The sequence below is a fragment of the Rana temporaria genome, chromosome 13, assembly GCF_905171775.1.
Source record: "Rana temporaria chromosome 13, aRanTem1.1, whole genome shotgun sequence".
NCBI lineage: Eukaryota > Metazoa > Chordata > Amphibia > Anura > Ranidae > Rana > Rana temporaria.
The window spans coordinates 20,859,181-20,931,269 of NC_053501.1; the positions used below are offsets into that span (position 1 = coordinate 20,859,181).

The 72,089-nt window shown below is 42.9% G+C and overlaps 1 protein-coding gene across 1 annotated transcript; it reads left to right on the forward strand.

Annotated features, from left to right (window-relative positions):
• The first annotated feature begins 9,733 nt into the window (after positions 1-9,733).
• AK7 (adenylate kinase 7) lies at positions 9,734-60,694 on the forward strand. Its single transcript, XM_040333889.1, has 18 exons — positions 9,734-9,951; positions 14,062-14,247; positions 15,988-16,096; positions 18,645-18,739; positions 28,199-28,309; positions 31,202-31,285; positions 34,810-34,898; positions 36,062-36,152; positions 36,735-36,812; positions 38,838-38,987; positions 40,594-40,722; positions 43,754-43,862; positions 52,287-52,415; positions 52,515-52,583; positions 53,768-53,965; positions 56,916-57,136; positions 57,691-57,849; positions 60,306-60,694. Exons 1-18 carry the CDS (start codon positions 9,865-9,867, stop codon positions 60,339-60,341), a joined length of 2,130 nt encoding a protein of 709 aa, XP_040189823.1. The 5' UTR covers positions 9,734-9,864; the 3' UTR covers positions 60,342-60,694.
• Positions 60,695-72,089: the final 11,395 nt, after the last annotated feature.

Genomic DNA, 72,089 nt, shown 5'->3' on the forward strand with positions numbered 1-72,089 from the left:
AGCACGGGGGTTTTGACCTGCTCCGTTTCCGGCCTGGGCCGGTTCACCCCTCCTTAGTGCAACCTGGTGGCCCCTGGCTCCCCTAGGGCCACCATATTGATACCGAACTTAGCGTGGACACCCGATCGACATAGCACAGGGTAGACCAGAACTCCTGGACTCAAGCAATCCGACAGCCTCAGCCTCCCAGGCAGCTGGGATTACAGATGCACGCCACTGCAACCGGCAAAGGACATGGCTTTCTCTGAGATACTAGAAGCTAAGAGCTACATGATTTCAATAGCATGGGGTTGATTTACACACTCAGGATGGCAAGCTGCGGTCTCAGAACTCTGAGTAGAGCGACCTCGTGTGGTGAACATGCAGCATCGCATGTGAGCTGAAGATGCATTATCTAACTTTCACCAGTAGGGATCAGTGCTGCTCATACAGTTTATTGTTTAAAAGTATTACTGATTAAAAAAAACTAAAAAACTAAAAAAAAAAAAACTCCATAGAATTTTTTTTATAACTTCTCCCTCTAAAATAACGCAATTATTATAAAAAAAACAAAAATAAATAAATAAATAAATAAATATATATATATATATATATATATATATATATATATATATATATATATATATATATATATATTTATAATGATAATAATGAATATAAATGAGGGTGTATAAAAAAAGAGAAAAAAAATATATATATTTTTGAATACATTTAATGAATAAATGTAAAAATAAAAAGGGGGGTGGGGGGGTATAAAAATACATGAATAAATAAATAAAAAAAAGACTGTGTTTCACTGTATTATCCAGGCTGCTCTACACCGTCTATTCACAGGCGCGATCCCACTACTGATCAGCACGGGGGTTTTGACCTGCTCCGTTTCCGGCCTGGGCCGGTTCACCCCTCCTTAGTGCAACCTGGTGGCCCCTGGCTCCCCTAGGGCCACCATATTGATACCGAACTTAGCGTGGACACCCGATCGACATAGCACAGGGTAGACCAGAACTCCTGGACTCAAGCAATCCGACAGCCTCAGCCTCCCAGGCAGCTGGGATTACAGATGCACGCCACTGCAACCGGCAAAGGACATGGCTTTCTCTGAGATACTAGAAGCTAAGAGCTACATGATTTCAATAGCATGGGGTTGATTTACACACTCAGGATGGCAAGCTGCGGTCTCAGAACTCTGAGTAGAGCGACCTCGTGTGGTGAACATGCATCATCGCATGTGAGCTGAAGATGCATTATCTAACTTTCACCAGTAGGGATCAGTGCTGCTCATACAGTTTATTGTTTAAAAGTATTACTGATTAAAAAAAACTAAAAAACTAAAAAAAAAAAAAAAAAACTCCATAGAATTTTTTTTATAACTTCTCCCTCTAAAATAACGCAATTATTATAAAAAAAACAAAAATAAATAAATAAATAAATAAATATATATATATATATATATATATATATATATATATATATATATATATATATATATATATTTATAATGATAATAATGAATATAAATGAGGGTGTATAAAAAAAGAGAAAAAAAATATATATATTTTTGAATACATTTAATGAATAAATGTAAAAATAAAAAGGGGGGTGGGGGGGTATAAAAATACATGAATAAATAAATAAAAAAAAGACTGTGTTTCACTGTATTATCCAGGCTGCTCTACACCGTCTATTCACAGGCGCGATCCCACTACTGATCAGCACGGGGGTTTTGACCTGCTCCGTTTCCGGCCTGGGCCGGTTCACCCCTCCTTAGTGCAACCTGGTGGCCCCTGGCTCCCCTAGGGCCACCATATTGATACCGAACTTAGCGTGGACACCCGATCGACATAGCACAGGGTAGACCAGAACTCCTGGACTCAAGCAATCCGACAGCCTCAGCCTCCCAGGCAGCTGGGATTACAGATGCACGCCACTGCAACCGGCAAAGGACATGGCTTTCTCTGAGATACTAGAAGCTAAGAGCTACATGATTTCAATAGCATGGGGTTGATTTACACACTCAGGATGGCAAGCTGCGGTCTCAGAACTCTGAGTAGAGCGACCTCGTGTGGTGAACATGCATCATCGCATGTGAGCTGAAGATGCATTATCTAACTTTCACCAGTAGGGATCAGTGCTGCTCATACAGTTTATTGTTTAAAAGTATTACTGATTAAAAAAAACTAAAAAACTAAAAAAAAAAAAACTCCATAGAATTTTTTTTATAACTTCTCCCTCTAAAATAACGCAATTATTATAAAAAAAACAAAAATAAATAAATAAATAAATAAATATATATATATATATATATATATATATATATATATATATATATATATTTATAATGATAATAATGAATATAAATGAGGGTGTATAAAAAAAGAAAAAAAAAATATATATATTTTTGAATATATTTAATGAATAAATGTAAAAATAAAAAGGGGGGTGGGGGGGTATAAAAATACATGAATAAATAAATAAAAAAAAGACTGTGTTTCACTGTATTATCCAGGCTGCTCTACACCGTCTATTCACAGGCGCGATCCCACTACTGATCAGCACGGGGGTTTTGACCTGCTCCGTTTCCGGCCTGGGCCGGTTCACCCCTCCTTAGTGCAACCTGGTGGCCCCTGGCTCCCCTAGGGCCACCATATTGATACCGAACTTAGCGTGGACACCCGATCGACATAGCACAGGGTAGACCAGAACTCCTGGACTCAAGCAATCCGACAGCCTCAGCCTCCCAGGCAGCTGGGATTACAGATGCACGCCACTGCAACCGGCAAAGGACATGGCTTTCTCTGAGATACTAGAAGCTAAGAGCTACATGATTTCAATAGCATGGGGTTGATTTACACACTCAGGATGGCAAGCTGCGGTCTCAGAACTCTGAGTAGAGCGACCTCGTGTGGTGAACATGCATCATCGCATGTGAGCTGAAGATGCATTATCTAACTTTCACCAGTAGGGATCAGTGCTGCTCATACAGTTTATTGTTTAAAAGTATTACTGATTAAAAAAAACTAAAAAACTAAAAAAAAAAAAAAAAAAACTCCATAAAATTTTTTTTATAACTTCTCCCTCTAAAATAACGCAATTATTATAAAAAAAACAAAAATAAATAAATAAATAAATAAATAAATATATATATATATATATATATATATATATATATATATATATATATATATATATATATAATGATAATAATGAATATAAATGAGGGTGTATAAAAAAAGAGAAAAAAAATATATATATTTTTGAATACATTTAATGAATAAATGTAAAAATAAAAAGGGGGGTGGGGGGTATAAAAATACATGAATAAATAAATAAAAAAAAGACTGTGTTTCACTGTATTATCCAGGCTGCTCTACACCGTCTATTCACAGGCGCGATCCCACTACTGATCAGCACGGGGGTTTTGACCTGCTCCGTTTCCGGCCTGGGCCGGTTCACCCCTCCTTAGTGCAACCTGGTGGCCCCTGGCTCCCCTAGGGCCACCATATTGATACCGAACTTAGCGTGGACACCCGATCGACATAGCACAGGGTAGACCAGAACTCCTGGACTCAAGCAATCCGACAGCCTCAGCCTCCCAGGCAGCTGGGATTACAGATGCACGCCACTGCAACCGGCAAAGGACATGGCTTTCTCTGAGATACTAGAAGCTAAGAGCTACATGATTTCAATAGCATGGGGTTGATTTACACACTCAGGATGGCAAGCTGCGGTCTCAGAACTCTGAGTAGAGCGACCTCGTGTGGTGAACATGCATCATCGCATGTGAGCTGAAGATGCATTATCTAACTTTCACCAGTAGGGATCAGTGCTGCTCATACAGTTTATTGTTTAAAAGTATTACTGATTAAAAAAAACTAAAAAACTAAAAAAAAAAAAAAAAAAAAATCCATAGAATTTTTTTTATAACTTCTCCCTCTAAAATAACGCAATTATTATAAAAAAAACAAAAATAAATAAATAAATAAATAAATATATATATATATATATATATATATATATATATATATATATATATATATATATATATATATATTTATAATGATAATAATGAATATAAATGAGGGTGTATAAAAAAAGAGAAAAAAAATATATATATTTTTGAATACATTTAATGAATAAATGTAAAAATAAAAAGGGGGGTGGGGGGGTATAAAAATACATGAATAAATAAATAAAAAAAAGACTGTGTTTCACTGTATTATCCAGGCTGCTCTACACCGTCTATTCACAGGCGCGATCCCACTACTGATCAGCACGGGGGTTTTGACCTGCTCCGTTTCCGGCCTGGGCCGGTTCACCCCTCCTTAGTGCAACCTGGTGGCCCCTGGCTCCCCTAGGGCCACCATATTGATACCGAACTTAGCGTGGACACCCGATCGACATAGCACAGGGTAGACCAGAACTCCTGGACTCAAGCAATCCGACAGCCTCAGCCTCCCAGGCAGCTGGGATTACAGATGCACGCCACTGCAACCGGCAAAGGACATGGCTTTCTCTGAGATACTAGAAGCTAAGAGCTACATGATTTCAATAGCATGGGGTTGATTTACACACTCAGGATGGCAAGCTGCGGTCTCAGAACTCTGAGTAGAGCGACCTCGTGTGGTGAACATGCATCATCGCATGTGAGCTGAAGATGCATTATCTAACTTTCACCAGTAGGGATCAGTGCTGCTCATACAGTTTATTGTTTAAAAGTATTACTGATTAAAAAAAACTAAAAAACTAAAAAAAAAAAAAAAAAAAACTCCATAGAATTTTTTTTATAACTTCTCCCTCTAAAATAACGCAATTATTATAAAAAAAACAAAAATAAATAAATAAATAAATATATATATATATATATATATATATATATATATATATATATATATATATATATATTTATAATGATAATAATGAATATAAATGAGGGTGTATAAAAAAAGAGAAAAAAAATATATATATTTTTGAATACATTTAATGAATAAATGTAAAAATAAAAAGGGGGGTGGGGGGGTATAAAAATACATGAATAAATAAATAAAAAAAAGACTGTGTTTCACTGTATTATCCAGGCTGCTCTACACCGTCTATTCACAGGCGCGATCCCACTACTGATCAGCACGGGGGTTTTGACCTGCTCCGTTTCCGGCCTGGGCCGGTTCACCCCTCCTTAGTGCAACCTGGTGGCCCCTGGCTCCCCTAGGGCCACCATATTGATACCGAACTTAGCGTGGACACCCGATCGACATAGCACAGGGTAGACCAGAACTCCTGGACTCAAGCAATCCGACAGCCTCAGCCTCCCAGGCAGCTGGGATTACAGATGCACGCCACTGCAACCGGCAAAGGACATGGCTTTCTCTGAGATACTAGAAGCTAAGAGCTACATGATTTCAATAGCATGGGGTTGATTTACACACTCAGGATGGCAAGCTGCGGTCTCAGAACTCTGAGTAGAGCGACCTCGTGTGGTGAACATGCATCATCGCATGTGAGCTGAAGATGCATTATCTAACTTTCACCAGTAGGGATCAGTGCTGCTCATACAGTTTATTGTTTAAAAGTATTACTGATTAAAAAAAACTAAAAAACTAAAAAAAAAAAAAAAAAAACTCCATAGAATTTTTTTTATAACTTCTCCCTCTAAAATAACGCAATTATTATAAAAAAAAAAAAAAAAAAAAAATAAATAAATAAATATATATATATATATATATATATATATATATATATATATATATATATATATATTTATAATGATAATAATGAATATAAATGAGGGTGTATAAAAAAAGAGAAAAAAAATATATATATTTTTGAATACATTTAATGAATAAATGTAAAAATAAAAAGGGGGGTGGGGGGGTATAAAAATACATGAATAAATAAATAAAAAAAGACTGTGTTTCACTGTATTATCCAGGCTGCTCTACACCGTCTATTCACAGGCGCGATCCCACTACTGATCAGCACGGGGGTTTTGACCTGCTCCGTTTCCGGCCTGGGCCGGTTCACCCCTCCTTAGTGCAACCTGGTGGCCCCTGGCTCCCCTAGGGCCACCATATTGATACCGAACTTAGCGTGGACACCCGATCGACATAGCACAGGGTAGACCAGAACTCCTGGACTCAAGCAATCCGACAGCCTCAGCCTCCCAGGCAGCTGGGATTACAGATGCACGCCACTGCAACCGGCAAAGGACATGGCTTTCTCTGAGATACTAGAAGCTAAGAGCTACATGATTTCAATAGCATGGGGTTGATTTACACACTCAGGATGGCAAGCTGCGGTCTCAGAACTCTGAGTAGAGCGACCTCGTGTGGTGAACATGCAGCATCGCATGTGAGCTGAAGATGCATTATCTAACTTTCACCAGTAGGGATCAGTGCTGCTCATACAGTTTATTGTTTAAAAGTATTACTGATTAAAAAAAACTAAAAAAAAAAAAACTCCATAGAATTTTTTTTATAACTTCTCCCTCTAAAATAACGCAATTATTATAAAAAAAACAAAAATAAATAAATAAATAAATATATATATATATATATATATATATATATATATATATATATATATATATATTTATAATGATAATAATGAATATAAATGAGGGTGTATAAAAAAAGAGAAAAAAAATATATATATTTTTGAATACATTTAATGAATAAATGTAAAAATAAAAAGGGGGGTGGGGGGGTATAAAAATACATGAATAAATAAATAAAAAAAAGACTGTGTTTCACTGTATTATCCAGGCTGCTCTACACCGTCTATTCACAGGCGCGATCCCACTACTGATCAGCACGGGGGTTTTGACCTGCTCCGTTTCCGGCCTGGGCCGGTTCACCCCTCCTTAGTGCAACCTGGTGGCCCCTGGCTCCCCTAGGGCCACCATATTGATACCGAACTTAGCGTGGACACCCGATCGACATAGCACAGGGTAGACCAGAACTCCTGGACTCAAGCAATCCGACAGCCTCAGCCTCCCAGGCAGCTGGGATTACAGATGCACGCCACTGCAACCGGCAAAGGACATGGCTTTCTCTGAGATACTAGAAGCTAAGAGCTACATGATTTCAATAGCATGGGGTTGATTTACACACTCAGGATGGCAAGCTGCGGTCTCAGAACTCTGAGTAGAGCGACCTTGTGTGGTGAACATGCAGCATCGCATGTGAGCTGAAGATGCATTATCTAACTTTCACCAGTAGGGATCAGTGCTGCTCATACAGTTTATTGTTTAAAAGTATTACTGATTAAAAAAAACTAAAAAACTAAAAAAAAAAAAAAAAAAAATCCATAGAATTTTTTTTATAACTTCTCCCTCTAAAATAACGCAATTATTATAAAAAAAACAAAAATAAATAAATAAATAAATAAATAAATATATATATATATATATATATATATATATATATATATATATATATATAATGATAATAATGAATATAAATGAGGGTGTATAAAAAAAGAGAAAAAAAATATATATATTTTTGAATACATTTAATGAATAAATGTAAAAATAAAAAGGGGGGTGGGGGGGTATAAAAATACATGAATAAATAAATAAAAAAAAGACTGTGTTTCACTGTATTATCCAGGCTGCTCTACACCGTCTATTCACAGGCGCGATCCCACTACTGATCAGCACGGGGGTTTTGACCTGCTCCGTTTCCGGCCTGGGCCGGTTCACCCCTCCTTAGTGCAACCTGGTGGCCCCTGGCTCCCCTAGGGCCACCATATTGATACCGAACTTAGCGTGGACACCCGATCGACATAGCACAGGGTAGACCAGAACTCCTGGACTCAAGCAATCCGACAGCCTCAGCCTCCCAGGCAGCTGGGATTACAGATGCACGCCACTGCAACCGGCAAAGGACATGGCTTTCTCTGAGATACTAGAAGCTAAGAGCTACATGATTTCAATAGCATGGGGTTGATTTACACACTCAGGATGGCAAGCTGCGGTCTCAGAACTCTGAGTAGAGCGACCTCGTGTGGTGAACATGCATCATCGCATGTGAGCTGAAGATGCATTATCTAACTTTCACCAGTAGGGATCAGTGCTGCTCATACAGTTTATTGTTTAAAAGTATTACTGATTAAAAAAAACTAAAAAACTAAAAAAAAAAAAAAAAAAACTCCATAGAATTTTTTTTATAACTTCTCCCTCTAAAATAACGCAATTATTATAAAAAAAAATCAAAAAATAAATAAATATATATATATATATAAACATATATATATATATAATGATAATAATGAATATAAATGAGGGTGTATAAAAAAAGAGAAAAAAAATATATATATTTTTGAATACATTTAATGAATAAATGTAAAAATAAAAAGGGGGGTGGGGGGGTATAAAAATACATGAATAAATAAATAAAAAAAAGACTGTGTTTCACTGTATTATCCAGGCTGCTCTACACCGTCTATTCACAGGCGCGATCCCACTACTGATCAGCACGGGGGTTTTGACCTGCTCCGTTTCCGGCCTGGGCCGGTTCACCCCTCCTTAGTGCAACCTGGTGGCCCCTGGCTCCCCTAGGGCCACCATATTGATACCGAACTTAGCGTGGACACCCGATCGACATAGCACAGGGTAGACCAGAACTCCTGGACTCAAGCAATCCGACAGCCTCAGCCTCCCAGGCAGCTGGGATTACAGACGCACGCCACTGCAACCGGCAAAGGACATGGCTTTCTCTGAGATACTAGAAGCTAAGAGCTACATGATTTCAATAGCATGGGGTTGATTTACACACTCAGGATGGCAAGCTGCGGTCTCAGAACTCTGAGTAGAGCGACCTCGTGTGGTGAACATGCATCATCGCATGTGAGCTGAAGATGCATTATCTAACTTTCACCAGTAGGGATCAGTGCTGCTCATACAGTTTATTGTTTAAAAGTATTACTGATTAAAAAAAACTAAAAAACTAAAAAAAAAAAAAAAAAAAACTCCATAGAATTTTTTTTATAACTTCTCCCTCTAAAATAACGCAATTATTATAAAAAAAAAAAAAATAAATAAATAAATAAATAAATATATATATATATATATATATATATATATATATATATATATATATATATATATATATAATGATAATAATGAATATAAATGAGGGTGTATAAAAAAAGAGAAAAAAAAAATATATATTTCTGAATACATTTAATGAATAAATGTAAAAATAAAAAGGGGGGTGGGGGGGTATAAAAATACATGAATAAATAAATAAAAAAAAGACTGTGTTTCACTGTATTATCCAGGCTGCTCTACACCGTCTATTCACAGGCGCGATCCCACTACTGATCAGCACGGGGGTTTTGACCTGCTCCGTTTCCGGCCTGGGCCGGTTCACCCCTCCTTAGTGCAACCTGGTGGCCCCTGGCTCCCCTAGGGCCACCATATTGATACCGAACTTAGCGTGGACACCCGATCGACATAGCACAGGGTAGACCAGAACTCCTGGACTCAAGCAATCCGACAGCCTCAGCCTCCCAGGCAGCTGGGATTACAGACGCACGCCACCGCGCCCGGCGAAGATATTACAGCTCTCTATTCCTCTAGAATCTGTTTTCTCAGTGACGTCATCGGCTCAGCACTGCCATCTACAAGCAGCACTTAGAATTTCTCCCGCACAGGTAGCACTGAGAATTACAACCGCACGCTGTTTGGCTTAATATAACACTAGGGGCGCTCTCTGCTTTACCACGCCTGCGCACTAACTGTAGATGGCCTTGCCGATGCCTGTCTCGGAAGGACCCCGTTCCAGCGTCCATAGCGTCGCTTAGCAACCTGCGGCGCTCCCGTCCTTGGCAACCGGAGTGCGACCACAGTAACCCGCAGACTGCAACATGGCCGAGGGAGGGGAGCCGATCGTCAGACCCAAAAGGATCTTCATCAATAACCTGGATACGTACGCTGCCAGGAACATAGGAAAGGTGAGAGGATGGGTCGGCAGGCACAAATCAGCCAATAATAGAGTAAAGTTGACGCAATCCGGACATTAATATAGATAAAGTAGCTGCCATATTTCTTTATTTTTGCTTTATTGAGTGGCATTTAGTTCACACCAGAACATAGGCTTGGACGCCCCACGTTTCCCACGCCAGGTTCAAAATGCAATGCAGCTGTGATTTGCAGCGGGTGTTAATGTTACGTTAAAGCGGGGGTTCACCCTAAAAACGATTTTCTAACATTTCATCCAGTTCACTCTCTACATTCACAGTATGCCGTTTGTTTTTGCTGTACATACCTCGTACAGCTATTTTCTTCCCCGGCTTCCGGGTCTGGACTCCCGCGGGAGTGGGCGTTCCTATCCAGCAGGTGATTGACGTGATGACAAGAACGACCTCACCCTGTCGCATAAGGAGCGCCACGAGTTGCCGAAAGAAACCGAATGGCTTATGCGCTCCTTATGTGACGGGGGGAGGTCGTTTTTGTCATCATGTCAATCACCTGCTGGATAGGAACGCCCACTCCTGCGGAAGTCCCGACCCGGAAGCCGGGGAAGAAAATAGCTGTACGAGGTATGTACAGCAAAAACAAAAAAACAAACGGCATACTGTCAATGTAGAGAGTGAGCTGGATGAAATGTTAGAAAATCGTTTTTAGGGTGAACCCCCGCTTTAAGTGCGTTTGCATGCATCACATCCCACGGTACAGAAGTCCTATGCCTTCCACTTGCTGTGCTTTTTCCTAAAGGTGTGCATGCACTGCCTTCTGTGCAGTTCAGTGCGTTTCAGTTCATTCAAAATGAATAGGCTAAAATCGCACCGCACGTGAATCGCAAAGGAATGCTCAGTGTGTTCCTATGCGATTCCTGGTGTGAACTGGCCCTTCACTTTTTTGTATGCGGAGGTGAAGCTGCCATGAATGGTGACTTCATGTGAGCTCTTGTGGGAAAAATGCTCCAAGTCTGCGTTTTTTTTTTTTAATGCAATGCACTGCAAACCAGCTTTGTTGTATGAACAGGGCACATAGAAAACAATTGTTTTCTATGTAGGTACAAAGAGGAGGTGGGATTTTAACGGTGCTAAAATTTCATGCAAAATAGAAGGCTATTAGAATTTAACATTTTTATTATGATAATGTATAGACATAATACAGAATACAAAAAGAAGAGCAGGGTGCAATAAAAACAAGATCCGTGTGGGTCGCTGAAATCCCCAAATATTTCCCCATTTAGGCTTCCTCAGGGGGGTATATATCAGGACCACCAATTTCAACAGTTAGCTCTAAGAGCCCATTCACACAGGGGCGACTTGGGATCCGACTTGAAGTCGCCCCCAAGTCGCGCTGTTGAGAAAATCAATTAAAGTGGATGGAGCCGTCACTACTGAAGTCGCTACGACTTCTGAAAAGGTTCCTCTACTACTTCAATCCGACTTCTAGGCGACTGGTATCCATTGGTTTCAGTGGAAGTCGCCTCAGAAGTCGGATCACTGTCTTTACTGCAATGACTTTTCAGGAAGTGAAAATAGTTTTTAGGGCAAACCCCTCCCTCCCACAGAACTGATTTTAGTTTGATTGGCCACTGGAAAGTCGCCTGTCCTGGAGGCGACTTGAACTCGCCTTCTAAGTCGCCCCAAGTCGTGCTGTGGTGCGCACTCGGGTCGCGTCCAGGTCGCCTCGCAAAGATTCGTGTCGCCCCTGTGTGAATGGGCTCTAACATGGAAATACAAAAACGAAATAGAAGATACAGTTCAAAAATACATACTACAGTATACATTGGTGTTTGCTCGGCAAACGGCCTTGAAAGGGAACCCACCTGTACCAAACCAGGACGGAAGGAATTCACATGCAAAATTAATCCCTTTCTTTCTTCCCTTTTTTTTTTGACGATTTGTGTAATATAATTATCATGATATATACATCTGATGCTGAATTTCTGGTACTGTAATCTCGTAAAGTCTCACGAGATTCCAGTATCGGGGGCCGTTCTCCACTGTTTGAAGCTTTGGTAGATCACTTCACTCCTCCAAGGGTGAAGCGATCTTCTCCAGTTCATAAACTGGCACACAGAGGAGAAAAATCTCCTCCGTGAATGCCGGAGAACTAAGCAGTGAATAGATTTCACTGCTTCATAAAAGGACACCTTTGTATTGCTAGTGCCTTGTCCCAAAAGATCGTTTTCTGATCATCCGGGATGGTTATACACTCCATGTGGGGCTCCGCATGTGAATTCCTTCCGTCCTGGTTTGGTAGAGGTGGGTTCCCTTTCAAGGCCGTTGGCCGAGCAGCACACACCAATGTATACTGTAATGTGTATTTTTGAAATGTATCTTGTATTTAGTTTTTGTATTTCCATGTTAGAGCTGACTTTTTGAAATTGGTGGTCCCGATATATACCCCCCTGAGGAAGCCTAAATGGCGAAATATATAGGGATGTGACATCACACGTGACCACTATCTCACAAAACTTGGGGATTTCAGCGGACCACACGGTTCTAAGTCTGCTTCAATACCTTGTTTTTATTGAACCCTGCTCTTGTTTTTGTATTCTGTATTATGTCTATACAGTATCTTAATACAAGTTTAAAATTCGAATAGCCTTCTGTTTTGCATGAAATTTTAGCACCGTTATAATCCCACCTCCTCTTTGTACCTACATTAATTACCTTTGGGATGAGGTGCGTTTTGCCATAGAATCACTTGGATCTCTTCCATTCTCTACAAAATAGTTTTCTCTGTGCCTGTGTGGTGACCAGTGTTGATAAAGTGCAGAAAAATGCATACAGTGTGAATGAGCTCTTAGGCCTCAGCCATCCATGTGAAGGACCGTCTTTGGCCTCACCCATTTATGTCTATTGGGACGCAGTGGCTGCATGGATAAAGGCGCTGGTCCCAGCTTGGAAGCCGTGCAAGGGGCATGTCTCTGAATGTCTGTGCAGCCACTGAGTCCCAGTAGACATAAACCATACTGCTTGCACCCAGATGCATGAAACACATGCAGGCATAGGGGGGCCCTTAGCATAGGTATGCCCGTGTGAATGAGGCTTTTAACCTCTTGCCAACCTGCTGCAGTATATATACTGTGTGGGGGGCGGGGGGGGGGGGGGGGTTGGCTCTTACAGCCATTGTAAAGTACCTGTACATTGGGTCTTTCTTATGCTCGCCCACCCAGAAACCCGAGCTGTCATTCACTGCAGCACAAGCCAAGCAGTGGGTCTCAGCCAATGATTTATGGCCAGGGCCCACTGATCGGCTGAGCGAATGACAGAACAGAGCTCTGTTTTGGTAAACAACACAGGGCTCCCTAAAGGCGGCACATTGCTGCTGTCTATAAGGAGGGCTCTGATGGGGACAGTTGATGCAAGGGGCCCTCTAATGGGGACACCTGATGTAAAAAGGGACTCTGATCAGGACCCCTGATGTATTTCAAGACTCTGATAAGGAAGCACAGGTTCTATATAAGCATCCTAATCTAATGACATCCTAAAGCCTCGTACACAAGATTGGACAAAGCGTCAGACTTTTGTCTGAAGGTCGTTGGCCGTGAGCTTGTATTGCATGGTGAGCATTGTTTCTGAGCATGCGTGTTTGTACTTTGGCGTTTTGTCCAAAGGACTTGTGTACACATGATCGGATAATCCGACAACACACATTTGTTGGCGGAGAAAATTTTAAAGCATGCTGTCCCACATTTGTCCACGGAAAATCTGACAACAATTGTCCGATGGAGCGTACAAACGGTCAGACTTCTTTCCCGAGATTTTCTGAGGTCAGCCGAGCTGTTCTCCGGCCTTTCCATGCATTTCCGAACGGCGCCGATCAGCGCTGTTTGGTCTTTGCTCGGCTCCGGCACCCCCCCCCTATCTGAGGCCAAATGCGATACTGCACACCGATTTGGCCTGAATCGTGCTCGATTCAGGCCAAAGATTTTTAAAAATACAGTGCTCGTATTGTGAAATGCTCGTTAACTCGTTACTCGCAATCCGAGGTTCCACTGTACAGTGTAATGTATGTGTACTATTATATAAAGTATATGTGCTTTATTTATCACAGAATGTCCTGACACTGTAGACTCTTTGGTCTTATTATTCCTGCAGTATTTGTCTGCCTGCATTGCTGGAGCTTCGCTTGAAGAAGCTGAAGAGGGTGCGGAGGAAGAAGAGCACCTGTCAGCTCAAGAGGATGAGGGAGGCAGCAAATCAAAACAAGGCCTCTTCCAGATAGTAGGCACTCTGTCCAAACCTTTGGACAAGAAGCTGGGTTTTCCAGTGGAAACGTATGTGGTAAGCAACGTCGGGGTGTGATCTGTTCTTTTGTTTTTTATCGTTCCATCACTTGAATGTTTGGTGATCATTAGACAGCTTTTCACTCATTTCTCCAGTGAGCCATGTCTCTTACCTTCTCTCTGTTTCAGCTCTGCAGCTTCCATCACTCTTCAGCATTCAATACTTATGGAAGTTTTGGATGCCTATGTGTCTCTCTAGGCGCCATGGTTCCTTTCTCCAATGTAGGGGTTGAAGGGAGGAACTACAGCATGTTGCAGGGGACACTTCTTGAAGTATTGCATGCTGAAGTGCTTTGTGAAGGCTGCAGCACAGAAACAGAGGAAGGAGCCACTGGAGAGTTGAGTATAATCACTCTTAAATTATAGGGAGCTGGTACTGGGAATTTTGACCGGACAGGGTCACTTTAATATTAGTGAGGCTATCACTGTTATACAGTCGGGAAAATAATAATTTGATCCCATGCAGATTTTGTAAGTTTTCCCACTTACAAAGAAATGAAGGTTCTATATTTTTTTTTTTATCATAGGTTTATATAAAATGATAGAGACAGAATATCAACCAAAAATCCAAAAATAACACATAATGCAACAAATGTTATAAACAGAGTTACACCCTACCAACCAACAATAATTCTGGCTCCCACAGACTGGCTACAGTATTAGTCCTGTCAATTTAAGGAGTGCTTCAAGAAGAAGAGCATTAAGGTCATGGAGTGACCTAGCCAGTCTCCAGACCTTAATCCTATAGAAAATGTATGGAGGGAGCTGAAACTTCGAGTTGCCAAGTGACAGCCAAGACACCTGAAAGATTTAGAGAAGTTCTGTAAAGAAGAGTGGCCCAAAACCTCTCCTGAGATATGTGCAAACCTGGTAACCAACTACAAGAAACTTCTGTGCCGCTGTGCTTGCCAACAAGGGTTTCTCCACCAAGTACTAAGTCATGTTTTTCTTGGGGAGCAAATACTTATTTTACTCACTGAACTGCAACTCAATTTATAACATTTGTATTGTGTTTTTTTCTGGATTTTGGTCTCTATCATTTAAAATACACCTATGATAAAAAGTATAGACCCTTAATGTCTTTGTAAGTGGGCAAACTTACAAAATCTACAGGGGGTCAAATAATGATTTTCCCCACTGTATATGAAACAGTAAGTGGATGTCAAGTAGCCAGCAAGCACTCTGGGAAGGGTTGGAACCCGGCTATAGGACATCTTATGAAGCCTAATGCCGCGTACACACGATCGATTGTCTGATGAGAACGTTCTGATGGACCGTTTTCATCGGAGCAAACCGATCGTGTGGGGGCCCCATCGGTTATTTATCCATTGGTTAAAAAAATAGGAGCTTGTTTTAAAATTATCTGATGGATAACAAACCTGTAAAAAAAACGATCGTCTGTAGGCACGTCCATCGGTTAAAAATCCACGCATGCTCAGAATCAAGTCGACGCATGCTTGGAAGCATTGAACTTAGTTTTTTTTCAGTACGTCGTTGTGTTTCACGTCACCGTGTTCTGACACGATCGTTTTTTTCAACTGATGGTGTGTAGGCACGGCTGACCATCAGTCAGCTTCATCGGATAACTGAAGGAAAAATCCATCAGACTGTTTTCATCGGATTGACCGATCGTGTGTACAGGGCATTAGTCAACCTCCAAAAGCTGTGCCCACCGATGGCTTAATTTGTGTTTAGAATGATTCATGATTAGTGATTTGATGTTGTTTTTCTTTTTCAGATTTCAAATAGAGATGAGCTGTTAAGTCATCTTATGGAGAGCGATGTCATCATATATAATATCACAGAGGACCTGTCCCAGATCGATGAAGCTTGCTGGGCAGCGTCTGGTGGGTGGTCTAATTGTAATAATTGTGTACATAAAATTATTAGTATACAGGATTTATATAGCACCAACAGTTTAAACAGTGATTTAAAATATAAAAGGGAGACAATACAGATATAATACAATAAAATACAAGAGTGTTAAGAAGGCCCTGCTCAGAAGAACTTAAAGGGGTTGTAAAGGTAAATGTTTTTTCACCTTAATGCATCCTTGACACGGCGCGTCGGGGCGGGGCCGAGTGATACAGTCGGCGGCTATGCCCGCCACTGTATCACGGGAGCGCGCCCGCAAGAGCTTTCCAACAAGCTTTTCCACACTCGCTCGCATGAAGGTGTAAAGCTCTTGCAGGGGAGGAGCCGAGACAACCGCCGAGGGACCCCAGAAGACGTGGATCGGGGCCACTGTGTGCAAAACGAACTGCACAGTGGAGGTAAGTATGACATGTTTGTTATTTAAAAAATAATAATAATTCACTTTAGTGTTCCTTTAAGATCTAATAGGGTGGGGCAAGTGGTACAAAAGGTTGTAACTGTGGGGAATGTGCTGATGGAAGTGATAAGATATTAGTTGGAGACATGATAGGCTTCCCTGCAGAGATTAGTTTTCAGGGATCGCCTGAAGGCAACCAGAGTAGGAGAGACATAGACACAGAGGGGTAGATTCACGTAGAATGGCGTTTCTTTGTGCGGGCGTAACGTATCCTATTTACGTTACGCCTCCGCAACTTTTACAGGCAAGTGCCGTATTCTCAAAAGAAAGTTGCGGCGGCGTAGCATAGAAATAGGCCGGCGTAAGCCCGCCTAATTCAAATTGTGAAGAGGTGGGCGTGTGTTATGTAAATGAACCCTGACCCGACGTAATTGACGTTTTTCACGAAGGGCGCATGCGCCGTCCGTGGAATTTCCCAGTGTGCATTGCTTCAAAGTACGCCGCAAGGATGTCATTGGTTTCGACGTGAACGTAAATGACGTCCAGCCCCATTCACGGACGACTTACGCAAACGACGTAAATTTTTCAAATTTCGTCGCGGGAACGACGGCCATACTTAACATTGGTACGCCGCATATACGCCTCATATAGCAGGGGTAACTTTACGCCGGGAAAAGCCTAACATAAATGGCGTAACTGTACTGCGTCGGCCGGGCATACGTTCAATCAGGCGCATAGATACGACCGGCCAGACTCAGAGATAGGACGGCGTATCTGGAGATACGCCGACGTATCTCTTTTGAGAATCTGGCCCAGAGTTGTGAATGGCTTTGTTGTATTTAGTATTTTAACCACTTGACAAAAAAAAGTGTAAAAAAAAGTGTAAAAAATAAAGAAATAAGTAAAATAAAAAAGAAAAAATAATAATAAAAAAATTAAAATGCCCCTGTCCCCGGTAGCTCGCCCCCAGAAGCGTACGCACACGTAAGTCCCGCCCACGTATGTAAACGTCGTTCAAACCACACATGTGAGGTGTCGCCGCGTGCGTTAGAGCGTGTGCAACAATTCTAGCACTAGACCTCATCTGTAACTCTAAACTGGCAACCTGTAAAAAAGTGTCGCCTATGGAGATTTTTAAGTAACAACGTTTGGCGCCATTCCATGAGTGTACGCAATTTTAAAGCGTGACATGTTAGGTATCTAGTTACTCGGCGTAACATCATCTTTCATATTTTACCAAAAAATTGGGCTAACGTTACTGTTTTGTTATTTTTTTATTTCTGAAACCATTTTTTTTACAAAAAAAAGCCGTTTGAAAAATTATTGCGCAAATACGGTGCAAGATAAAAAGTTGCAATGACCGCCATTTTATTCCCTAGGGTGTCTGCTAAAAAAACATATATAATGTTTGGGGGTTCTGAGTAATTTTCTAGCAAAAGAATGAGGATTTGTACATGTAGGAAAGAAGTGCCAGAATAGGCCCGGGAAGGAGGTGGGTTTTAAAGCCCGGTATTGAAGTGGTTAAATATATTTCGCTGGGCGATCGGGAGCCAGTGTAGGGATTGGTGGAGAGGCGTGGCACACATTGAGCAAGTTGGTAAGGTAGATGAGTCTGGCAGCAGCATTCATGATAGGCTGAAGAGGGGATAGCCTATGAAGAGGCTAAAATAATAATATAAAAATAAAATGATATTAATAATATTGTGATATGGTAATTATTGGCGATGTTACTATAATATTCTGTATTCTAGTATTTCTAGTACTATTATAGTATTCACTCAGTTGCAGCGCCCCCCTGCAGATAAAGTAAGAGAAGTGTTCCTGGATTGGAGATCAGTTATGATTGATGGTGGAGGCTATGCCTGCAGCACACATACAAAATTGTGGAAGGACAATCTGTTTAACGTTCAACTACCTGTATAAAAGAAGTTACTGCTTTACCATACTGAGACTGATTTATTAAAATGTTTTAGTTCCCCATCTCAGCACTTAAAGAATTTTGATTGATTGCTATAGGTATAGGCTCTGTTTGTCCTTGTTTTCTTTTCTCTAGATTTAATGAATCGGCACCATTTTATTATCGCTGTCTGTAAATCATTCTATTATATTTTGTTTCTTTTTAGCACTCCACACAGAAATTGAAAACTTTGAAAGCCAGAAAATGTTTATATTATTATCTACAGTCATGACCTGGGCACGAAGCAAGCCACTGGACCCAGTAAGTGTGCCAAATACCATTTCTGATTGGCTGAAACAATATCCAGTTTTACTTTATTTGTCATGATTTAGTCATGCAATAAATAGTTTTATAAAAACTTTTAGCATTTATTTACTCATTTATAGAGTGATAACACCTGAGCCGAGCTTTAAAGGGAACATTAAACCATTCATGTAGGTCACCCAAGATTTCAGTGTAACTTCTCCACAGGTGCAGCACAGTGCTTTGCTGCGGGCTAGCTGCACTTTGCCATAGACTTATATTATATCTTGGGGGGGGGGGGGGGTTACACCAAACTGCAGCATATAATAGAAGTCTATGGCTTACTCGCAGGATATCCCCAGTTGCACTATGCTTCACCTGCGGATCTATGTTAAAGCAGCCTAATAATGTGCTAATATGCCCGTTGCAAAAGTGCAGTGTATATGATGTTTAATACACTTACCTTTTCCTCTTCCAGCTTCTGCTGGCATCGCTCTCCAGGCTGCTAGAAAGGTCCCAGGTGAAGTGCACTTAGTATCACTCCACCTGGGACAGGAGCTGGCGCTACAAAGGCGGCATTGGCTTATGTGACTCCTGCTACCTCCACTGCCAGTGCCGGCTCTATGCACTCTAATGCTCTGGGATAGAGGGTCAGCAACCCTTTGATAGAGATCTGGGCTTGCCGACCCTCTATCCCAGAGCATAGGCATGCGCTTTTGTTGGTTAGAGGTCACTGGCCACACCAGAGGGCTCTGAAGGCCATGGGTTGAGCATCCCTGATCTTTAGCATATAGTTACATAGTACGTAAGGTTGAATAAAGACAATAGTCCATCCAGTTCAATCTGTGTAGGTGTACGTATGTCAGTGTTTATAATTATTTCCCATATCTCTGTCTGTTGTGATCTTTAAGATGTACATCCAAGAATCTCTTAAAAATATCCATACTCCCCGCTGCCACCACCAATTGTGGAAAAGTTATACATCCTTATAGCCCTGACAGTGAAAAACTCCCTGCACAGTTTAAGGTTAAATCGCTTCTCCTTCAATCCTATTGTGTGGCCCTGGGTCCTCTAATGCCGCATACACACCATCACTTTATGTGATGAAAAAAAACGACATTTTCTGTGAAGTAAAAAACGACGTTTTTGAAACTTCAATTTTCAAAGACGAAGTTGCCTACACACCATCGTTTTTTCACAATGCTCTAGCAAAGCGAGGTTACGTTCCACCACGTTTTTCCATTGAAGCTCGCTTCATAAGTAGCTTCTGGGCATGCGCGGATGAAAAAACGTCGTTTTAAACGACGTTTTTGCTACACACGGTCAATTTCTGTGAAGTAAAAGTTGACTTTTTGAAAAACGACACATAAAATTGAAGCATGCTTCAATTTTTTTTTGGTCGTTTTTTAGAAGACATAAAACAACGTTTTCCCCCACACACGGTCAATTAAAGTGACGTTTTTAAAAACGTCATTTTTTTTCATCACATAAAACGACCGTGTGTACGCGGCATTACACTCCTTGAGACTGAATAGTTTATTTCCTATGCTGGGAGCGCTATTGAGGTATTTGCAAATCGCTATCATATCTCCTCTCAAGCGTTGTTTCTCCAGTGAGAATAAATGTAGTGCCTATAGTCTCGTAATTGAGGTCCTCCAGCCCCCTTATTAATTTTGTTCCCTATTTTTGGACTCTCTCCAGTTCCAGTACATCCCTTCTAAGGACTGGTGACCAGAACTGGATGGATTACTCCAGATGTGGTCTAACCAGAGTTTTATAAAGTGGTAGGATTATAGTTTTATCTCTGGAGTATATCCCCTTTTTTATGTATGCTGATATTCTGCCAGCTTTGGTAGCTGCGGCTTGACATTGCATGTTATTGCACAATCTGTCACCTACTAGGACCCCCAGATCTTTCTCCATCCCTGATTTATGTTTTTTGCCCCCCAAGTGCATTACTTTACATTTCTCCACATTAAACCTCATTTCTCTTTCCTTCATAGACGGACACAGCCTTCATTGACATTAGGGTTATATCCGCTTCCACTAGGAGAAATCTCCTGGTAGGAAGAAGCATAACCCTAAGGTCAATGAAGGCTGTGTCCGTCTATGAACTCAGAGAAATGGATTTTACGGTGAGTACAAAAATAATTTTTTCTCTTTCGTTCATAGACGGACACAGCCTTCATTGACCTTAGGGTTATGCTTCTTCCTACCAGGAGATTTCTCCTAGTGGAAGCGGATATAACCCTAATGTCAATGAAGGCTGTGTCCGTCTATGAACTCGGAGAAATGGATTTTACGGTGAGTACAAAAATCCTATTTCTCTTTCGTTCATAGACGGACACAGCATCCTTTGACCTTAGGGTTATGCTTCTTCCTACCAGGAGATTTAGGCAGAATTCTACAGCACTTAAGGTGTTAAAAACTTTCCTTCATGCCGCTCCTCCCAGGGGGCGTGGCTCCCCCAGGCATAACCCCCACTCTGCTTTAGCAGCCTCAGTTTGTTTCTGCCTAACCGTCAGGAGAGTCAGGCTCTCTCTGGAGTCCTGGACTCTGGAGTTTTTTCTTGCAAATTTTTTTGCATTTTGCGAGTTTTTTCCTCGCTTTTTTATTTTATTTTTATTTTTGAATCCTGCGATTCTTCTATCAACAGCCGACTGGGTGACAGGCTGGGTCCTCGACCCTTGTAGTCCCCCCAGGTTCGGCCTTCGAGCGTGTGCCGGCCCTCAGCTCCGCTTTGGGACGTCCACGACAGGCCCCATTGCTCCAGGGGCGGCCGGGGAACTTCGGTTCTAGGGCACACATATGACCGGTCTCTATGGCCTTGTCACAGTGTGTCTGGCTGACAGCCATGCCGTTCGCGGACGTTGGTTCTGTCTGGGATACCTCCAGCCAGGTAGTCGCAGGACAGGTAAGTAGTGGCCCCTTACTCAGGTAAGTGGTCTGGCTGGAATGTTTTCCCTTGGGAGGTCGACTGAGGGTTTTCCCCTGCTTTCCTCTCTCCCTTATTCCTCTCCCTCCTTTCCCCTTTGGGTGACGGCTGTGCAGGGGGTTTTTTCCCTGGGGCTCATATTTTTTTTTTTTTTTTTTTTTTTTTTTTTTTTCACTCGGGTATGGCTGGGGCTGTTCTGTGTCACTGCAGGGGACTGTGGTGGACATTCTGGGCATTTTTGTGTGTGCTGTGTGCTGTTTTGGTGTACTGTCATTTTTGGGTACACTGTCTTTTTAAAACTGCGCAACGGCGGCCATTTTGCCGGAGCCGCGCTTGTATTATTCGGCGGCCATTTTCTTGTGGCCGGCGCCATTTTCAGCACTAGTTCGGCCTCTAGTGGCCGTTTCGGCGGGGAAAAAAGACCGCGAATCATCTGAGGGGACAGACGCAGCGCTGCAGCTTCTCCTCAGCACACACTTGCCTTCACAGACCGCGCTGTACCAGGGGGTGGTGAGTCTCAGGGGGCCCCATACTGTGCTCTAGCGGCCGGGAGGTGACCTGTGGGGGACTTTTTTCCTGCCCTTGGCAGTAGGGGTGAAATGGCAACGGCAATATGGAGCCTGAATCAGGCCCCTCATTTCTTACAATGCCGGAATTAACCCTTAAGCGCCCCTCCCCCTGCCACATCTGTTGAATCGGTGTCGGCTGTCCTGGAGTCTTTTCTCACCAGGTTTGAAGCAGCCAGTGCTCGGTTGGGGGGTAAAAAAGCGCCCCCCCCCCCCGGAGGCTGTTTCTGGGGATATCTCTGACGCAGAATCTGATGCTTCTGGTTCTGTCATGTCAGAGGATGCGGGCTTAACCCACATGGACAGCGAGGATGACTCTGCTGCGGAGTCTGCTGATAAGGAATTTGTTGGAGCTCTTATTACTGCGGTGCGTGAGGCTCTTCATTTAGAGGATTTGGCGGAGACACCAGCGGTGTCAGTCCTTTTGGATTCCGCAAACCACCGCGTACCGCTAAGGTATTCCCCTGTGTTCCTTATTTAGACAATATGTTGTATAAGGAATGGGATACACCGCAAAAGGCTTTTACGGTTCCTAAAAGCTTTGCTACCGTTACCCCCTGGAGGAGGACTTTTTTTAAAAAAGTGGGTCACTCCTCCGTCGGTGGACCCTCCTGTGTCCAGACTGAGTAAGGCTACTACGTTGCCTGTGGAGGGGGCTCCTGCTTTCAAGGACCCCGCTAATAGGAGAGTGGAGGCCGTGGCCCGCTCCCTGTTCTCGGTGGTGGGTTCGGTGGTAAGGCCGGCTCTGGCCGGAGCCCTGGTAGCTCAGACGCTGACTGAAAGGGCGAAGCTCCTGCTGCAGGACCTGGAGGTCCAGGGGGCTTCCGAGTCCTCTAGGGACCTGGCTGAACAGTTGATTCAGGGTCAGAAGTTTCTCTGCGAGGCGGATATGGATTAGATTCCTTTGCTTTCCAGGGCTTCTGTCTACGCAGTGGTTCTGCGCCGCCTTATATGGCTGAAGTGCTGGTCGGCTGACCAGTACTCAAAAAAGGCCTTGGTAGATTTGCCCTTTAAGGGCGGACGGCTTTTGGGGGCATCCCTGGATGACATCATTAAGGATGCCACTGGAGGTAAGAGCACCTTGCTCCCTCAGTCGGGGAAGGGTAGGGAACCTCGCCGCAAGCAAGGTCCTACTTTTACTACCCCCTAAACGGTTTTTTTCGTGCGCCAGCGCGGCTGGAAAAGGTCCGCAAGGTGCAAAAGCCCTTGCTGCCGGGCGTAAGCGCCCCTGGTTCAAAAAACCGAACAAGCCTGCGGACAAGCCTGCTTCCGCATGAAGGTCTGCCCCCGCCCGGGTCTCGGGTGGGGGGACGGCTTCACGACTTCGTGGATCGGTGGAATTCTCTTCTATCCGACCGTTGGGTTTGCGAGGTGGTCGCCTCGGGGTACAAGATAGAGTTCCTTTCTTGTCCCCCAAACAGATTTTTTTCCATCCAACCTCCAGCTTCCTCCGGATCGTCGGCTAGCCCTGTCCGGGGCTGTCCAGGATCTTCTGGACAGGGGGGTGGTTGTGCCGGTCCCCTCGCTGGAACGGTTTCGGGGGTTCTACTCCAATCTGTTCGTGGTCCCCAAGAAGGGAGGGGTTCGCCCTATCCTGGACCTAAAGGCCCTCAACTCCTTTGTCAAGGTGCAGCGATTCAGGATGGAGTCGGTCCGTTCTATCATGGCGTCCCTCCACCAGGGGGACTTCATGGCGTCCTTAGACATCATGGACGCATACCTGCATGTTCCCGTTTGCACAAGCCACCAAAGGTATCTGCGCTTTGCGATCGGGGAGGACCACTATCAATTCGTGGCCCTCCCGTTCGGGCTGGCGTCGGCACCACGGGTGTTCACCAAGGTGCTCGCCCCGATCCTGGCCTTGCTACGGCAGCGAGGGATCGCTATCGTGGGATACCTGGACGACCTTCTCCTGAGAGCTTCTTCAGGCTCAGAGTTAGAGGAGGACGTGTCCATCACGTGTCGGACTCTGCAGGAGTTCGGCTGGTTTCTGAATCTCAGAAAATCAGTGTTGGTTCCGTCCCAGAGGCTGGAACCCCTGGGGCTGGTTTTGGATTCGGGGGAGACAAAAGTGTTCCTCCCATCGCAAAACCTGCTGACCCTGCAATCTGCAGTGAGACAGTTGTTGACCCAGAAGTGGTCATCTCTTCGCTTCTGCATGCGGGTTCTGGGTCTGATGGTGGCCTCCTTCGAGGCAGTTCTGTATGCCCAATCCACACCAGGGTACTACAGAAGGAGATTCTGTCACGATGGGACAGGGTCCCATCTTCTCTGGATCACCAGATTCGGTTGAGCCATCTGGCCAAGTCTTCCCTGGCATGGTGGCTGACGTCTCCGGTGCTTCGGTCCGGGAAGTCTTTTCTTCCGTGCCGCTGGACAGTGGTCACGACGGATGCCAGCCTCTTCGGCTGGGGGGGCGTCTGGGGCACCCAGTCAGCCCAGGGGCGCTGGACTCGGGAGGAGTCCCGCCTGCCGATCAATATCCTGGAGCTCCGAGCAATCAAGCTGTGCCTTGTCAGGTGGTCGCTGGAGCTACAGGGCCGTCCTGTCAGGATCCAGTCCGACAACGCCACGGCCGTGGCGTACATCAATCATCAGGGCGGCACAAGGAGCTCGGCCGCGGCGACGGAGGTCGCTCACATACTTCGGTGGGCCGAAAGGTCCGTTCCGGCCCTGTCGGCGGTATACATTCCGGGAGTTCTGAATTGGCAAGCCGACTCCCTAAGTCGCATGACTCTGGATCAAGGGGAGTGGTCTCTCCACCCGGAGGTGTTTCAGATCCTGTGCCAAAAATGGGGCACTCCAGACGTGGACCTTCTGGCGTCCCGTCTCAATCGGAAGGTACCACGGTTTGTGGCTAGGTCAAGGGACCCGTGGGCAGACGCGTCAGACGCGTTAGTGGCTCCCTGGGTCAATATCACCTGATTTACGCCTTCCCTCCTCTAAGGCTCCTACCCCGCCTGCTGCGCAGGGTGGAAGCCGAAGGTATTCCAACGATCCTGATCGCCCCGGATTGGCCGCGTCGCTCTTGGTACGCGGACCTGGTACGTCTGGTGACAGACGCCCCCTGGCGTCTGCCTCTGAGGGAAGATCTCCTGTCTCAGGGCCCGATCTTCCATCCTGCTTTACGGTCACTGGCTTTAACGGCGTGGCTGTTGAAAACCAGGTACTGAAGGACCGGGGCCTGTCGGGCCCGGTAATCTCTACCATGCTGCGTGCACGGAAGTCCACTTCTCGAAAAATTTACCATCGTACATGGAAAGCATACATCTCTATGTGTGAGGAGATGAAGTGGCACCCCCGTACTTACGTGGTGTCCCGGATCCTGCTGTTCCTACAGCGGGGAGTGGACCAGGCTCTTGCCTTGAGCACGATCAAGAGTCAGATTTCTGCTCAGGCTGTTTATTTTCAGCGTCCCTTGGCAGCGAATTCTTTGGTTCGCACGTTTGTGCAGGGGGTCCGGCATGTGGCCCCCCCGGTGCGCCCTCCGCTACCTTCTTGGGACTTGAACTTGGTCCTCTCGGCGCTTCAGCGTGCCCCCTTTGAGGACATTCGGGAGATCCCCTTGCTGACTTTGTCGCAGAAGGTGGTCTTTCTGGTAGCTATTACCTCTATCAGACGAGTGTCTGAACTGGCGGCCTTGTATTGCAAGGCCCCCTACTTGGTCATCCATCAGGATAAGGCGGTGCTGCGCCCGCAGCCCTCTTTTCTTCCGATGGTCGTTTCGGCCTTTCACATTAACGAGGACATTGTTGTTCCATCATTATGTCCTCAGCCGAAGAACCCGAAGGAGGCCTCTTTACATTCTCTGGATGTGGTTCGGGCCCTTCGAGTTTACTTGTCGGCGACAGCTCCGTTCCGGAAGTCGGACTCGCTGTTCGTGTCTGTGTCCGGTCCCAGTAAGGGCCTGGCAGTCTCGTCGGCCACCATTTCCAGGTGGATCCGACAGGTTGTGCTTCAGGCCTACGCCCTGAAGGGGCGGGCGCCTCCCTTTCGGGTCATGGCGCATTCGACCAGGGCGATCGGGGCCTCCTGGGCTTCCGACACCAAGCCTCTGTGTTACAGGTGTGTAAGGCAGCGACCTGGTCGTCGTTCCACACTTTTTCAAAGTTTTATAAGGTGGATGTGAGTGCATCTTCTGATGCCTCCTTCGGCCGCAGGGTGTTACAGGCGGCAGTTTAAGGTTGGAGTTCCTCCGTTGAGTAACTCCGGTTTTGTTTGGGGTGTAACCTGTTTTTGCTGTGTTATTTTCCCACCCCTCGAATTTTTTTGACACTGCTTGGGGACGTCCCTAAGGTCAAAGGATGCTGTGTCCGTCTATGAACGAAAGAGAAAAAAGGATTTTTGTACTCACCGTAAAATCCATTTCTCTGAGTTCATAGACGGACACAGCACCCACCCCTCCTTTGTTTGTACTGCTTGTTACGAACTGAGGCTGCTAAAGCAGAGTGGGGGTTATGCCTGGGGGAGCCACGCCCCCTGGGAGGAGCGGCATGAAGGAAAGTTTTTAACACCTTAAGTGCTGTAGAATTCTGCCTAAATCTCCTGGTAGGAAGAAGCATAACCCTAAGGTCAAAGGATGCTGTGTCCGTCTATGAACTCAGAGAAATGGATTTTACGGTGAGTACAAAAATCCTTTTTTTGCCATGTAGTTGCCCACTCCATTATTTTGTTCAGGTCTTTCTGTAAAACTTCTATATGCTGTTGTGAAGTTATTGCCCTGCTTAATTTTGTGTCATCCGCAATAACTGAGATTAAGCTATTTATTCGACCCTATATCATTTATAAATAAATTGAATAAAATTGGTCTCAAGACAGAACCTTGGGGTACTCCACTTACCACTCCAGACCAGTCTGAGTACATGTTATTTATCACCACCCTTTGGACACGCCCCTGTAACCATTTTTTTACACAAGAACAAACCTTATGGTCCATGCCTGCAGACCTCAGCTTGTAAATTAATAGTTTATGGGGGACTGTATCGAATGCTTTTGCAAAATCCAGGTACACTAAATCCACAGGCCTTCCCCTGTCTAGATTGCAGCTCACTTTCTCATAGAATGTTAACTAATTGGTCTGGCAAAGAACGCCCCCTGGTAAACCCATGCTGATGACTACTAATGATATCTTTTTCCGTCCGTCAATTTTTGGATCTAGTCCCTTATCATCCCCTCCCATAATTTACCCACTATTGATGTTAGGCTGACTGGCCTGTAGTTCCCAGGGATTTGTCTCTGTCCTTTTTTGAATATTGGTACCACATTGGCTTTTCTCCAATTAGCTGGTACCAATCCTGTCAGTATGCTGTCCACAAAGATTAGGAACAATGGTCTGTCTATAACCTTATTGAGTTCTCTAAGGACTCTCGGGTGTAAGCCATCTGGTCTCAGTAATTTATTTGTATAAAGTTACGTTTTTTCCTTCACTCCGGCCTCTGTTAGCCACGAGGGTATACCCTGTGATGTGTCACTAACAGCACTGTCGCAGTTGGTATTCCCCTCCGTTTCCTGCATAAAAACTGAGGAGAAAAAGGCATTTAGTACAGTTGCATTCTCTGTGTCATCTGTAACCATCCTCTCTTCCTCGTCTTTCATGTGGGCAATGTGCTTTGATTTTGCCTTTTTACTGTTAATATACCTATAACATTTATTTTTATATGACAGAGTTGTTTTTTAATAGCCACAAAAGATATATGCCAAATGAAGTGAAGGATATTTAACTATTAATAGTTGTGAAAACTTCTCTTTTCACTGTCCAGTCATAGGCTGGGGGAGAAGTTATCCTGCCAGGCCAGATAGGGTTGTGCTGTGTGGGAGAGCTGTGTAAATCTCTGAACTGTATGGACATAAATACAAATCCCATGGCAAAGTTAAACAACTCCCATACATTATGAAAGAAGCCAAATCTGTGTTTTTAGTGATAAGTATGTCATTTTAAGCATTTACCTAGACTCTAGCACCTGTGTTTTTTTACAGGATGATCCTGAACTTCCTTTCACAGAAGATGATTATCGGAGAAGGAAATGTCACCTAAACTTTAAAGATCATTTAAATGCAGAAAAACTCGTCATTAAGATGGGGAAATCCGTAAGTATTTTAATGCAAAATGTCAAGAAGATTCACTCTTCATCAAAAAGTGATGCTGAATCCAAAGTTTTACAGAATAGAGGAGAAATTTTCCAATGGGGACACCTGATTCAGTGACAATTGTCTAAGAGGGGTTTATCCTCACTTACTTTAAAGGTAATGTGTTGGGGAGCTCGCTAATTAAGAATAATAATTAGTAAATAAATAATCTAAAATCCCAAAATGAAAAATCCCATGCAATTTCCGTGCACTAAAAATACAACATCAAAAATGTGCAGCAATAAGGTGCATGATAGGTAATAAGTGCTAATCAGGTGCATCCATACATTAAAAATAAATTCAGCAAATGGCACTGACTGTGCAAAATGAGTCCAATGTAAACAATAAAAATAAATATCTTCATGCAATTGTGCAAAAACGCATTAAAAGGGCAAAATTACGGATCAAAAATCCAAACATGCAAAAAAATGTAAAAAGTAAAGTCCACAACTTTTTCCAAATGTGCAGTGCTCAGAACTAGCTCAGAAAGTGCTTCACTCCCCACATGCCCAGTCTCACCAGCCTCTTACCTCTAAGAGGCTTAAAGTAAGCCTTATGTGAAATCCCAATGGCAGCTCCTCTTTCCTTCCAACTGCAGCAGTGTTGCAGATCAACTCCACAAAGGCAGTGCTTAGCCAGTGTACAAGCCCCTCTTCATTTGAATCAATGACTCCCCATAAGGCACATATGGAAGGAATAACGCTCACAATAGTGTAAAAACGTCAGCATAATTTTAGGATACCCTATGATTAAGTGGCTGCACAGCCACGATACGCGTGAGGGAAGTGAGCTGTTGGTGACGTCGTCTCCGCTCTCGGCCGGGAGTGGAGAAACGACTGTGTTTGATGTCTGATGTTTGAGACCCTTAACTGAAATGTGAGTGTTTACTATGTTTATATTAAAATTATGCTGAAGAAAAGCATCCCCACAACATGATGCTGCCACCACCACGTTTCACGGTGGGGATGGTGTGTTTAGGGTGATGTGCAGTGTTAGTTTTCCACCACACATAGAATTTTGCTTATAGGGCAAAAAGGTACATATTGGTCTAATCTGACCAGAGCACCTTCTTCCACATGTTTGCTGTGTCTCCCACATGGCTTCTCGCAAGCTGCAAACGGGACTTCTTATGTTTTTTTTTCAACAATGGCTTTCTTCTTGCTGCTTCTTTCCTCTTGGCTGCTTCTCTAATTAATGCTCTCCTTGCCTGGCCTGTCAGTTTAGGTGGACGGCCATGTCTTGGTAGGTTTGCAGTTGTGCCATACTCTTTTCATTTCTGGATGATGGATTGAACAGTGCTCTGTGAGATGTTCAAAGTTTGGGATATTTTTTATAACCTAACCCTGCTTTAAACTTCTCCACAACTTTATCCCTGACCTGTCGGATGTGTTCCTTGTCCTTCACGATGATGTTTGTTTTCGTTAAGGTTTCCTAACAAACCTCGGAGGGCTTCACAGAACAGCTGTATTTATACTGAAATTAAATTGCACAACCCGGTTGGACTCTATTTACCAATTAGGTGACTTCTGAAGGCAATTGGTTCCACTAGTTTTTAGTTAGGGGTATCAGAGTAAAGGGGGCTGAATACAAATGCATGCCACACTTTTCATATAATTATTTGTAAAAAAAATCTTCACAATTATGTGCCACTTTCTGTTGGTCTATAAAATCCCAACAAAATACATTTACATTTTAACATGACACAATGTGGAAAATTTCAAGGGGTATGAATACTTTCTCAAGGCACAGTAGAGTACCTTATAATACACAGAGGTGGACTAGGCAGTGCTAAAAATGCTGCAGAACCCACAGGACGCATTCTGTAAGCCCACTGAATTTCTAGTATGATCAGCAGATATACAGTGGCAGAGTGGCTCTCCTGCGCCGGATCACGTACCTTAATCCAGCACTTCTGGGTAGGGGGCGCGCTGGCTGTGCTGTGATTAGTCACAGCACAAGCTGATCAGTGAGTGCCGGCCAATTGATGACCGCCGGCACCTACTGATTGGTGAGGAGGAAGACAGGACAGAGCTCTGTCCTGTCAGTGGGGATGTGGCAGTTTCTGTTTTCCTACAAATGGGGAAATAAAAATCGTCACGTCCCTTAGTAAAAGCAGCACACTGTACACACACACAAACACTGGTTAGGCACACATTTAACCCTTTGATCGCCCTAGATGTTAATCCCTTTCCAGCCAGTGACATTAGTACAGTAACTGCATATTTTAAGAACATTAGTGTCACTGGTTCCAACAAAGTGTCAGTTAGTTTCAGGCTTTTCCCACCTAAAGCTCTACAAAGTCTCAGGGCTCCAGGACCCAGTACAGAACGCAAAAAGCAAGAAAAAAGTTGAGACGCCTAGATGATGCAAATACAGTGTCCACAATCCTGCCAGCCACTGCCTCATAGTGCTTCTGACCAGACACAGCAATGTGCTTTAGGGTCTACTCACACTAAAGTGTTCCATTCAGGTTTGTTAATGCATGCACGTTGACCCATATCATGCCATATGTTAACATGAGTTGTGTTAGGGCACTTTATTATGAATTTGCTATCATTGCACCACAACAAAAGAAAAACGTGCATGACCCTTTTTTTTAAAAACACAGAGCACCACAAAGTGCAGTATATGCATTGCGATGAGCTCTTGTGGGTTTGGCTCTACTGTACAATGTATTGGGTGCCATTCAATGAATGGCACTGCAACACACTGCACATATAGCAGGTGAGTTTTAATGCACATTGCCACAATACACAAATGTGTATGGGCCCTGAGTTGAGAGGTGTCCAGGTAAATGTCTGAATAAACCTACCGTAATTTTAAGTAATGTTTCCATGTGTCATATTTTTACAGAACAAAGGCAAGTTCACAACCTATGTGGTTGCATCGGGCCTTCTTTATGGAGCAGAAGAAGGCATCCTTCATACATTCTTTAAAGTAAGTTCTACAATATGTACCTTTTTATACAGGAAATGGACCACCAGGTTCTTTTGTTACACAGTAGCAGTTCTGAAACAGTTCTCTGTGGCCATAATTTTGAGGGTAGCTGAAAAAAACGAAAACAAACTAGCAGCCTTGAGATTTACACATAAGAGAGTTAAATGAAACCAGCACATTAACAGTTAAAATAAGTTTACCTTTTAATAAAATAATAAATGCACCTATGTGGATTTTTTTTTAACCACTTAAGCCCCTGACCATTTTGTAGCTAAAGGACCAGGCCACTTTTTGCGATTCGGCACTGCGTCGCTTTAACTGACGATTGTGTGACGTGGCTCCCAAACAAAATTGACGTCCTTTTTTCCCCACAAATAGAGCTTTTTTTTGGTGGTATTTGATCACCTCTGCGGTTTTTATTTGTTGCTTTATAAACAAAAATAGAACAACAATTTTGAAAAAAAAAACAATATTTTTAACTTTTTGCTATAATAAATATCCCCAAAAATATATAAAAAAAACTTTTTTTTTCCTCAGTTTAGGCCGATACGTATTCTTCTACATATTTTTGGAAAAAAAAAATTGCAATAAGCGTTTATTGATCGGTTTGCGCAAAAGTTAAAGCGTCTACAAAATAGGGGATAGTTTTATAGCATTTTTATTAATTTTTATTTTACTAGTAATGGCGGCGATCTGCGTTTTTTTTTTTTATCGTGACTGCGACATTATGGCGGACACTTTTGACACATTTTTGGGACCATTGTCATTTTTACAGCGATCAGTGCTATAAAAATGCACCGGTTACTGTGAAAATGACACTGGCAGTGAAGGGGTTAACCACCAGGTGGCGCTGTAGGGGTTAAGTGTTTCCTAAGGCGTGATTATTACTGTAGGGGGGCGTGTCTTGCTGTGACATGTCACTGATCGTGTTCTCGATGACAGGGAACATGATCAGTGACAGTGTCAGCTAGGCAGAACGGGGCAGCTAGGCAGAATGTCTCCGTGAGACGATCGCGGGCATGCCCGCGGTGATCGAGTCCGGTATATATCGAGCATATCGTATATCGAGCATACGGTATATACAAACACCAATCCCTCCAAATACATTTTCAAAAGAAAATAGACTGTGCACTTTTGAAAGTGCAGTTGCACTCTGCAAGTGCAGTTGCTCCAGAGCTTGGTAAATGAAGTAAAGGTTCACTTTGCAAAGAACAACCAATCACATGCAAGTGGAGCAACTGCACTTGCAGAGTGCAACTGCACTTTCAAAAGTGCACAGTCTATTTGCCTTTAGTAAATCCACCCCAGAGTGTAGCGCAATTCTAAATCTATTAATCAATAATTGGACAGTCTAATACCATCAAACAATAACATAAAGTGCACACAAATATAAATATCAAAAAATCAATCAACAGTGCATAAGTGTCCATAGTCAATATTGTGACCACCAGCCGCCTTCTCAATCAGTGACATAAAAAAATCTAAAAATATCCACCACGTCAATAAATATTCCACCACCATGTGATCCTTCCGGGCAAGTGACAGTGCCGTCCCCACACCTGTGCACTCTAGCCTCTCACCTTACTGTTATGACCCTTGCATTACCAGTAAGGTCATAACTTGCTGTGGTTCCCTTTAAGTGAGATAGGGATGAGGATCTGATGTTTCAGCCTGTCAGTGTCTCTTACAGCTCAATATCAACCTACAAGCTCACGATCATATACTGTATATGCAAATGAGAACAGAATTCACCACATTTAGTGTTCTCGATTTTAAAACTTTTAATATACTGAATAGAAGTATTGCACTGTGCAAGTGTGACGCTGTACCCAAACAAAATTGACGTCCTTTTTACCCCACAAATAGAGCTTTCTATAAAGAAAAAAAGAGCGACAATTTAAAAAAAAAGCAATATTTTCTACTTTTTGCTATAATAAATATCCCCGCCCCCCAAAAAAAAAGTTTAAGCGTAAGCCGATATATATTCTTCTACATATTTTTGGTAAAAAAATAAAATAATAAGCGTATATTGGTTTGTGCAAAAGTTATAGCGTATACAAAATAGGGGCTATATTTATGGCATTTTTTTTATATATATATTTTTTTTACTAGTAGTGGCGTTGAGCTGCGATTGTTAGCGGGACTTTGACATTGCAGCAGGCAGGTCGGACACTTTTGACACATTTTTGGGACCATTGACATTTATACAGGGATTAGTGCTATAAACATGCATTGATTACTGTGGAAATATCACTGGCAGGGAAGGGGTTAACACTAGGGGGCGATCAAGGGGTTAAACGTGTTCCCTTGTGTGTTTTTCTAACTGTGGGGGGGATGTGACTAGAGGAGGAGCCAGATCGCTGTTTCTAACTAGTAGAAATACACAATCCGTCTCTCCTCTCTTGACAGAATGGGGATGTGTGTGTGTGTGTGTTTTTATACATACACACACACACATCCCCGTTCTGTCTCTTGTGCCCGCAATCGTGCATGGCAGACGGACATCGCGCACCTGCTATAGCTGTTTAAAGGGCCGACATACAGCTACAGTGATTTTATGCAGGAGAACTGACCTGCCACAGTAGAATGACGGCTGCTCATCTGCGTTAATTAACATGACGCAGCTGTGTGGATATAACCCACGCCCTCACACAGCCTCGCTGTTTTTAAAATGCAGGATTCCCCTGCCCACTTTCATGTGGGGGGGTTGAGGAGGATATGCACAGGAGCATGTTACATGTGGGTGTAATGTGCTCCTGAAGGTGAATTTAGCCTTTACATTTTAGGGCTGGGATTCTATTGCAATACACTTAGTGGCTTACAAGAACACATTTCCTATAATAACATGATGGCAAAAAAATCTGTAATTTTTCCCTAGAGATTAACAAAGCAAAGAGTTTTTGCTTTGCTGAAATTTCAGTAAAACAATTCATAAGGCTAAATTAAAGCCCAGTTGAACTTTCAGCTTAAATCCGCTAAAATAAATACTTTCGAGGTACACCAAAACAAAAGGTGTGCAAAGTCTCTTCAGAAAGCAGCCACAGCCTGAGTAGAAAGGTCTGTCCCCTGTCAGCATGCTGCAGAAAAGGCCCCCTGCTCTCTGTGTGGAAGAAGTGATATCTCTTCAGATTTCTGACACGCCTCCTGTTGTGTCAAAGCTCATGTTCTCTGCTCATTGGAGAACTCTAACTCTGAGACAGCAGGGGGGTGAAATCTCTGCAGAAAGACCACTGCTTCCTTGCACAGAGCATGCTGGTAGGTGACAGGCTTTTCTACTAAACACGGGGCTGCTTTTTAAAGAAATGTCTAATTTAATGTCACCACCCCAGAAGCACAAGCAGGAGGGGATTTTCGATACCCCTTTTTCAAGTATAGGGTACAAAGAGGCAGTGCACTGAACACAGGTAAACAGCTCAATAAACTCCATTAAGTTAAAACGGACAGGTTCTTTTTGTACAACTTTAACTGTACCATATACAGTCTGTGGGTGCACTCATAATTGCTTTTGTATTTTTTACATATAGGAGGCCTGGTTGGGAGAAACCTCAGCACTGTCTGTCTTTGGAGATGGCCAGAATATCACCCCACTGATCCACATCAAAGATTTAGCAAGGTACACATTTTTGCAGTATAGAACTTCCAGGTTTGTTAAATCATGGCATTCAGCTTGACCATTCTTTATTGAGTGAGACTATTAGGCCTCATGCACACTGGAAGCTGATGATAACTGCCCTGGAGGGGGGAGCAGATACCTGTCTAAGCCAGGTATTTGCTCCCACTTCCGGACATAGATAGCCACAGTAGCCGCTGAGATCTAAGCCATGTCCGGCCCCTCCTCTGTCTTCTGGGAGACACACAGATCCCATAAGACAGCAGAGACCAGTAAGTACGCGACTCGCTTCCTTCACTTCCTGATTCCAAGGCTTCACTTCCTGATTCCCTTACTGAAGATGGCGGTGCCTCCTCCCGAGAGACAGATCTGCTTTGGGTGCCAACATCGCGGGCACCCTGGACAGGTGAGTGTCCATATTTTAAAAGTTAGCAGCTGCAGTATTTGTAGCTGCTGACTTTAAAAATATAATTTTTGGCGGAACTTCACTTTAAATAGGTAAGGGGTGGTGCCACCTGGTGACGTCACCTGGTGGCACCACCCCTTGTGACGTCACCGACCCAGCATGCATCGGTCTGTGACATCATAAGGAGGCAGTGCCACCAGATGACATCGCCAGCTGGCTCCGCCCCTTACCTATTTAAGAACTGCCGGGTGGCAGAGCAGGCAGGCAGTCGGCGTTTAGCCTTCGTCATGGGTGGATCTTTTTCCTTTTTTCAGGTGTGGCGGGCGTCATGATTGACGATGGATCTACATCGTGGGACATTGTTTTTTTTATTTTTAATGAAGGTATTGTCAAAAACTGTGGGTGAGTTCTTATTTCTCATTCACATAGAGGGGAGGTTTGATCTGAGGGATAAGCCCTCTGCCTGCAGACCCCCACCGCCCAGGGTTGTAGGGAAGAGGCCCTTGTCCCCATCAACATGGGAGCAAGGTGTTTTAGGGTGGACCTGGGGGGGGTACAGGGGCGCTTGCTTAAAAAAAAATGGTAGGTAGGGGGGGTGTTGGGTGAAGATCTGCTTTAAGGAATCGAGTACCGAAACTTTATTTTATTACGGGTACTCATTGTGACAGCCCTTCAGATTTCTGTTCTGTAAGATCACCTTAAATTCTCCAGTCTACTAATGGGTGCTATAATGAATAATCCTGTTATGAACTGATTGTAGTGTGGTACAGAACATTGTAGACCGGAGGCCGCGGACTCACTACCTAGTTGCAGTGGATGACACAACTCTCACACTGGAGGAAGTGGTCAAGGTAGGGAATATTTTCATTTTCCTAACAGTCAGTTGTGTTGAACACTTATGCCGCATACACACGATCATTTTTCGGCATGAAAAAAAAAGTAGTTTTTAAAAAATGTCATTTAAAATGATCGTGTGGGCTTCAAATCATTTTTCGGGTTCTGAAAAACGAAATTTTTTTTTTCGAACATGCTGCATTTTTTTTAACAACGTTTTAAACTATGTCGTTTTTCGGGTTGTAAAAAATTATCGGAAACAAGTTATGAGACGGGAGCGCTCATTCTGGTAAAACTACCATTCGTAATGAAGTAAGCAAATTCATCACGCTGTAACAGACAGAAAAGCGCGAATCGTCTTTTACTAACATGGAATTCAGATAAAGCAGCCCAAAGGGTGGCGTCATCCACATGGAACTTCCCCTTTATAGTGCCATTGTACGTGTTGTACGTCACCGCGCTTTGCTAGAGCTTTGTTTTTTCTATATGCCGAAAAACGTAGTTTTTTTTTTTCATGCCGAAAAATGATCGTGTGTACGCGGCATGAGAATGTGGAAATACATTTTTCCTCTGACCTTGTTATTTATTCTTTCCGGCAGACTGTCAGCGTACACCTCGGCCCTGTCAAAGTGCAGAAGGTTTCTAAAGAAGCTGTGTTCCTGAATAAAGAGCTAACGGTCGGTAATTTAGTCTTTTCTCTTTTTTTTAAACAATTATTTATTGCCATAACCACCTCCACACCACATGTTATACCCCCTTCCTTGCCTCACTTTTTTTTCAGTTTTCATTGCTTTTAGTAGTTTGACTGAGAATTACTTGATTATGCAAGCTAAAAGAAGTATGGGAATTTTTTATTTTTTTAATCTTACTTAGGTGGATGCAGTATTGGTCCAATGCTGCATCTGTCCCCCGCCGACTCTAATGGCCCGTACACACAATTCGAATATCGTACGAAACATGTCGTCTGAGGAAGAATCATACGATAATCCGATCGTTAGTACAGAGCTTTCGAGAGCCGATCATGACAGTTCATCCGATATTATTTTATCGGACATGCATGAAAATTTTTCTCATACAATAGCAGATCGTACGATTTTCGTTCAGTCAGTACAGTTGTCGTCCGAAAATACAATACAAATACATTACAACACATGACATCACTTCCGATTTATTTATTTTTTCTGTCGTACGACAGTTTTCGTGACTTTAATAACCATTTAATTTCTACTTGCGACTATTAAGCGAAAAAAGTCGTACAATCTGTCGTACGATATTCGGATCGTATGTACGGGGCATAAGACTAAGTATTCACAGCCTTTGCCATGACACTCAGAATTTTGAGGAAAATAATGAATTTAATCCATTTTGGAATAAGGCTGTAACATAACAAAATGTGGAAAAAGTGAAGCGCTGTAAATACTTTCCACATAGCTCCCAACTGTCCATGATTTGGAGGAACTGTCCCTGATTTGGAACAAAGTCCCTCTGTCCCTCTTTCCTCCTCAGTTGCCCCTTATTTTGGTCTGATCTATATCATTGTATATAAAATGCACTTTTTATCTTTCAGAAAAGTGTTTTCCAGTGCTAAACCTTCCTTACAATTTCTAAAAAGCTGCATTTGTAAATTTTAAAAGCCAATATAAATGAATAGTAGTGGTAAAAAAAGCACTTGTGGGTTTAACGAATCATTTTTTTTTTAAATAATTCTCCTTTAATGGGACGTGCCAGGTGGTCCTGTGCCTGCATACTTTTGCTAATAGGTGTCCCTCGTTCCCATCTCAAAAAGTTGGGAGGTATTCTTTCTGGATGCACTGTATATGTGCAAGGAATGAGGGGGCTGTGCTAGGGAATTAAAGGAACACTAAAATCCAATTTTTTTTGGGGGTAAAATAACAAAAATGTTATACTTGCCTCCACTGTGCAGCTAGTTTTGCATAGGGTGTCCCCGAACCCGGTCTTCTGGGGTCCCTCGGGGGCAGTCTCGGCTCCTCCTCGCAAGAGCTTTCTACCTTCATGCGAGCTCCCTCGCATGGTGGAAAGCTCTTGCGAGCGCGCTCCCGTGATACAGCGGCGGCCATAGCCGCCAACTGTATCACTCGGCCCCGCCCCCCAACGCGCCACGTCATTGGATGTGATTGACAGCAGCGTCAGCCAATGGCTGCACTGCTATCAATCCGTCCAACCTAGCCAATCAACGGCCAGGCTGGGAATCCAACAGGATGACGGGGATGTGCGAGGGACTTTCGAGGGGTGAGGTAAGTAAAACGGGGGTCGGTGCTGTCGGATGTTTTTTCAGGATGCATTAAGGTGAAAAAAACATTCACCTTTACAACCCCTTTAACTCTTCCTAGTAGTCACATGTTCTAGCAAGTTCAGAGGCAAGTGAATAAAAGAACAAGGATTTGCAGCCTGAGTAACCTATTAGAAATGAGTTGCTGATTAATTAGCAAGGAGCCTACAGTGTGTGGGATTGTAAATATGTGGCCTGCATATTCATATAGCTCAGTGACTGGTGTTCCCAGAACAATGGATTACAAGCAGTAAGGGATTTTGTAGCAGGCTGGTAGCTAGGTGCCCTGTAAAAAAAAAAAAACAGATGTGTGAACAGGTAGGATTTCTCCCCGTATGCAAAAAAATGAAAATAAATTAAGAATTTTAAATACTTACTTGCAGTGTTTTCCTTTCCATACATTTTTTTTCAGCAACTGGAGATTGACCATTTACTGGTGAACCTGAGAATGGAAGCAGTGTTCTTGACGCAGAATTTTAACATTAACTGGGTGTCTCAGAGTGGAATAGTGGAAAATATAGAAGCCGTTGTCAAAGAGTTCAAGGAAAGCAGAGGACTTCTGGTATGTGGATTTGGAATGCAACCAGCATTGCAATGTTATGATACGCAGAAGACAATAAATGATAGTTGCATGCATTTTAATCTTAATCAGGAATGATGAAAAATATGTATTTATTTCTTTATTACAGGCATTTATATAGTGCAGCATGTTACATACTTTTCATTCAGCCCCTGTCCTCAAGGAGTTTACAGTATGAGGTCTCTATCTCACATACACAAATATGCACACAAATTAGGGCCAATTTAGGGAGAAGCCAAATAACCTACCAGCATGTCTTTGGAGTTTGGAAGGAAACTGGAGTACCTTCAGGAAACCACCACAAAAGATATTGTCCTGGCCAGGATTTGTACTGAGGACTCCAGTGCTGCAAGTAGAAGTGCTGACCACTAAGACACTGTACTGCCCCTTCAGATTATTTGTGGGGAAAAAATATATTCAGTATATAGTTTGACTTTTAGCCAGCATTTAAGATTGTTACCTGCTTCTTCTTCTTCTTAAATATTTATGTACCGCTACCCTCTTGAGGGTCGCAAGATAAATCAATACCCCCCTGGTTGCCCTGACCATGTGAGTCCTCTGCCACCTCTGACACTCTGGGTTCGTACATTTTTTTTTCTCTTCCCTTCTAATGACAGCAAGGAGAAGAAAATACACCAGAATTGTTTAAATCAGCAAAATGTACTTAATGAGATAGAAGTAAAAGAAATCAGAGAGTCACTTTAAAATGTTGTTTCCTACAGGAATGCTATTAATAACTACTGTGTTTATCTGCGTATAACACGCACAGGCATATAACACGCACCCTAACTTTTAGAGGGAAGTTTTAGGAAAAAAACTTTCCACAGCCCCCTGCGCATAACACGCAGGCACAGTTTACCCTCTATTTTTCAGTGTAAAAAAGTGAATGTTATACGCAGATAAATACGGTAGTTATTAATAGCATTCCTGTAAATACAGTAAATAACAATCACCTATAGGATTTAAACATTCACCAGTGAACACTTTAATCCTGTGTTCAATTGAGTGCATATAATGCCTATGTAAACAGACTACAGGAGAGCAGAGGAATGGTTCTTATAAGTGTCAGACCCCTCTCTACTGCTCCTTCACACATAAATGCAGAACAGTAAATAAAAAGTACAACCTTTAGCAAAGAGAACTATATTGCAATTCAACCTGCTCTTTCACAGAGTTCTTGGTGAATCATAGCTCTATGAGCCTCAGTAAAACAAATCCCTAAAGTGGGGAGGGAGGTGAATGTAGTCCTGTGTTGCTGTGTGGCAATCCTGTTAATCTTCAGCTAGCTCTTTGATGTGTAGTTGCATGCAAGGAGACTTTGGATGGTAAAGCAAAGTAACTTTACTCAATCGGTTGTGAATAAACGGCAAACAATCTAGTTACACAGTTATTATAATATGCTTAGGTAACGGAGTAGTTATACACAGGTCCTAATTTTGAGAATTTTAGAACAGTATATGTTTTACTTACAGGTTGCTGTTTTTTTTTTTTAATTAAATGGAGTCTTGCTATTCAGTCGGTTTGAATGCAGCAATTGTTTAACAGAGTTTGCCTTTCATAATGCAACTTGTCTTTTTTTTCTATTCAGCCAATCCGTATATGTATCCTTGGTCCTCCTGCTGTAGGAAAAACAACAGTGTCAAAACTGCTATGCAAACACTACAAGCTGCATCACGTTCACATAAAAGATGTCATCACAGAGGCCATTGCAAATCTGGTATGTAAAACACTGCTGCAGTCTGCAACAATAAAGATTTTTTCCTTCATTATTATTGTTTCCCTTGTTTTCCAGAATTGCTTTCTATAAGTATATATCACTAAGCAATATACAGTTTTTGATCTGTGTATCTATCTATTGTCATAAAATCTTCAGTTTGAGCTGTGCTATGGAACACTAACCATTTCACCCTAACACCAACCAACCAGTAACCCAAACACTAATCTTCACTGTAGCCATAACACTTGACTAATGCAAGACAAAACCAGAGAATTTTCCAGCTCAATATACCAACCAGTCTGCTTACCCACCAAATTTACCTGTCTAACAGTATGCCTTAAAAACAGGTGTTTAGTTAGCACCCATTTAAAAATGCATGCGTAAGCTGTAAGGCCTCTTCATTGCACCCTGTATTACTTGCAGTCTTAAGCCTGGGTTCAAATTGCTGAGGGTTAGAAATCATGCAAGTTCAGCTGAAATGGCACAGTTTCAACCCGGAAATGCTGTCCTACTGCGGGGGCGATTTGACAGACATCTGTGCGGGTTCCCACAAATAGAGCTTTCTTTTGGTGGTATTTGATCACCCCTGCGGTTTTTATTTTTTGCTCTATAAACCAAAAAAAGCTGACAATTTTGAAAAAAAAATTATAATAATTCTGCTATAAAACATACCAAATAAAATGTTTTAAAAAAAATCAAATTTATTCATCAATTTAGGCCAATATGTATTATGCTACATATGTTTGGTAAAAAAAAAATCCCAATAAGTATATATTGATTAATTTGCACAAAAGTATAGCATCTACAAACTATAGGATATTTTCATGGAGTTTTTATTTATTAATTTTTATTTTTACTGGTAATGGCGGCGATCAGCGATTTTTAGCGGGACTACAACATTGCGGTGGACAAATAGGACACCTAACTGACACTTTTGGCACTTTTTTGGGGACCAGTGACACTAATACAGTGATCAGTGCTAAAAAAAATTGCACTCTCACTGTACTAATGACACTATTAGGGAAGGGGTTAACATCAGAGGTGATCAAAGGGTTTAATGTGTGCTTTCTAACTGTGTGGGGGATGGCTTAACTGGAGGAAGACACAGATCCATGCTCCTGATTAGCAGGAACACAATATCTCCATCTTCCTCTCTGACGGAACGGCAATCTGCCTTGTTTAAATAGGCAGACCGCCATTCTGTCTTTCATGTCAACTATCGGCGGGTCCCCTAGGACATTGCGTCCGCCGGACACAATGATTTGTTCCCGCTGTGTCCAATCACAGCGGAAGCGAGTTGCTGGCGGCACCCCAGACCCTGTGCATGAAATCGCCTACAGGTATGTGATGTCGTGCAGTAGAGCCGCCCTACCGCAGTATATTTGCGTGGGGTGGGTAATACAGGGTACCGTGAAGAGGCCTTGCAGCTTAAACTTGCGTTTGCAAATGTGTGCTAATCAAACCCCTGTTTTTAACACAAACTGTTAGACAGGTTAATTTGGTTGGTAAGCAGAATGGTTGGTGAGTTGAGCTGAGATTTTCTCTGGTTTTGTTTTGCATGTTCTGCCCTTCCATGTGCTCCTTGCTGTGAAGGGCAGTTATAGGTGGGGGCAGGGGCCATTTTGTTTAATAACACTGACTCAAAAACGAACCCTCCCTGTAACCCCATTAATAACCCTCCCTGTAACCCTTGGTTAAAAAAAAGCAAACATGCTTTAAAATTTAACCGATGGATTGCTAACCGATATGTCAAAACCGATCGTTAGTATGCAAAACCATTGGTTAAAAACCTGCGCATGATCAGAATCATGTCGACGCATGCTTGGAAGCATTGAACTTCGTTTTTTTCAGCACGTCGTTGTGTTTTACGTCACCGCGTTCTGACACGATCGGTTATTTAACCTATGGTGTGTACGCGTGACGGACCATCAGTCAGCTTCATCGGTTAACCCAAGACAACTGTCCTTCAGACCGTTTTCATCGGATGGACTGATCGTGTGTACGAGGCTTAACACAAACTCACTCTGCAACCTAAAAACCAACCCTACCTGTAACCCAACACTAATCTTCCTTGTAACTCTAAGGCCGGGTACTCACGACCAAACATGTATGGTGAAAGCGGTCCGTCGGACCGTTTTCACCATACATGTCTGCCAGAGGGCTTCTGTACGATGGTTGTACACACCATCGTACAGAAGTCCGCGCGTAAACAATACGCGGGGCGTGTCCGCGGTGTCGCCGCGTCGATGACGCGGTGTCGCCGCGACAATGACGCGGCGACGTGGGCGGCCCGCCTTTAAAATGCTTCCACGCATGCGTCGAAGTCATTCGACGCATGCGAGGGACGGCGGGCGCCTGGACATGTACGGTAGGTCTGTACTGACGACCGTACATGTCCGAGCGGGCAGAATTCCAGCGGACTGTTTTAAAACAAGTCCAGGAATATTTGTCTGCTGGGAAAAGGCCCGGCGGGCAAATGTTTGCTGGAATTCGGCCCGCTCGCGCCCACACACGACCAAACATGTCTGCTGAAACTGGCCTGCGGGCCAGTTTCAGCAGACATCTTTGCTCGTGAGTATGGGGCCTAACACTAACTCACTCTGCAACTCTAACACAAACTCTCTCTGCAACCTAAAAAACAACCCTACCTGTAACCCTAACACTAGCTTTACCTGAATCCCTAATACTAACTCTTCCTGTAGCACAAACCTTACCAATAACAAACACTTTCTTTAACCCTAAGGCCTCTTGCAAATGGGACAGTCTAGCTCCAATGCGTCCCTGACAGGGTTTCAGTGTGCCCAGATGGGACAGGTGCATTATCCAGTCCTGTTGCCTACAGCTTGTCAAAGTCTATAGTAGGCTGTGGCTGGACGGGGCTGAACACCTTACTGAGTGGTATCTCGATGGATCAACTTGGGTACAATCGGCCTGCCCATAGATGGTTTGAATTTTGCTGGTTCAGCAGGGACCTAAAAGCATCTATAGCTGGCTTAACCCTGCAGTGACGGGCCTTTTTTTTTATTTTAAGGAAAGGCTTGTAAAAACTCCTCCAGAGGAGGAAGAGGAAGCGGAAGAAGGTCCAGAATCCTATCAGGAACTGTTGGACTCTGTGAAGGAAAACATGGAACAAAATGGAGGTATTAGCCCTCTGCTACTTTTAAAGTGGTTGTTCACCTTTGAAATAATAAATGTATTTGTAACATGAATACACTGCAGCTACTGTACTACACCTAGTCCAAATTCTGGCTGGCTATTGTAATCAGCCTTTGAATGTATTGGCAACTATGAACAAAACCTTGGTGTCACTTAGGCCCCCCCCCCCAGGCAATAATAATCCTGTGATTAACATCAGTGTGCATAGGAAGTATGGATGTGTATGATGCTTTGTATGTCTGTTTGTAGTAGTAAGTGATCTTTACATAGAGAGCCTTTGATGTCAGGTCCCCACTTACCGCTCCTCAAAAGCAGTTGGTTGACTGGATTCCAAATACGGACAAACCAATATATGTGAAAACATATCTGCAATAATTATGTGGGTAGGGTAGTTTCATCAGTGTGAATAACTTGACTTTATTTTTTTTATTTTTATTAAAGTAGTAAATTTCCAACTCAAATTCGGACGGTTATGGCTTTTCTGCACTGCAAATTATAATGTCGCAATAAAGTTATCTTGTTGCCAAAATACATAAACAGAGGTTATGTTTGGTAAAAATCACATCACAATGATCAGTAGGTCCAAAGGTACAGGCAGCCGTATATGGAAATCTCAAATATTCTTTTTAGCTATTCTCCCTTTTTGTCTTCTAAATTTCCCTATTGGCCATATATTGTAATTGTGGCCTCACTGTGACAATTATGGAGGCTTTGGAAGAGGGAGTGGAGAGTGCCAAGCTTAACTTGTAAAGGACAATGTGAGATTTGTACATAACTTTAGATGCCTACGTTGTATGGATTTACTGATAAATTTGACATGAAGTCTTTACTAAACCAACACCCTTTGCAAAGAGATCAGCTACAGGAAGCCTACAGACAATAATGGTGACTAATCTTTGGCCCGCAGACAGACTTTTTTTGGGCACAGCAGCCATAGTACATATTCTCTTTAAAGTATAAATAAAGGCAATACTTTTTCTTTAGTTTTAGATGTGGGGAGGAATTAGAACACCTGTTTTATTGCTGTCTGTGCCCCCAATAGCACCCTATTTGTCCTGTTTACCATTATAATTGATTGTGAAAGTAAAAGGTTCCTACATTTCAGGTTTTCTCCGGAAAAGTAATAGAGGGGAAATCTTCCAATGTTCCAATCCAGTTCTGGTGGCCAAGGGATTCCCCTAAATTGCAGGGATTTTTCAAATTTCCTGTTTTGGCTATGGGACAGGAAGTGAAGATAAATCAGCCCAACGGGTCACTGATGACAAAAAATAAACCAACAGGGATTATAATCCTCCCTTACTCCATCCAAAAAGTTTTGCCTCCTATAGCTCTACTTTAAATGACTGTTTGGTAACCAATTTCAACAAGCTTTTAATAGCAAAATCAACCCAACCAAAGCAACCTACTGTCAGCTTTTATAGAAACCATGGAACAGGTCATAGTTTGCTTTGTTTGGTTTGGTCTTTTTTTGCAGTGGATTGTGACTTGTCCTGAAAATGGGCAAAATAAGAACTGTCTTTGATGTCTTGTGAGGGATGTTTTTTCTTTTTTTTTCCACAGTCAAATTGACTTGATAAATGAGTCATCCTGATCTGCAATATTCATACCCAAGTCTAGGTCATTCTGGTTTAAAAAAATCTGTGACCAGTTGCAGAAAATTAGAGGGAGCTCTTCATCTTCTTTATACCTATAAATTACTTTTCTAACTTTGCTAAATGTTATTTGCACCAAAAGCCAAATACCTAAATTGTAAGCTAACAGCCCTGGTGTATTTCCGTGGACCCCTTGTTCACTGATCTCCTATACGTTCCACCTTAGGCTCACACCGAGATTTCTTTGAAATCTTTTTCTTGGAATGCATTGGGGGACACAGGATTCAGAGACATTTGGGTTATTCTGCTGCTCTCTGGAGGATCTGGACACGAGGTAGGGGCGGTCACGGCTGACGAGCTGCTCATGTCTCAGCCGTGACAGCCCCTACCTCGGAGATCAGTGAACAAGGGGTCCACGGAAATACACCAGGGCTGTTAGCCTTATATGCCTATAATCTCTTTTGAGTCGGTAAGCAGATTAGAAATAAGAGGTGGAGGTCTCATCTATCCCACTTTCTAGCACGGGGCTCCTGGATTTGCTTTTTGCACGTATTTCACAAGATATATACTTTTTGGACATCACTGGAATTTGGACTTTTTTATGAACTGTAATTTACTTAGTCACTCACGATTTTTTAAGTCATAAATTTATTTTGCACAGGTTATACACACATTTATGGTGTTTATTTAATTTCACTTGTTTTTTTATGTGATTTGTGCAGCGCAGCTTATATAACTTTAATGGCATCTAATATTTCTATCTGACATTTTTGCTGCAGCAGCACTTTTTGTTTTCCTTTGTTTTAGCAGTGTTGCAATTCAATTCTACACTGTGTTTGTGATCAGCGCAGTATTTTTCCACTTTTGTAACAGAGGAGGCTCTGGCCTCAGCCATGGCTGGACTGGAGAAAAGATTGGCGACTTTAATTGCATCTTCTCTTTTAAGTGATAAACGCACCAGGTCTCCCTCTCCCCCTGCAGAGTTCCTTTTGACGGAACAACTGTCCCCAGAAGAGGTTGATTTACCCTCAGGGGATCAGGCAGAGGGTCAGTCAGATGTCTCTGACTCTGAGGATTCTACCCTGGAGGAACTGTTTTCGGCTTCTCAGTCCGAAAGGTTGTTAGTACAGTCCCTTACTGAGATGGTCCGTTCGGCCTTCAAGTTACCTCTATTAGAGCCAGCTTCTAGCTTGGTCTCTTCTTTGGGCTCTTTGAAAGCTCCTCAGGCGGATTATTCCTTTCCGGTTCATCCGCTACTAGAAGGTCTTATCTATCAAGATTGGGAACATCCAGATAGATTGTTTCTGCCTCCTAAAATTTTTTTTCTAATTTATATCCCATGGAGGAGAAGTTCACTAAAAAATGGAGTGGACGCAGCTATCTCCTGTGTGAACAAGACTCTGACCTGTCCGGTGGACAATGTGCAGATGTTTAAAGACCCGACAGATAAGCGACTGGAGACGTTGTTAAAAACATAATTTGCTACAGCCAGAGGGATAACCCAACCTGCAGTAGCAGCTATTGGTATCTGCCAAGCCTTAAAAAAACAGATGAAGCAGGTCTTGAAAGATGTCCCGGCTCAGCAAGCTCGGGAGTTGGCCGACTTTCCAAGGCCTTATGCTTGCAGTAGATGCCATCAAGGACTCTATACAACAGTTCTCCCGCCTTACGCTACTTTTAGTACATATGCGCAGGCTGCTCTGGTTGAAAAACTGGTTTGCTGAAACCCCTTGCAAGAAGCTTCTAGCCGGGTTTCCCTTCCACAGAGAGCGTTTGTTTGGGCAAGATCTGGATAGGTATATCCAGAAAATTTCCAGTGGCAAAAGCACGCTGTTGCCAGTTAAAAAGAGGTTTAGGGGTCCCCCCTCCTTTAAGAGGCCCTCCTCTCCAGTTTCTGGGCCTTCTGCCTCCAGGCAGTCCCGACGGCCTCCCGGAAGGTTTAATACAGGAGGAAAACCTCAAGGACAATCTCAGGCTCCCAAGAAACCCTGGAACCGTAAGCCGGCCAAGCCTGCGTCTAAGTCAGCATTATGAAGGTTCACCCCCACTCAGCCGGGTGGGGAGAAGACTTCAGCTGTTTGCAGGGACCTGGCTAGAAAGGATCCAAGACAATTGGGTCCTCTCCACGGGTTTCCGAGGGGTACAGGCTGAAGTTGCGAGAGTCTCCCCACCCCGCTTCCTGGCCTCAAGCGTCCCGAAAGACCCGGGAAAAAGAAAGTCTCTAGCGTTGGCCTTGGATCATCTGCTCTCCCAATGGGTGATTATAGAACTACCGGTGGAAGAGCAAGGTTTGGGTTTCTATTCAAATCTTTTTACGTCCCCAAACCAAATGGAGATGTAAGATCCATTCTGGATCTCAAGGTCCTAAACCAGTTCCTAAATGTCCAATCCTTTCAGATGGATTCAATTCGGTCAGTGACCGCCTCCATGCGGGGAGGGGAACTTTTAGCATCCATAGATATCAAGGACGCATACCTACACATACCTATCTTTCTCGGCCATCAGAAGCTGTTACGCTTCACGATAAATCGGCACCATTTTCAGTTCATGGCTTTACCCTTCGGACTAGTCATGGCACCTCAGGTGTTCACAAAGGTGCTGGCCCCCCTGTTGGCCAATCTAAGGTCTCACGGCATATCTATAGTAGCCTATCTGGACGATCTGTTGCTGGTAGATCGCTAAATTACTGATCTGAATCAAGCAATACGCAGAACCGTGCGGTACCTGGAGTCCATGGGTTGGATTCTCAACCTGGACAAGTCAGCCTTAGTTCCTGTGAAGAGGCTGGAATATTTAGGTCTGCTCATAGACACAGATCAGAGAAAGATATCTTTGCCTCAAATGAAGGTCGATTCTTTAAGGAAACTAGTCCAGTTGGTCAGTTCAAAGCGTCAGCCTTCCATTCGCCTTTGTATGTGACTCCTGGGGAAAATGGTAGCCTCATTCGAGGCCATCCCATTTGCCCAGTTCCACTCAAGGAGACTACAACATGCCATCTTATCCGCTTAAAACAAGAAAGCCCAAGCCTTAGACTTCCCTATGTTGCTCTCCCCTACGGTTCGGCAGAGCCTTTGCTGGTGGCTGTTTCCCCAGAATTAGATAAAAGGGAAGTCCTTTGTTCCAATATCTTGGCGGGTTGTGACCACAGATGCCAGTCTGCTAGGCTGGGGTGCAGTCCTGGAGCAGCTATCTCTCCAGGAAAAGTGGTCGGTCTCCGAGAAATCTCTACCCATCAACCTGTTAGGGCTAGACGAGCTGTCCGAATCTCTATCAGCATGGACAGACAAGTTGCGGGGGTATCCAGTCAGGTTCCATTCCGACAATGCCACAGCCGTGGCATACATAAATCACCAGGGTGGCACGAGGAGTCGTGCGGCCCAAAAAGAAGTGGATCAGATCCTGATTTGGGCAGAAAAGCATGTCCCGTGCATATCATCGATTTTCATTCCGGCAATAGACAATTGGCAGGCAGAATTCCTAAGTCGCCAGCAGTTTCTTCCAGGAGAGTGGGCTCTTCACCCAGACATCTTCCGGGGGAATTTGTCAGAGGTGGGGAACACCAGATGTGGATCTCTTTGCATCAAGGTTCAACGCGAAGGTGGACAATTTTCTCTCCCGAACGAGGGATCCGCTTGCTTGCGGAACAGATGCGCTGGTGTTTCCGTGGGATCGGTTCTCCCTGATCTATGCGTTCCTCCACTGCAATTGTTACCCCGCCTCCTTCGCAGGATAAAGTCAGAAGAAAAAACAGTAATTCTGGTCGCTCCAGCTTGGCCCAGAAGGGCTTGGTACGCAGAGATTGTAAGGATGTCAATAGGACATCCATGGATTCTTCCGCTCCGTCCAGACCCGCTCTCACAGGGGTCAATATTCCATCCTTCCTTACGGTCTCTAAATTTAACAGTCTGGCTGTTGAAATCCATATCCTAAAGAGGAGGGGTCTCTCTAATTCTGTAGTGTCTACATTAATTAATGCCAGAAAGCCAGCTTGTAGGCTTATTTATTACAGAGTTTGGAAGGCATATGTGGCCTGGTGCAAAGCCAAAGGGTGGCATCCTCACAGGTATCTCATTGGCAGAATACTGATGTTTCTGCAGTTAGGGGCAGACATGAGATTAGCCTTGAGTACCATCAAGGGCCAGGTCTCGGCCTTATCAATATTTTTTCAAAAGCCACTGGCTACACATTCTCTGGTTAAGACCTTCTTACAGGGGGTGATTCGTATTAATCCTCCAATTAAAACCCCCTTGTGCCCGTGGGACCTGAATCTGGTTCTCTCTGCCCTACAGAAACAACCCTTTGAGCCTCTGGCTCACATTCCCTTGGTCCTCTTGACCAGGAAGGTGGTGTTCTTGGTAGCCATAGCCTTTGCTAGGAGGGTATCGGAGTTGGCGGCCCTTTCATGTAAAGAGCCATACCTAATTCTTCATAAGGACAGAGTGGTCCTGCGGCCTCATCCAGCCTTCCTCCCCAAGGTAGTTTCAAACTTCCATCTGAACCAGGATCTGGTTCTCCCTTCTTTTTTTCCAGAACCTAGTTTTGCGAAAGAAAAATCATTGCATACTCTGGATGTACTGAGAGCAGTAAATAACTATCTTAAAGCTACTGCTCAGATTCGGAAATCTGACATTTTATTTGTTCTGCTGGATGGTCCCAGAAGCGGACAGGCAGCGTCTAAGTCCACTATTTCTAAATGGATTCGACGGGTCATTACTCAAGCCTATGGCTTGAAAGGAAAGATTCCTCTGCTTAAGGTTAAAGCGCACTCCACTAGAGCGGTTGGCACTTCCTGGGCAGTGCATCATCATGCCTCAGGTCTGTAAGGCCGCGACCTGGTCGTCAGTCCACACTTTCACAACATTTTACCAATTGGATATACGAAAGAGTGAGGAAGGCGCCTTCGGCGCAGTGTGCTGCAGGCTGCAGTTTGACTCCTTACGTCTGATGGTGCACGGCAGACTTTGGTGTCTCCCTCCCCTCATTTGACATTGCTTTAGGACATCCCACATAGTAATTACTATGCTTCTCTGTGTCCCGTGATGTACGATAAATAAAATTAGGATTTTTATAACAGCTTACCTGTGAAATCCTTTTCTTGGAGTACATCACGGGACACAGAGCTCCCGCCCCTCTTGATGGGGATGTTGGGACACTTATTGCTTTGCTACAAAACTGAGGTACTCCTGGTATGGGAGGGGTTATATAGGGGAGGGAACTTCCTGCATTAAGGGCGTGCCAGTGTCCATCACCTGAAGGTAGACTCTATAACCCACATAGTAATTACTATGCTTCTCTGATGTACTCCAAGAAAAGGATTTTACAGGTAAGCTGTTATAAAAATCCTATTTTTGTCAATAGTTTGGGGAAGGCCCTTTTCTGTATTGCAATAACTGTGCCTTTATTTACAAATCCAGCTTCATAAAGAAATTATGTGACCAGTATGGTGTGGAGGAACACAAGTGGTCTGCACACATCTCTTTACTAGGACATTGATTACGAACCAGATCTTCTCATCAGTACCTGACCTCACAAATGGCACAGATGCCTACAGTCCAGACTCTCTGGGAATGCCTTCCCAGAAGATTAGATGCCTCCATAGTTCAAAGGGAGGGGAGAAAGGGAAGGGCAACTCCATATTAATGGCCATTGTTTTGGAATTGGATATCCAGCAAACTTATAAACAGTGGGTATAAAAAATAATCGCCCCCCTTTAAAAGAATCACATTTTGCTTTGCAGCCTGAAATGAAAACAGGCATAGTTTTTTTTTTTTTAATCCAGCTGTATTTACTAGTGCAACTTATAACATCTAAGTGAAGCTAAAGTAAAGCTATAACACCAAACAAACAAATAAAAACATAAAAAAACAGAATCACTGTGTTTGAAAAAGGATCACCCCTGTTAGGTCAGTATTTTGTAGAACCGCCTTTTGCTTTAATTACAGCCTTTAGTCTGTTGGGATTTGTCTCTACTAATTTTGAACATCTAGACTTTGCAATTTTTGCCCACTCTTCTTTGCAGAACTGCTCAAGTTCAGTTAAATGTGATGGTTACTATTTGTGGACTGCAGTCTTCAAGTCATTCCACAGATTTTCAATGGGGTTTAAGCCTGGGCTCTGACAGAGCCATGCATGGACATTCACCTTTTTCTCCTTCAACCACTGTATGGTAATTTTTGCTGTGTTCTTTGGGTCATTGTCATGTTGGAAGGTAAACCTTCTTCCCATTGACAACTTTCTGGCAGAGGGCAGCTGATTTTCCTCAAGAATTTGATGGTATTTTTCTCCATCCATTCTTCTTCTATCCTGACAAGTAGAATAAACACCCCCATAACAGGATATTACCTCCCCCATAACAGGATATTACCTCCCCCATAACAGGATATTACCTCCCCCATAACAGGATATTACCTCCCCCATAACAGGATATTACCTCCCCCATAACAGGATATTTCCACCTTCGTGCTTTACTGTAGAAATTATATTATTTGGCCAAATAATTCATTTTTAGTCTCATCTGACCATAACACCCTTTTCCATGTGGCCTCAGAATCTTCAAGGTGCATTTAAGGTGCCAGATGAGACAAAAATGTAATTACCGTATTTGGACAATTTTTTTTTTCTGGCATGTTGATGTTGTATCTTTCACTTGGATGTTATAAGTTGCACTAGTAAATACAGCTAGATAAAACAAAAACTGTCTGTCTTCATTTCAGTCTGCATTGCAGGGGGGTGATTCTTTTCTATATCCACTGTAGGTGTTCACAAACATTTGGCCATATATTGTATATATTTGTCTCATGACATTTCTGAATGCAGGGCGTCTGGACGACAGCTACGTGATCAGGTTCATGAAGGAGAAACTAAAGTCTATGCCTTGTCAGAACCAGGGCTATGTCCTAGATGGATATCCGAAGACCTACGAACAAGCAAAGGAGCTTTTCAACTGTACGTAAGATCGCTTCCCTTGTATCAAATATTCTTGTAAGTGCTTTTTGTACATGTACAAGATGAGATTTCGAATATGTTTTGTTTCTGGGTTTTTAGTGGAAGAAGGAGAAGAAGAGGAAGAGAGTAGGAGTAAAGCTCCACGTTTTGATAAAACCATCACTCCAGGTGAGTAAAAGTGGAGACCTGTAAGAGCAGTTTTATTTACTAAGACTTGTAAAGAAATGCTTTCTGTGATTCTCCCATGAACATTGAAAAATTGAAAAAAGAGAAGAAAGAATGAGAATAGTGTAGAGTAGGTCCCCTCAGCCTGGGCCCCCCCTCACAAAATGGTTCGGTGTTCAGGGAGTCTGAAGATGAGCAATTCAGAGATTCCACATTTTTTCAAACCTAGCTTGCTTATCTCTTCAAATACTGGTCAGTTTTTCATTAATCATAATCCCGGATATTTTATGTTTCACCAAAGTAACATTGATCACGAGTGATTTCCATGCACACACTATGCTTATTTTAGCCGCTAAAAGAATGAAAAATATGAGCGTTCATAGATGCCTGGGGATCTCCTCTTGCAGGTCAGTAAACAGCGCCGCTTTGGCACCTCTGGGTACATTCTGTCCCGTCGCTGAGAAAATCAGGTTGAACATCCTGATCCAGAAGCGTCAGACCTTTGGGCAGGACCACCAGACATGATACATATCACCTTCCTGTCCACATCCCTGAAAACATAGGGGTGAGGTAGCAGGATATCATTTTGCCAGCCTTGTTGGGACAAGGTACCAGCGCGATAGCACTTTGGAATTTGTCTCCACCAAGGAAGTGTTAAGTATGCCCTTGTACACCATGGTCAACCATTTTGTCCACTCCTTCTCCTCGACTGTTTCTCCTAGGTCCGATTCCAATGCCGTTTGGTAGGAAGGTTTGTTACCCTGATTGCTGAACAGGGCATATAGCTTCGTAATCCCACCCCGTGGTTCAGGCCATGTGTGCTTTTACTTTAATAGGTTTCTATGCAGAGCTGCACCAGATTTTGCAATGGAGAAAGGGAGTGAAAAAAATAGGGCTCTACTGACAGGTAACAAAACTGTGTTAAAGGGAGAACTCGGGAAAAACAAAAATTGCAATGATAATGCTAGTTATAATATGTATCATATAAATATATATTTTTTGCCCATGTTTCCACTTTAAAGTGAACTTGTTGCTTTGCCCTGTATGGACATAGAAACATTTTAAACTGAAAAACTCTTCTAGCTAATATCATTCCAGGTAAAATAATTGCACAATGAATACAGAAGTATGTTGGTGGATTACAGAGTGAGCTTTGCTTGATATATTTCCATTTTCTCTGTTTATAGAATATGTTATATCTTTGGATGCATCTGAGGAATTCCTTAAAAACCGTGTGATCAACCTGCCAGAAAGCATAGTTGCAGGAACGCATTACACACAGGAGCGGTTCCTTAGGGCTCTTGCTATGTTCCGAGAATTGAACCCTGAAGACGAGACTGTTCTCAACTATTTTGATGAGGCTGAAATCCATCCATTGCATATTGGTATGTTGTACAAGGGTTCCCAAAATGTTTTGGGCTGCTGACCACTTGCCTCCCAGGCCACATTCCTATACATATGTAAGGATTGTGTGTGGTCCTGACTTTTTTTTATTAGAGTGAAAGTTAAAGCGATATGAAAGCCTTGTTTTTTTTAAACAAACATGTCATACTTACATGCTCTGTGCAGTGGTTTTGCACAGAGCAGCTCAGATCCTCCTCTTCTCTGGTTCTGACTCCTCCTTCCTGCCGGGGGAAAGGGAGTTACCGCTCCAGGTTGGTCTAGTTCAGGGATATGCAATTAGCGGACCTCCAGCTGTTGCAGAACTACAATTCCCATGAGCATAGCAAGACTCTGACAGCCACAAGCATGGCACCCAGAGGCAGAGGCATGATGGGACTTGTAGTTTTGCAACAACTGGAGGTCCACTAATTGCATATCCCTGGTAGTTTGTAATTATCCTCTTCCCAGAAGCCACAGGTGCTGGCAATGCGTATAGCAAATAAAAAATGAAAGGATGTTTCTGCACAGCTGCACTCCAAAAAATATTGCCTTTATTGGTAAAAAAGGATCAAAACCTACAAGCCACAGCAAAAACTGAACACACAGTTGACACGTTTCATACTTAGTGCTTAATCATAGCTCATGATTTCCTTTCATTTTTTATTTCCTCCTTGCTGCCGGCTGCTTCCACAGTGAGCAGCTTGCTCTGGGGGCGCCCAAGCAGGCATGCTCCCAACCTGCGGCTCTGTGTTTCTATTCACACGTGGAGCCGCGGCTTGGCCTCAACCTGATTGGCTCACTGTCTGTGAGAGCCAATGGCGAACGCTGCTGTCAAAAGACAATCAAGAAGGCGAGTCCCCAGAGGGGCAAGGCTCTTGTGGACATTGCTGGATTGAAAGGGGGCTTAGGTAAATTGCATAATCTATGACCTGCCTTGCATTTAGGCAAAGCATGCGTGTATTGTTTTAGATAGACATGATGCCTGCTAAAAGGTAATCACCATTGAGTGGGCATTACTGCAGTGATGTGCTGGCTCCATCTGACTTATCCCTTAAGCTATGAGTAAGCATCACATGATGTGAAACATGTCAGCCACCTTTTTCTTGTTGTTCACCTCATTTTGACTGCATCGCTTTGGTTGTTTTTTGGATTTTATTTGTACAATAAAGACATCGTTTTGAGGAGTGCGGCAGTCCAGGACCTTCTTCTATCCAATGAATTATCCCTCCATTTGAACTACACAATCCCCCCTATGCAGCATTTTTTTTAACCCTTATACTTGGCTTTTTCCCAGAAGTCTTTGTGCTGGGCTTATAACTTCATCCCCAATTTCTCCTCCTTCAGGCGTAGCGGGCATTCTTCCAGGACTAAGCGGCACTCGCACAATTACATGCGAGTGCTGACCAGTCCTGCAGTGCTGTGAGCTCTGCCTAGGTGATAACACCACCCCCATCCTTTAGTGGGGAATATAAAAGACAGGCTGGGTTTACAGGATAAGGGCAGTATGGCAGAGTGTCATTCTGCTCTTAAGAGGACTGCCATCATGGACAGAGGAGGAAGTTGGAGACATAGTTGGAGTGTGGAAAGGATAAGTGATGCTTGGCACTGTTAGGTGGACTTAAAGTGTCTAAGCTACAACACCTAAAGTAGAACTCTAGTCTGCAGTGATTTATTTTCTTATTCTTCTCCCCTGTATGCTGTGCAGCCTTCTTCTTTAACATGAATCAGAGGTTTTGTACTGTAAAGTGCACTCCTATTATTATGAAAAGTGTAAGTACAACTTTTCACAAGAAATGAAAAGGAGAACTAACAACCTTCACCCTTCTCTTCTTATTTTTTCCTTTGGGCTTTTCCGGACAGATCAGAGCTATTCCGATTGGTTAGAATCACTCTGATCCACCCTGGAAACCCAAGGAAGAAGAATGGGTCTTTCAATTTCCCCGAAAGCAGCACTGGCTGCATGGGTTGAGTTTGGGGTAGGGTGTACGATGTTAGTACACTTCTTCATCTTTTGTGAACACTTTTAATAATAATCGGAGTGCGCTCCCTTGTATGCACAACATACAGGGAAGAATACACATGGAGTTCTGCTTTAGGTGTTGTAGTTTGGAATGTCAAATGAAATGTTTGTTTTTTGGCTCTCTTGGCTCTGACACTGCTGCACCCTTTCCCTAAACTTTTTCTCTACCACCCCACTACACAGGGGCAGTGGTGCCCATTTTGGGAACCACTCCTATAGTGTATGAGATCTCTAACAGCCTCACAAGTCGGTAATTTCAACAGCTCTATTATTTTATGAAATTCCTTTTGTCATCTTGGTCCTTACAAAAAGAAATCGGCACAACAATATTGTTTACTTATAAGGTGGGCAAAATATATGGCCCCTTTCACACGGCTGCCTCCGTTTTGTGGAATCCGCTTGCTTAGCAGGGGATCACTCCGCTGATCCCCGATGAGCAGGCGGATGACAGGTCAGTCGCCACTTACTGTGCAGAGACTACACGGACCCAGTCCCGCTCTCCTCTATGGGGAAATCGGCAAACGAATGGAAAATAGGACCACCATCCGTCAGGATTTTGCAAGCAGGATCGGATAGCGGCGGATGTCACTGCTGACACCCACTGCCCCATAGGGGAGAGTGCAAGGTCTGATCAGAACCAACTGAAAAACTGAAAGGGATAAAGCAGGGAAGGGTTGGAATCTCTGTCAGATTTTTATTGCTAGGGAGACTTCCCCTGACTTTCTGTTTTGATGACATGTCTCGGAGAAAAGAACGGATGAGAAATCTTTACAGCAAAGACAGAAACATACATTTTAGAAAGGACAATTTTTAAACAGAAAAGACAATTGTGGCTGTGTTTGTAAAGCTAACAAAAAGCCTGCAGTGTTTTGTATATATTTTTTTTTATATATTTTTATATTTTTGTTTAAAGTTTTCTTTGAATCCCATAGATGTTTCAAAAGACGATGATCCAATGTACAGAGACATCTTAAAGCAAATCAATAAAGCCGTAGGGGAGTCTAGGAACTATGGACTAACCATGGCAGAACAAGCAGAGCTGGAACTTCAGGAAGCAGAGGAAAGCATTTCTCAAGAATTAAAAAGAAAGGCTGAACTGGAGCGGAGGGAGGCTGAAGAGGAAGCCGAGAGAATGGCTCGCTGGGAGGAATGGGTAGGTTGGAGAAAGTTGTATTTCTTTAAGTGAATTAAGCATCAAATGTATTTTGTGGTCTTAAATCTGAATACCAGAAATTCAGCTACTAAAAAGTGAAGGCACACTAGGAGTTAAGACCAAGGAGCTGCATAATATCTCCCAAACGTATCTTTATTATTTACTTTTGCAGGTTTATTGCTCTGCTGGAGTAACACTCTGGGATCTGAGAGGAGAGAAGCACACAGAGCAACTATGCCCGCTCTGCCCCTCTGCTGCCCATTCACAGAAGCCTTTGTATATTGTGAATGTTATCATATAATACAAAGGCTTCTGTGATTGGTCAGTAGGAGGGGTGGGCATATCAGCTGAACCGAATCTCATGTTCATGATGCAGAGCTCGGAAGAATCAGCATTAGGCTACTGGAAATACAGCCTCAAAGCTGTCCGATATAAATAGTAAAGATAAGGCCGCTCCTGCAAAGTGAGCCCTCATATATATGTCAATGTAAGCTAAGTATGTAACGGAAAGGTATGAGCACATCTGACGATTGCATGTTCCTGTTATATTACAGAACAGTCGCCTTGAAGAGGTGAAGCAGCAAGAACGGGAACTACTGGAAGCTCAGTCTGTCCCTTTAAGAAATTATTTAATGAAGAATGTTATGCCAACTCTAATACAGGGGCTGAACGAGTGTATTAAAGTCCGCCCAGGTGACCCAATAGATTATCTGGTAAGAGTCTCTGCCAATTATTTCTAAAAGTGAAGGTTAATGGCAGATCACGACCATTCACACCTAACTGGTTGATAGTTGCTATGTGTATGGGAAGCACAAACACTCCTTTGCTGATTCTTATCTGCCAGGGAGTACAGTAAAACCTTGGTTTGAGAGTAACTTGGTTTGAGAGCGTTTTGCAAGACAAGCAAAATATTTTAATACATTTTGCCTTGATGTCTTGATATAAGAGTAGCGTCATGTCACAACTGAGTATAAAAAAGAAGAGAGGAGCCTCTAAGGGCTCTTTCACACAGGCTCTTTTTTAAGTGGACCTGAACGGGCGCTCCATGCTCCTCTATGGAGCCACGCATGTCAGCGGTGACATGCCCGCTGACATCCGACCCGCTTCGATCCGCCAAAGTGTGACGGAGGAAAAACCTACTTCCGTCTGGCGGATCGGATCAGGTGAACACGGACAGACGGTCCGTATTCATCCGATCCCCCCATAGGGGAGAGCGGAGAAAAGACAGGGTGGTCCCTGCACAGTGTGCGGGGACTGCCCTGTCATCCGCCGGCTCAGCAGGGATCAACTGAGCGATCCCTGCTGAGCAAGCGGAGGTTCACGGGCGGATCATTACTGATCCGCCCCGTGTGAAAGGGGCCTTAGTGTATCAATATGGTTACATTTAATGAAGGTACAAAATTTAGCAACTTATTCCTACACTTAGAGGTGCCTCTCTTTTTCTTTTATACCCTGTAAAACAAAAAGCTTTGATATACAAGTGCTTTGGATTACAAGCATGTTTCTGGAACGAATTATGCTCGCAAATCAAGGTTTTACTATATTTTTGGCGTGATAGGAAATGTCATTGTATCACCTGTTCTTTGTCTCCCACATGTTTGGCAGGAGTGAAAGCATGTGTATTGCACAGATGTATCTATTTACAGTATCTATGAGTTGGACTGGTCTTGCAGTCTTTAGTTGCATGTTCACCTGTTGTAGGCTCCTGGCCGGCAACTGTTTATGATTCAAATTGATAGCATAGATTTAGAGTGCAATAGCTGCGAGTACCCCAACCTTAGTATGCATACACAGACTTCTTACCCACCACTCATCCTGCAATGCAGTGCTTGATGCCAAAATGATCCAATAAGAGTCCTAGGCATTGCTACATAAGTATGCCTGTGCCATGACTGTCACTTTTTTTAGAAGCTGGCAGTACTTCCTTTTGTGTGCCATCCTCCCATAGGGTTAGTTTAGTGACCATTATAGGTTCACTTTGATGCTCAGCTCTAAAAAAGTGACACAGAAAAGCAGGGCATAATTTGCTACCCATTACCTGCAATTGGATTAAAGCATCTATTGTGGAGGACTATAAACATATGAGCTGCTTTGTCTGAGCAAGCGTTCTGAGGAACACTAGACAACAGTGAAAAGCTTACCCATAGCAACATTTTGAAAGTTTTCCTTTTGGGCACAGAAGATTTATTATTTCTGTACAAACACAGTGAAAGTGCATAGACACACACAGTAAGCTGTTCCTTAAAAAAGACAGGCAGAGTGCAAGGGACTGGTCACCAGTCTTTCCTGTGGTCTTCTTGCAGCTGATCTTTGCCCATAACTGACTTAACATGCCTAGTTGTATACTGCCTTTGTGTGGAGGCGGTCATTTTGGTAGAGGCAGGGCTTTGATTCCTCATATCAGAGCTTCCAGCAAGGAGAACAATGAGCAATGCAGTAGTTCTATCACCAATTCTCACTCCAAATCTCCTGAGGCTAGCAGTCAGAGGCAGCAGTGCCTTGGATCTCATACTACAGATATACAGTGCCCTCTTATTTTCCAGCAGGAATTAAAGACAAAGTGAAAACATTTTCAGGGTACTGCTTAGACACAATTAAAAGAGAAGTATGGCTTTTAAAAAAAAAACATTTATACTCACCTAGGTGGATGCAGCATCAATCCGATGCTGCATCTGTCCCCACCTGCTCTGTACTGAAAACTGAGTGCTCCCCTCCGCTCTGAACAAAGAGCGCTGACTGTCAATGGAGCGCTGGGCAGTGATGGGGGCAGGCTCATGGAAAGGCTGAGCCAGGTGCCAGTCCAGGCTTCTGGGTGGATCCTGACTTCAAAGCCAGGATCTTTCCCGAGCCTGGACTGACTGATTGACGTCAACTGACAGCGGGCTGAAAATGGGTCACAGGAGTGCAGAAGGAACTACACTCCTGTGATCCCCAGGAGGAGCATAGCCAAAAACCCTTTGGTTATACTTCTCCTTTAACATTTCTAACTGTACCCTATAACATAGCAAATCTTCACTTTTTAAGTTAATCTCCCCTTTAACTTTGCAGTTTCTCAAAAAATGTGGGGTGATGCTTTCATTTATAAATATAAATGTTATTTGCTACTGTCCCGATTCTTTGTTACCATGAATTGGCCAAATTTTCACTTTGTATTTTAATTTTCCTACAGGCGGAGTATCTGTTCAAGAATAATCCTGAAATTTAATGATGACTCTTTTAAAGTTGTAAAGGTTTTCACTGTGCCTTCCTTTTTGTTTGTGCTAAATTGTACACATATAGCAATTGAGTATGGAATTGTTAAATCCTCTGTTAGATTCTTACTGCTGTCTGCGTCTCCTACTGGGGAGATTAACCCTCCCTATATGTTCAGGTGGTCTATGTCCGCATACAGAAGGTGATGGGAAATCCAAAATGTTACAGTTGTCCCTGGGACAGGAGGTGACAGAAAATCCTCCAATGGTTACACCTGTTGCAGTGATAACTGTCTAAAGCCTCGTACACACGGTCGGACTTCAAACAAACTTTTCCGTGGATTTTTGTCCAAAGGGAGTTGGCCAGGCACACCTATAGCATACACACGCTCAGACTTTTCTGCAAACTTTCCTAAAACTTTCCCAACATCACGTGGTTTTTCAGCTCTTTACCGCCACCCTTTGGTCAACTTCTGCTATTGTTGGTTGATTTTAACATTGGTTCTGGGCATGCTTATTTGCACTTTGTACAAAAGTCCGATGGCTTGCTGTACACACGGTCGGGCTAGGCACCATCGGATTTTTGTTGCCGAAAAGTTTGTCCGTTTGCAGAGCGAACTTTTGTCCGATGAAAAACGAAAAAGTTTGTCCGATGGAGCGTACACACGGTCGGATTTTTTGCTCATTTTGAAGTTTGTTGGCAAAAAGTCAGACCGTGTGTATGGGTCTTTAGAGGGGATTTCTCCTCAATTTGGAGATATTTTCTCTAATTTCCTGTTGGGTGTCCTGTACACAGACAGTATTAAAAAAAAGATTTGAACCTTTCCTACTCTATTCAAAACGAAAAAAAAGTTTTAGCTATGTATGAGTGTAAAAAATGGTAATCTATTCAATAAATAAAATAATTTTTAAACAGTCTATTTTTCTGAGTTGAAAAAAAGGGTCCTGTGTGTGTTTGGTCCAAATGAGATGCGATTTCAGTCATACAGTTTGTATGGCTGAAATTGCATCGCATGTGAGATGAACAGCAGTGCGGTGCGAATCACTTGCGATCTCGCACAGCGGACTAATGTGAACCAGCCCTAAGTTCATTCAGCCTTACTGGGTGTAAGTATAAAAAGTGAGAAATCCACCCCTCCCCACATAACACATCCTGGTAATATAGGAATTTTGTATATGTGATCAGGTGACCTCAGACACACACTGCAATATAACAATAATAAGAAGATCACTCAAGCTCGGACTAAATACATCTCCCCTAATCACTTGTCTATGTATATTCTGATGGCTGTTCACTGAAGAATTTCCTCATCACACTGAACTGTAAATCACCCCATATTTTGAAAACATTTAGTCAAAACACAGGAAAGACGGCCAATCCTAGGAGAGGAGAGTAGAGGAGAGGAGAGTAGAGGAAAGGGGGATGTGAATTGGGAACTTTTTACAGAAGCTGTGCATTTCTGCAAGCTAGTGCACAAGATATGTAAATAACCTGTCACTCAAAGCAAGGACTTTTATCTGGAAGTCTGTTTTATTTCACTGAACAATAAAAAGAGGATTGCTCAGCGCTGGATTAACTCTGTGTAGCAAGACTGGGCACAGATGATAGGAAATCTTATTCTCTACATTGTGACATAAACAAAAAAAAAACATCCACTTTAACAGGATGAGAAGTCCCACATGTCGTGAAAGAAATGAGAGGTAAGATAGATTGGGTGTCACCAACCAAAATCTACAAGCTGTGCTTGCCAGAGGACATGCGACCTCCTAATAAGAGCAGTCACATGAGCTTTATTTACAATAGCCAAGCCAATGATCCAAATCACCTAGATCTCCTTCCCTGTCACTGGATGAATGGGCAGCATGGAGTTAGATAGCAGCAAACCAGGAAGGTGTAGTGTTGGGTGTTAGTTTGTGGCATAGGGTTAGGAGTAAATATGAGCTGAAGAGTTAGGGGTTAGCCTAAGGGGTTTGGTTGTGGTGTAGGGTCATGTCATGTAGGGTTAGATTGTGTTGTAGGGTAAGGAGTTAACTTGGTTTGTAGGGCTGTTGTGGCTTTAGGTGCAGGGTTAGAGATTAGCCCAAAGTGCAAAGATAGGGGTTTGGTTGTGGTGTAGGGTTAGGGAGTCAGTTGTCAGGTAGTATTAGAAGTTGTTAGGTTGTGGTGTAGGGTTAGGGAGTCAGTTTTCAGGTAGTATTAGAAGTTGTTAGGTTGTGGTGTAGGGTAGGAGTTTTACTTGAGGACTAGGCAAAGGGTGACTTGAGGTGTAGGGTTAGGTGTTAGTTTGTGGCATAGGTATAGGAGTAAGTATGAGGTGAAGGGTTAGAGGTTAGCCTAATGTGCAAGGTTACGTGTTTGGTTGTGGTGTAGGGTTAGGGGTTCAGCTGTCATGTAGGGCTAGATTGTGGTGTAGGATTAGAAGTTGTTAGGTTGTGGTGTAGGGATGGGGGGGGGGGTAGCTTGATGTGTAGGGCAAAGGGTAGCTTTAGGTTCAGGGTTAGAGGTTAGCCTAAGGTGCAGGGTTTGACTGTGGGGAAGGGTTAGGGGTCAGTTACCATGTTGAATTATAAGTTGTTAGGTTGTGGTGTAGGGTAAGAGTTTTACTTGAGGACTAGGCAAAGGGTGGCTTGAGGTGCAGGGTTAGGGGTTAGTTTGTGGTGTAATGTTGGTAGTTAGGTAGTAGTATATAAATATTTTAAGTGCAGCACAGCTTATTTCTTTCCCTTGCTTATTAGTGATATATACATAAATATTATGATATATTAATTAAGACATCACGATTCCTACTCAATATAAAAAATGATTTAATATATACAAGTGTAACACTCCTGTCCCAATGTGTAAGAAAAGTGCAATGTGCAACAGTCCTTAATTCATCTCTTCTGTGTCAGAACCCAAATCCCCAACCAATCCACCCCAACCTACACTTTGTGACAACGCTTTACCCAAGCTGTGCTCTCACCTTCTTAGTTGGGCCCTTACATTATAGAGGTGAATAATTGCTGTTTCACCTTCAGGGGTTAATAGGGCTCTGCCACTTTTTCTTCTTTTTTACATATATTGCATCTAATTAACTCACAATTTTTTTTATTTTTTTTCACAAAACCTGAGGTGTGGGAATCGCATATTAGTGCTGGCAGGCTGCTACAACAGAAAGGAAGAAAAATCACCGCAGGAGAATAATTAAAACATTTTTGACAAAAATGTGTTGTGAAGGGTTAGAAAGACAATAGAAAGAAAGAGGGATGGGGGGGGGGGGGACATACACAACACTTTTTCAGGGTGTCGGGAACTAGGTGTGCACATTAGGAGCTCTTTCAATGCAACTATGTATATTAAAGCAGAATTCTATTAAATACAAAAAGACTCTCCCTTCCTGAGGCACCCCTCAAAAAAAGAAAAAATGTATTGTGTAAAGGACTTGGGCTCAAAGGATTGTTGCTGGACGCTATTCAACCTGTAGGATTGAGGACATCTAGTGACAGAAAGGAGTTACTGTGGGTGATCGCACCAGATGAGTATTGCAGCAAAGTCTTCTTTATATGTTACCCTTACTGGGCTATTATTATTTTTAGGTTTTTATTTATACAAGTAGAACAGCTTCTCAGTTTCAATAATTTCTTTGGTTTTCTATCATACTTGACGTGATTGTAGCCGTATTAGTGCAATTGTGATAGAGAAAATTGAGTACTTTTTTTATTTGCACTAACATACAATTTTTCAGGACAAGCTTTCGGGGTGTTACCCCTTCTTCAAGGTCCAAGCAGTACTGATTCACAATTTTTTTGGCAGAATGTTAAAACAAAACAAGAAAAAAAAAAAATCTCAGAGGGAAAGGGAAAAAAAAGAAAAACAAACACAAATCAATGGTAATAAAGATAACATCAGAGTTAGTGAGATAAGACAGAGGGAGAGCTAAAGACTTGAGGGGGGGGGGTGTAAGTCACAGAGGGGGGTCATAAAACTGTAGTATAATGGGCAAGGAAACCAATATCTAAATTTAGGCCATTAGTTTTTGTGTCCAAAAGAATTATCATTCTTAGTTCAAACATTTTCTTTGGTTTTCTATTAGACTGGTGTTCTTGTTTAAGACTGGTGCAGCCATACAGCATTTTTTATTGTTGGATGATACAATTCTAATAATAACTGAACTATTTCTGCTCAGAAAAAAAAAACTGTCAACATAGAAGAAAATACAACTAGCTTTGCTTCTTATCCCGAAATAAGCACTTTGTTCTGCCAGTTATCAAGCAGCTCCCAAAGACTCAATCCACTGATCACTAGAGACAGCCATCTGATCTGCTTTCTGTTTTAATTTGTAAAGACACTTTCACCAAGACAGTTCAGGATTTTATGCCTTTTATCACCCGTTTAAAATCATCTTAATTGCTTTTGAGAGGTTGAACTCTTTTGAAAACATGAGTAATACTACTTGTTCAGCACAAGATGGCACCAGCTGACTGTGTTATGAAGAGATTATTTGGAGCCTTGCCTTAGCTGAGAAGGTGCCTACTTAATAGATAGAATGGACTGTATATAGTAAAAGACATCTTTAATAATGCCCAGCCAAGGCATCTTTACCAATGCCCAGCCAAGGCATCTTTACCAATGCCCAGCCAAGGCATCTGTACCAATGTCCAGCAAAGGCATCCTTACCAATGTCCAGCAAAGGCATCCCTACCAATGTCCAGCAAAGGCATCCCTACCGACACCCAGCAAAGGCATCCTTACCGACGCCCAGCAAAGGCATCCTTACCGACCCCCAGCAAAGGCATCCTTACCAGCGATCAGCAAAGGCATCCTTACCAGCGATCAGCAAAGGCATCCTTACCAGCGATCAGCAAATGTATCCTTATACAAAAATACATGCACGTGTACAGTTGTTGTTTTCAATAAAAAAAAAATGTTTAATAGAAAGCTCTGTTATCGTGTTTTTCTTTTAAAACAAAAGCTGTTAATTAGTTTGAACAACTGTACGATTTTGTTTTTTCTAAACCAAAACATCGGCATTCAGGTTTAAGTGCAGTGTGGGCACTTTGAAAAAAATAAGTAGTTTTGTGTTGCAGTTTAGGCACTCGGGCTCAAAAAGGTTCGCCATCACTGGTATATACAATAGTATTGTAGCTGTCAACTGTTCTTTATTTCCAGGGTCAACCCTAGATTTAAAAAATGTCCCTGAGGCTGGGTTCACACGATCAGTCCATCCGATTAGAACGGTCCGAAAGAACCATTGTCATCGTTGAACCGATGAAGCTGACTGATGGTCTGATGTGCCTACACACCATCAGTTAAAAATCGATCGTGTCAGAACGCGGTGACGTAAAACACAACGACGTGCAGAAAAAAATGAAATTCAATGCTTCCAAGCATGCGTCGACTTGATTCTGATGCAGCATGCGCAGGTTTTTAACCGACGCTTTTGCATACTAACCATCGGTTTTGACCTATCGGTTATCAGTCCATCGGTTAAATGTTTAAGCAAGTTCTAAATTTTTAGACCGAAGGATAACTGACCGATGGGGCCCACACACGATCGGTTTGGACCGATGAAAAGGTCCTTCAGTCCGTTTTCATCGGTTTTGACCAATCGTGTGTACGCGGCCTAAGGCTGAGTTCACACTATTGTCAGACAACGCATGTGATTCGCACCGCATTTCTGTGCAGATCACATGCAATGTCTGTGCGATGCAAATTCAGTCATACATACTGTATGGCTGAATTTGCATCATATTCGAAACCAAAATGGTGCAGGACCCTTTTTTTGTTCCGCACTTGAATTGATCTAATTTCTTCACCATTTCACAGTTCGCACTGCGATCTGAGAACCTATCTGGGGGGGGGGGGGGGTCATTTACTATGTATTGACAGCCGCAGCAGTTCACATAGGGCAGTGTGATCTGCCTGCGAGAGACTTTCGATGTGGGAACCCGCACAGGAATTGCAATGTTCCCCGCATTGCATTTATGTGAAGAAATCTCTTCCCCCTGAAAAGGGCCCTTTTTAATCAAAAAAATCTAATGTCATAAAGCATCTACTATTGTATGCTTTCTAGATTTTAGGCTCCATGCACACAGAAGCTAAAAAAAAGCTATAAAAAACGCCAGTAGCTTTGCAGGGAGCCTTTCAACAATTTTTTTTATTGTTTTTGCAATAGCGTTTTTCAGTGTAGCGGTTTTTAGCTTTTTTTTTTTTTCAATGGATAAGCGTTTTTTCATTTTTTTCCCACCGAAAAACTCCAAAGCTCATTAACACTAAAAAATGCCCATGCATGGGCACATAGGCTAACATAGAGTTCAGCTTTTTATAAAAACGCCAATAAACTGCAGTTTAGCAGCTTCTGGGTGCATGGAGCCTTACTATTTTTATTTGCAGTTTTTTTCTTATATTATAGTGACTCTATTGCCAGAGAAAAAAAACACAGAAAAGTACCCTGCAAAGAAGAATAATATTTATCAGTCTTGCTAGTGATGATTCCAGTCTTTTTTTACAGTTATATTTGCCAAAGAATCTTTAGCAACACATTGTTGAATGCCACCTTGCCCTCTGTATGCTGCGGTTCCCCCTGCTGGCTGCTGTGTCATTACTGTGTCCCTGCAGAGCTTTAGTGACTACTGCCCACCAGTTTGATCAAAAATATGCAGCAGGGGAATATTTATAGGGGTCGCAATTGCGACCAGGTCCTATAGAGAAACCTATGCCCTCAATTTTCCCCCTGCAGCTGCTGGAAGCCTGCTTCTCCTTTCTCTCCTGCAGGCATCGCTACATGCTGCCCCCCGGCGGCCCTCCTGTTGAGGTCATGCTGCCCCCCCCATGTGCTCTCCTGCCCCTCCCTCATCCCCCCGCAATGCTGCTGGCTCCCTCCCTCTCTTGTCAGCTGCTGTGGGGGAATGTGTCAGGATGGAGAGTGGGAAGGGGCCGATAAATATGTAATTTGCTGGCCCCTTCCTTTTGTGAATGGACAGAGTCAGTGATTGGTACTGATCACTGACTGTCCATTGATAACTAAAACCTAGTAAGCTGTGCTTAATATGCTTCAGTTTGTGAATAACAGGAAGCTCTGTATAGAGCTATTCCTGTCAATTCATTCTGTGCATCTGAGGCTGCAGATATGGAGATTGAGGGCTGTGTCCTCAGTCTTCCTTTTCTGTCTCAAAGGTGACACATCAGAGGTCTGTTTAGAGCCCTGATCTTTCACCAAAGCCCCCCCAACGGGGCTCCTAAAAAAAAAAATGTAAAAAAAAATATAATAAAAAATTGAAAAAAAAAAAAAGGATAAAAAAATAAAATAACAAAAATCTAAAAACTACTGACACAGTGGTGGAACTACCAGGGTCCCAAATAAAAGTCACACTTGCGACCGGGCACTGGGGTTCCACCGTCGGGATCGGAGGGGGGTAGGGGGGGCCCTTCATGGTTTCTTGAACTGGGGCCCATTAGGTTCTAGTTACACCTCTGGTATTAGGCAGGCATCGTGTGCACATGGTAGATTCCGCAGTGTATTACTGCAAGAAAGTGAACCTTTGAGTCACTGACTGCTGGACTCTTAAGCAACGCTGTATCCTGGCCTAGACCAACAAGGCCCAGGCCTAGGGCAGCACTTTGCAGGGGGGAGCACCGGCTTGCGCTACACTGTTAAGCCCTGAACACACGATCGGATATCTGATGGAATCTAATCTAATGGATTTTTTCGTCGGATATCCGATGAAGCTGATTTTCATCAGTCTTGCATACACACTATCAGACTAAATTCCGACCGTGCCAAAACGCAGTGGCGTAAAACACTACGACGAGCCGGAAAAAATTAAGTTCAATGCTTCCGAGCATGCGTCAACTTGATTCTGAGCATGCATGGATTTTTCTCCGCTGGAGTTCCACACAGACGATCGGATTTTTCTATTGTTTTTTTATCCATAGGAAAAATGTAAAACATGTTCTATTTTTTTTAACACCGATGGAAAAAAGACCGGCCCACACGCGATTGGTTTGTCCATCGGTCTGTTTTCATCGGACAAACCGATCATGTGTACACGGCTGAGAGGAAAATTAGTCTAGCGCCCCCATAAAGCCGCTGCTTCTAATTGTGACTGTCCTATCATCCTGCACCACAAACCTTCCTCACTGTGCTATATGTTTTCTGCTGCACCATTGGCATTGTTATATCTTCTTAGACTTCTCCTAAAATTATCAGAAATTTGTGCTTTTTTTTCATTTTGGTTATGGCCCCTGTCAGTTTACTTTTTACCATCTCTGTCCCATTGCAGAGATTTCCCTTCCCTTCCTGCCCCATAGCCAAACAAGAAGTGAGAGGAAATCTATGCAAATTAAGGGAATCCATTGCCTCAGGTTCTCAGAACTAGTGTCCCCACCATTTCGGGGCAGGTCTTAAACAGAACGGGGTGTGGCCTTCACAGGAAGGGGTGGGCCATATTTAGTCAGGCCTAGGGTAATACAAATCCTAAATACACTACTGCTCGTAAGTATTAGGTTAGGTTCACACAAGTCCAGCTGCGATTTTAAGTTTCGTTCACAGGTTCAGGTGCGATTCAATTGCAAATTGTTACTTGAATTTGCACCTGAAATGGACCTACAAGTGCCCAGAACTCTTTTTAAAAACAGACGACAGCTGTCCTGGACATGTGTGAACCAGCTCCATTTCAAGCTGGTCTGGTTCACATGTTATGCAAATTAAATGTGGTTCAAAACGCATAGCATTCGCACGTATGTTAAAAAAAAAACATCAAACAATTTTTTATAACTTGCATGTATGATTTTGTCACTACTACTGTACAGTTCAGGCCATTCCAGATCTCGTATTCAGGGCTCAGGTAGACGAGCGTTGTTGATGAACGCAGCCTTTAACATTCCAATACAATAAAAAGACTGAATTTGACCTGCTTTGCCTTCAATGCTAAGAGATCTCTACAGGATGATGTGTCCAAAGAAACATAAAGGCCCAGATTCTCAAAAGAGATACGACGGCGCATCTCCAGATACGCTGTCGTATCTCTGCCTAGCGCTGTCGTATCTATGCGACTGATTCTTAGAATCAGTTACGCATAGATATTCATTAGATCCGTCGGATCTTAACTGCAATTTTTTTTTTGCCCGCTAGGTGGCGCTTCCGTCTATTTCCCCGTTGAGTATGCAAATTAGCTAGATACGCGAATTCCCGAACTTACGCGCGGCCGACGCAGTAAAGTTACGACGTTTACGTTAGGCTTTTCCCGGCGTAAAGTTGCCCCTGGGTCTATGAGGCGCAGCCAATGTTAAGTATGGCCGTCGTTCCCGCGTCGAAAATTTTAAAATTTACGTTGTTTGCGGAAGTCGTCCGTGAATGGGGCTGGACGTCATTTACGTCCACCTCAAAACCAATACGGCCTTGCGGCGTATTAGGAGCAATGCACACTGGGAGATTTCCACGGACGGCGCATGCGCCGTTCGTGAAAAAACGTCAATCACGTCGGGTCACAGTTGATTAACATAAAACACGCCCCCCCTTCCACATTTGAATTAGGCGGGCTTACGCCAGGCCGATTTACGCTACGCCGCCGCAACTTACGGAGCAAGTGCTTTGAGAATACAGCACTTGCCCTTGTAAGTTGCGGCGGCATAACGTAAATCAGATACGTTACGCCGCCGCGAAGATACGCCAGTCTACGAGAATCTGGCCCAAAGTACTGTAGGTCAAATAGCCTCAGAGCAGCCATCCATACTACACCATATAAATGTATAAAAAGTGTAACAATTAACTTTTCTTATTTGCGCCTTTTTGGTCAGTTAACTATATGGTTTTAAGTGTTTTGTCATATCTGTTCAATAAGTGCAAAAAAGACTATCTGTTGATCATCAAAAATGTATAGCTGGCCCATAAACATTTCCTGCATTTCTGGCAGATCAGCGGGTATTTTTCTATACTTACAAAGTCTAAAAAGGGATAAAACATGTAGAAATGTGCATGTACTACAGAGATGTACTGCATATCTTTTTATTTTATTTTTATTTGCCCTGACATGCACTTAAAGTAAGTGGAAATCTGCAGACTTGCGTTGAAAGTGCGCTTCAAACACAGTAAAATGATGCCCATGAGGCCTTACTGTAACAATCCCTTACTAAACGGATGATGAAAATGCCATTTCATTTTTCATATGGCAATATTGTGCTCTTGTCTTTTGACAGTGCTTGTTATAAAAAAAAGTAATAGGAAAATCTTTATATTGACTTTGGATATATTTATATATAGTTAGCAGTCTCCAAGAAATATTTTATGAACTCTTTACTAGACAATGAAGCATTTTTTGTTACAATTTAGTAATACAGAATGTACAGTACAAGCGTGTGTACTGTAAAGAGGACCTTTCAATATAATTTGCACTGCACATTTATCAGCAGAGCAAAAAAGAAGAAATAAAGAAAAATATATATAAAAAAAGGGGCGTGGCCATCTGGAGCCCAGGGGACCTCTGGGCCCTTTAATAAAAAATAAATATATATATATACAAATTATTTTATTTTTTTAATAAAAAGAAATTACAAAAAAGGGGGGTTGCCATCCGGGACCTCTGGGCCCTTTAATAATAAAAAAAATAAAAAAAATAAACCTCTGGGCCCTTTAATAAAAAAAATATATATAAAAAAAATAAAAATAAACAATTATAAAAAAAAGGGGGGGTTGCCATCCCTGGGGACATCTGGGCCATTTAATAAAAACATAAAAAATAAATAAATAAGTATATATAAACAAAAATAAAAAAAATAAACATTTATAAAAAAAAAAAAGGGGGTTTGGCACATGGGGCCCTGGGGACCTTCTGAGCCCTTTAATAAAATATATATATATATATATATATATATATATATATAAAATAATATAAAAAATATATATTTTTTTTATAAAAAAAGGGGGGTTGCCATCCGGGGCCCTGGGGACCTCTGGGCCCTTTAATAATAATAATAATAATAATAATATATATATATATTACATATAAAAAAAAAATTGAAAAAATATTTTTTTGTTATAAAAAAAGGGGTGTTTTCATCCGGGGCCCTGGGGGTCTCCGGCCCCCCCGTACCCCTATATACCTGGGGACCTCTAAAAAAATAAATAAAATAAAAATATATAAATATATGCAGCCTGCCTATGCCTGGATCAGCAGCGATCTCCGTGTGTCACAGAGCTGTATCTGAATTGCCGGGTCACAGTAACAATATCCCGCCTCCTGTAATCACGTCACACGGATTCAATGTCCCACCATTGGATGAGTGTGCCGTCTGTCACAGGAGGCAGGACATTGTTACTGCGGTCTGCGTAGTTCAGCTCTGTGACACACGGAGATCGTGTTGAGGAGGGAGGGGAGGAGGAGAGGACTGGACTGGGGCTAGACTAGGGCGCTCCAGAACAACACCCCCATACTGGGCCGCACCAGGGCAGGCCCGCCCCATTTTCGGCTCCATTATCGGCGTGTTTTTTCTTTCGGCAATGTGCCCAAAATACCATTATCAGCAGATGTGTTTCAGCAGCCGAAATTTGGGTGCATTCCTAAAATAAATATATGCACAGGCTTCTATACAAAAATTCTGAACAAGTAGTAAAAGCACTTTAATACAAGTCCCCATTGACCTCTGTAGCTACAGGCAATGTGAATAAAGTCATTCTCACGTTTCTCAACAGAAATATTTCAATCAAAGTACAGTATATCTCCCCTTATTTTCTATGGCAGCAGAAACTTACTGCAAAATGTTTTTATACTAACGTATACCTAAC

Coding starts and splice junctions, on each gene's coding strand:
- AK7 (XM_040333889.1), top strand. CDS start 9,865: ATGGCCGAGGGAGGGGAGCCGATCGTCAGACCCAAAAGGATCTTCATC. Junction 36,813..38,837: donor TCCTGAATAAAGAGCTAACG/GTCGGTAATTTA, acceptor ATTTTTTTTCAG/CAACTGGAGATTGACCATTT. Junction 38,988..40,593: donor AGGAAAGCAGAGGACTTCTG/GTATGTGGATTT, acceptor TTTTCTATTCAG/CCAATCCGTATATGTATCCT.